This window comes from Phaethon aethereus, assembly GCF_964289735.1.
Source record: "Phaethon aethereus genome assembly, chromosome: 2".
NCBI lineage: Eukaryota > Metazoa > Chordata > Aves > Phaethontiformes > Phaethontidae > Phaethon > Phaethon aethereus.
The window spans coordinates 97110046-97182134 of NC_138582.1; the positions used below are offsets into that span (position 1 = coordinate 97110046).

At 40.0% G+C, this 72089-nt stretch overlaps 1 protein-coding gene across 1 annotated transcript; it reads right to left on the minus strand.

The window, feature by feature from the left end:
* Positions 1–3923: 3923 nt before the first annotated feature.
* Positions 3924–21197, minus strand: EEF1E1 (eukaryotic translation elongation factor 1 epsilon 1; the record flags this gene model as incomplete). Its single annotated transcript, XM_081996960.1, has 4 exons — positions 3924–4064; positions 11148–11243; positions 19139–19339; positions 21090–21197. 4 exons carry the CDS (start codon positions 21195–21197, stop codon positions 3924–3926), a joined length of 546 nt encoding a protein of 181 aa, XP_081853086.1.
* Positions 21198–72089: the final 50892 nt, after the last annotated feature.

Here is a 72089-nt window from a genome sequence, read left to right on the forward strand (position 1 = left end):
TGAAAATATCACCTCTTACAGGTAAGATGCTAGCTAGGAGACTTCACTGTCCAAATGTTAGGCATTCTACCCAAAGAATCTCTGCCAATTCAATAGGTGCAAACCTCTTGAAAGCAAGTACTTACTGTGGGTGGGCAGTGAAGACAGGTAATAGAACTTGCTTGATTGGACTGTTTCAGTTGCTAACCAGAAGCAGTATCTCCTAACTTGGTTTCTGAGTGGAAAACCAGGATGCCAACCTGGTAGATAAATCATTGATGACACAAAAGGAATTTGACAAAAAGCATGTTCTATGTTTAAGCTATCATAAAAAAATTCTTTAGAATTTTGCTGCTGAAAAGCCTACACTTCAGTTCTATCACAATGGTCAGGTTTTCTCAGTACCTGGAACTAGTTTTTTTTTTTCAGTGTAACACAGATCTTCTCAAATTCCTCATTCCTACTCACTCTTTTCTAATCCCATATTAAATGTGGATTTTTTTTATAAATCCCTGTTGCCCAGTTATAAGTCTCAGGGCAAGAACTGCCCGTTAGAGACACCTGAAGTCAAACTGAACTCCAACAGCTCACTTGGAAATGAAGTTACATATACAAGGACTAAAAATCATCAGCACATTTCTAACATACCTGATGCAATACTTCAACATCTGTTTCAACCTGGCTTGTCTGCAAGCAGTGGGCATCTTGGCATCATGGGGGAAAAAGACAAGTCAAAGTGGCAAGTGTAAGATTTCACTGAACACTTACAATTATCGTATTTATTTCACTGTTGAATTCTTCAGTTGCTGAAAGGTTGTCATGCAGCACTATCTCACCATATGGCAACAACCTCAAGTCCTAGAGGCACATACTTAAAAGACCATAACATGTCAGGCCCCTTGAATAAATTAGATAGAACAATTATGCAAAATAATAATACTGCAATGATGAGATACATTAACAAATGAGTGTCACTGTTTATGAAATGCCGTGAAAATAAATTCCACACATCACTGTGGTCATCATCATCATCAAACTGCGAAGCAACAAAAGTAAAACAACATCACAGTATTTACTGTGCCCTTCAGCAACTGAAATTTTAAGAAAGGAGAGGTTGCAAGGGAGGAAAGCCACTTCTACTAATGTTCTGTGAAAATATAATAAAATGTTACAGAAATAGAAAGACAAGTGGTAGTAGCTTTAAAAATAGCAGAACATTTACCCATGCACACTGTACAGACCATCAATATTAATTTGAGAGCTCATGTACACTACACCTCACCTGTACATAATATGAAGCATCACCTTAAAAAATGTACCCAATAGTGTCTCAGATAGGTCAAGCTACATTTTTAGTATTTTTCAGAAGCTTTTTTTACAGATTCGGTTGTCCTTGATGCTCAAAAGGCACTAGACTGAAAGGGGGAGAGGGAAGGAAATCAATTCCATCTGGTTTCCCAGTCATTTCTCTAAAGGAAAAGTCTCAATTCATCCTTCTTTGCTTTTAACCCTCTACCCCGTTACATTTCTCCATGCAGGGGAGAGAAAACTGAAATGCTCAAGTTATCACTGGACAATGACCAAATGCCTTGCAGACAGTATAGAGTTAAACTTCACTAATCCGCTTCTACACATTCCATCTTTCTGTTAGCTGACTTTTTTTAACATTTCAGCAGCAAGTAACACTGCTGTTCTACACCAGAGAAAATAAAACTGGCACAAGAAGCTAGGGGATACTGCAGTGGTAGCATGTAGCCACCTTGAGAAATCCTGACACTTGGAAACAGCAGCTGTTTGGGAATTAAAAAAAAAAAGAGGAAAAAAGATACTTTGCAGCATCATCCCAACAAAAATTGTCTAAAAAGAGGACAGTATTGTTTTCTGCACTATTTTTAGCTCTGGTTCCATTTCAGTGTTCTTAGCTGTAACATAAACTGCTTTTTCCATGGATGAAGGCTTGCACGTACACTTTACAAAACTGAAATCATTCTCATTTGCAATAGCATATATAAAACCAAACAATCTCTAAGATGAATGTGAAACTTCCCCAAACCTTGCCCAAAGGCATTTATGGTTCCCACTTATGGTCCCCTTCAGGAAGGGAAAATGGTTTGTTATAGAAAAACACCTACACTTCTACTAAAGTCTCATCATCGCTTGCTCCCAGCCATGGCGGGGGGGGTGGGTGGAAAAAGCAAACTCATATATATATAATACTAGGTAACAAATGTTCAAATAAATTGGGAATTAAGAATACAGGTACTGACAGTCAAATCTGGAACCCTCAAGTAGTTAAATACGAAAAGTTTGGAGCATGAAGTTTCTAATATACACTTACACTAAATTCTTGAACAGATCTCAAGATTTCAGGGAGATCTTTATAATTGAGTACAGAAAGTCTGCTTCTAAATAGCAAGGAAGAAGAGCAACTAAGACGACAAATGGTAAAAGCTGACAATAAAGTCCCCTGGGAAACAATAAGAACTTTTTCAAACTGAACAAGAGTATTTTCATTTTTAACAATATAAGACATCCCTAAAAGTAACACTGTGTGCCTGTAAACCCTCCAAAGAAATTATGTATATACAGAAAACACCTATTAGCCTGCAAACGTCCAAGTTAAGCTTATTTGTGCAATTTTCTTCTATCCTTTTATGTGTTAGGATATATTTTAATTTCCTAATCTCATTATCTACCTACTTTTTTCTTAAGGCCTTATAACATTCAAAACACTCAAACAGCTATTCAGTATATCTTTATACCTACCTTACTGGGTAGGATGGTCCTAAAGTAGCACACAAGGTGAGACAAAAGAAAGTACAACTGAGAAGTTGTTTGCTGAACACTGTTGTAGAAATCAACATATAAGTTTATCAACTAAAAAATAAAAATATTTTTGTATTTCTTTGTTTTAAAAGAAATTTTAACTGAATTGTGCAGAAGGTAACTACCCAATCATATATATCCTTAGGACATTATGCAGCACTTTTGAATTTGTTAAAAATAAAAATGGAGGGACCACATTCTACAGTGAAATGACTGACCTGGCCAGCTGTCTGATTCAACAATACTGTCTTTGGCTTTAAAACAAGCTTTAAAACATTGAGAGTGAACTTGACAGACTAGCTCATTATTATCTTAAATGGGGGGGTGGTGTGTGGCTTTTGGGCTTTTTTTTGTTTGGGTCTTTTTTTTTTTTGGATGTCAAAACTTGCATTTGCACTTGCGTGAAAAATATGCAGTGAAACATATGCAAAAATCTTGAAAAACACTACCTGTGCTACCCAGTTTGGAAGAAAATGCTTGTAGAATCTAAATAAGAGTCCATATATCACAAAATGCAGGAGCAAGTCAGCTAACCTTTTAAAATCTTCATTTCTTTACTGAAGAAAAACTAAAAAGTTTCACAGCCAAATTAAGACTACAGTTTTAAAATAATTTATTCAGTCACATAAATATTTTGTAACATTTGCATGTTCCCTTTTTCACATCCTTGGCACACAATATAGCTCTTAACTGTTACAAAACTAGCATAAACATCCATGGAAAATAAAATGAAAAGAAAGCGGGGCATACGTAAAAATTCAATAAATAGCAAAAGGAGTGAATAATTGAAGGAAAATAAGTAATTCTTTCCTACAAAGACCATGTAATTATACTTGAATGTTTAATTGAAAGAACTTTTTTTTTTTAAAATAGTGAATTAAAACTCAATTTCCATCTTTCTACCATTGTTGCATTTAATCAGATACATCATGCAATTCTTTAACTACTCCAAATTCTTGAACGAACAATAGCAATTTAATGCAATTGTATTATTTGAGGCATCAACAGTTTTGGTTCACGTACAGAAGGTTACAAACCAGTATTTGCAAGTTAGTGGTTTTGGACAGCATAACTTCTAAGCTCCCAAACACCTTTCCAACATGACATTAGGATTTTCCTTAATGAGCATTAGTGTATAATCTGTTCTTGATAAAGATGACATTAGACAGATGTTGTCGGACACCTGGATAATGTTGAATGTGGTTGAACCAACGAGACACATTAAGGTATTCCTCCTTTTCTTGCACTGTGAGGTCCACCTGTGGGGGGAAGAAATACAAAGCACCACTAACACAAGGCACTGCATCATTAGTGTCATTAACATGTCAACTCACATAAGAAGTTGTGACAGTCCAGCAATATTTAATCTTAATTTCACATACTAAAATTCACAGCCCAAAAGATGTTTTTACTTTTAATTTACTCAAACAGACCTGTAGGGTGTTAATAATATAATTGTATCATAGAGAGGGAAAAAGCATGGATTATTCATAGGGTTAGCATACAATATTGGCAGGGGCAAGGAAGAGTTCCACAACACACACAAGTCTTTCATATTGCTCCCACGTGGCAGGCAGTCTTGCCTCACAGGCAAAGCAACTACTTTGTATTTCAAAGTGTATTATAAGTACAGGAATAAAGCTTTTTTTTCAGGCAATTTCAGGCTGGATAGAAAAATTGAAAGTTGTTTTCTATTTTGAGCAATAGTCACACAATAGTTATAAGAAACAGCACAGCATAAGACTTCACTGTTCAGGTGTACTAGCTCACATTGAGAGCAATGGCATGATTCAAATTACTACAGTAAAACAAACTGACTTGTCCATACTTCATAAATGTATTTAAAATACTATCACTTACTCCTACAGTTTGATGTCCTGTTGCTCACCAGAGTTCTCAAGTCTACAGCACAGTCACTTGCTTATTTTAACCCAGACCTAAACAGCTGCAAGATCAGTTAGGAAGAAGCCTCCAACTATCATACAGCTATTGCAACAGCTCCTTGCCACAGCAATTGTGGCCAAGATTAATGAAGAGCTTCAAGCCTATCTTTACTTTCATCAGAGGACTGGCTCAGATAAAGTCACCTACAATTACAGATGTTACCTATAGCTTTCAAAGTCTCCTAAGTTGAAGTCAGCAACATCCTCAATGCTTTGCTATAAAGTCTTTTATTACTTCAGTCTTTCAAGCCAGCAGTAGAACTATTCCCATCCTGTAAGTATCACCTGTATTACCATTCCTTGATTAGCAATTCTAGGTCTCATTCCTTTGGAATGAAGTTAGTTTCACAGTTTAGACAATAATCTCTTTCCTCACAATTTGAGTTATTACAATTGAATTACTAATGGACTAAGCCTCAAAACAGACTACAAAAACTGTATCAGGAACAAAATGTGATCTTCACTTGAACTACCCTATCTTATCTCACCAATACTTAACCCATTCAGTGTGGGATTCACCTCACTTCACTCTCAGTTAGCCAAGTTTGCCATTGTGCTTAACTTAGTCATCTTGACAACACCTGCAGTCAACAAAAAAGGGTACACCTGAGAAGGTAGTTTTAACAGATAAATCACTAGCTAGACATGCCTAATATTTTTCATGTTCAGACTTCTAAAGCTAATCAAGGTTAATCCCCCTCCTCAAAAGCTAACCACATGGCGTATTCCTTATGCCTTGTTCTACAAACACCAGATTTCATGGGTAATGCAGGTTCATTGCAAATTTGATCCTGGGCACAGGACAGCTGGAAGCAAATATGTTCCAACAGACTTTAAATCACATACTCATTTACTCAGCTGTACGAGTGAAAAGCTGGTGTTCAAAACTAAGTCTCATGCTGAATTTCACCTCGTGACACACTAGCCCTTTCAATGTCAAGAGCTGGCTGTAACATTTGCTGCTTCTCCTTACTGTTCTCTCACACAGCCCAGCACTTGGCTTAGAATTGAAAAGCTTTAAACACGTAGAGGTAAAAAGAATAGAAGGATATATACTAGAAGATGAACCACTGGAAAAGTACCAAGGAAGAAGAATTTCAAGGATTTGCAGGAAGGAATTCTAAGCCAATGCCACATAGCATTAAAGCTCTATTAACGGTGAAGTTTAAGAGCACAGTAGCTGCAGCAACAACCAAAAAGCAGGTATCTTGCAGCTGCTCCTAAATCCAAGTATCTCTTCTTCCTACAGGACTCACCTGCCAGAATACAAGCATAGAACTGCTCATGTATTTCCACAACAACTTCTGCAATTTTCAACTGTTATGAACCCCCAGTTCAGGCAGTATGAGAAAATCTGTCTTTCTTGCTGCTGGCATGGAAATGTAAACACTATTCCTACAGCTATATAGTCTGATAGAAGTGCACAGACAAATCCATTAAAGCACAGCCACATATTATTTTTGCTGAGCTAGAAACACAAGAGAATTAATCAGCATTAGCCAGGTGGGAAAGAATAACACTGATAAGGGGAAAGACTCCAGAATTTTTATAGGCTTTACAAACAAGAAGTGGAAGCTATTAAAGTGTAACACTGAGTGCTTCACAAATTGCCTCAGCTTCTACAAGTACAGTATATTCAGGACAAAAAAACCCCATGCAGTATCCATTTAGGGGAAGATGCTTTTGATCACCTGCAGTTTGTTATAATTAATGCAGTTGGAAGCTGGTCCTTGGTATGAAGCTGTAGAACCATTTACAAAGCAACAGAGCATGAAAAGAGCAACATGTATCCCCTAAGGCCATCTAAAATTACTCAAAGTGGAGAAAAGTATTTAAGTATGAGCAGGTACTAAAAATACACTAAGTTCCCCGAGTGTTGTACACTTAAAGTTATTGTTTCAATACCCTTTTTCAAAGTCTTTAATGGGTAATTTCATAATTAGTTATGAAAATGTTGAACTAAACTTCAGATTTTGCAGCAGATACAGTATTTCCTCCCCATAATTTGATACTGATAATTCTCGATCTTCCTATTTCTCTCATGTAAATCAAAAATAAAGTCTGGAAAACTAGTCCTCCTCCATTCTGTTAGCATAGTGAAAAAACATCTGAAGGGCAAAACAGACAGCTACTCTAACAGCAACCCCCCTTTTTGTACTCTAGGCACAACAAGCAGGATATTTTTACTTATTTACATAATGTACTCTATCAGTGAAATATATTAAAAAGCACTTTGTGGCATGCTCTACTTTTTACTTAGAACGTAACTCTTAGGTTAATTGTTTAGAGATCACTTCCATGGCATTTTTTTTACAACATTTTGTTAGATGGGTATTTTCTGTTCTTCCTCATTAAATTAGATAATTCCCCCAAGTTAAGAAAGGCTGCTGTTCTGCTGTTAAAATAATTATTTGCTATTAAAGCAATTATTTTAATAGCAAAGAAGCAGACACTCAATTTGACAGGCTTTTTTTGTGTCATGGAAAAAAAAAAAGTCTTATTCTTCCACTACAAAGCTCACAAAGGGTAACCAAGGTGGTCAACATACAATGCAACTAGAATAGTTTCTAGAAGGGCTATAAATACACAAGCTTTAATTATATTTGCCTTCAGTAACATTAGGGATGCAGGCATAAATTCCCACACCCTGCACATGCATGGGAAGTCTAAAAAATACCTGCCTACATCTGAAGTTCTTCAGCATCAAGAAAAGGATAAGATACTACCCCACTTTTTAAAATTTAGCCTTTAGATTTGGAGGAAAGAAAAAAAACAGAAACAGTTGAATGGTGTATTTCATAAAATACATGTACTTTCACATAGTTTTGGCTAATTTTCTACTGTTAAAGGAACATGCTCAAAATTAAATCTTTTTTTCAAAGTAAAATTGTTTTTTGTGATTTAATTTAAGTACCATTTCTAGCACCATTCTTCAGAAGGAAAGCCTGTTATCCCAGTACTAAGACAAGCAGCATATCAGTGAATATTAATAAAAATTCATGGCAATCTGTTTATTACAGGAAGAGTTCATTACGGAAAATAAACTACTGTTGCAGTCTCATTATATAGTTCAGTATTAGTAGATCTGACCCGAGGAGAACAACTTTGTTTTGTACTTGATTTGACCCCAAAATTTTGACTGAATTTGCAGTTCAAATTCAAATCCCATTTGCAGATATAAATTTCACCCATAAGTTATTTTCTAGACCTTATTAAAGAAATTTCCAAGTCAGACATACAGATATGAGACTACTACTTTTGTTCTGACAAGATTTTTGAAGTATAAGAACAGATCAACCTTCATCTTGATTATTTCTCTTAAGTATTTTCAAACAGCACAAGTCCAGTTTTATTTAAGAATAAAAATAGGCAAACTTTTTTTTATTTTACACTAAAAAAAAAAATGAAAATGAGTTCATTACCACAGGGGGGAATGTCAAGCTTACTGAGTGCCTGAGCTATCCTGCAGCAATGCTTCCAAATTCATGTTTTCTCTGCAATCCATGCTTTAACCTAGTAGAACTTCATTGTTTATCATATTTACTTAGATACATGTGGATAATCAAATTATCTAAAGACAACAATATCTATATTAGATACATGGAGACACGTAATCACATATGACAATGTAAGTCACACTGACTTGAAAAAGCTCACTTAGATAGCTAGTATCAAGCATTACACTTTTGGGGTGTTTATGACCTACATCATGATGCAGAACAATATATACAATTTAGTTCCTGCCTCATTATTACAAATGAATATTTGTAATTAATAGACACAGTGTGCAAGAAGCCTGAAACACCACCTGTGAATCTGACTCTCACTTATTAAAATACTAATTGCTTTCCCACAATATAATTTTTAAACACATTGTACTATTGTGCTTATTAAGATAACTAGAAGGGAGAGGAGGAATGAAAGGCAGGCATATAATTGCAAAATTAAGAGTTGCTGCAGTTCAGCAAACTGATTAGTAAGTTCAAATGGACAAGTCTGGACAGTGAAGAATCAGGTTCCAGAACCACACACAGATAGCAGTAAGAGGAAAATGAAGGTGGGAGGAGGCAAGGAATACAAAGACGTGTGATCTGTATCAGAAACACTAAGAAAGGAAAATGAAACCACAGGTGAAGAAGTGAGCAAAAGGATCGGGTGATCTTAAAAACCTTTCCACTGAAATGTGCATGAGAAGATTTTAAAAAAGTTTTAGTAATACTTGGCTCACTCAGGATGATCATGGCATGTCACTAATATTTACAGTATTCTATTACTAATGTTTGTGCTAGCATGTAGCTATTAATTTATGAAAAGCAGAGATATTAATCCTAAAGGTCATTATCAGTATCGTTTTCAGATCAATCTTCTAGACTGCTTGATGGACATCAAGAACTCCTGGTCTCTCCTCCATGCCTCGCATTTCTACCTCCTCTTGAAGGATTATAGGAAATATTTATTGCTATTTTGCAAAAGGCTTAGCTGAAACAGTGGTGGATATGACAAACTGCTTCCCTGGACACATCACATTAAGAGATACAGCAACTTTCCCTGCCTCTCCCCACCCCTTTAAAACTCAGGGCAGAGAAGCAGCTCTGGACATAATCTCTTCTCATTACAGGAAAAATAAAAATAATTAAAAAAATAAATCACAGGATTCTACAGTTCACAATCTTACCTCTATAGTTAAGTACTAATATTAATCAATTCTGAAACCTTAAAGATACATGTAATTCCTAGCTAGTAGCTTCTAGATTTTCCTCTTTATTTAGGATAGCCACCCCATTATTTGCCCTTTATACCTTTCCGATTCAGAAAATTATCTTCCATGAAATCAAATATTTCAGAAACAGATGTTGTACTATAAACTTGTCCCAAGTAGTGTCTGGATTGTTGCAGGCACCCAGGAGCACCAAGTCATTTGTTTTTACCATCTGTTCTATTTCCCAAAGCAATAGCTCGTATCTTTTCTTCTTGATTAGGTGGTCTACTCTAGAGCAAACTCTAAGTTTAAAACATGCTTGATTTTCCCCTGCCAAAGTTTTTTTAAAAAACGTCTCATTTGAACTCATACTCTCATACAGCATATACAGTCGTATTTTAAAAAGTACTCACATTTTTTTTTTTATGTCTACATATCAGATGTGAAAGGTAATCCATTCTGACACTCTGGTCAACACATCTATCCCACTAAAGGTATTTTACAAGGCAAATATGATTTAACAGAATTAATTCTAAGTGACTTAGTCTAACATATTTCAAAAACCTTCTTAAATGAAGCTTCCTTTCCCTCTCCTCTGCTTGACACACTCTCATTTGAACTTTTACTCTTGGACAGTCAAGACAGTTCTCCCTCACTTTTGGTAGTATTTTATTATTTGATTCCCCCCCCCGCCCCATTGAAATGTAGCATTCTTGTCCTCTTCTCCCAGAGCCCTGCTTTTAATTGTATTAGGCAACCATTCACCAGATTGAATTAAACCAGACACATATGCATTTGTTTCTGAATATCCCCTCTCCCCCAATTTTAAAATCAGTCATGTTCTCCAAAAATTTAGCAGCACTTTTTGTATAACTCTTTTGGTTTGCTTAGTAGTACTAACTCCAGAGAAGGACAGCTCATTTACAATCAAATTCTAGCCATCAAAATACAAATAACTTCTATTGTTTCATCTTTAAAATACCACTTGGGGTTCAGAACTGAGGTGCAGTGATTTATAAGCACTTCATAGTAAATCCTGGCCTGACCATGAAGAATCTAAACACCTTCTCCACTCAGTACAAGCTTTTTTAACTTTTTTTGTTTTGTTTTCCTCCTAAGCACTAGCTTCTCATATTACTTTCATATTCTGTATGTTATCAAGTCTTATCATAGAAGTCTTGAAATACGAATGACATTTTGTTATGGCTGACACTTTTATGCGCATTCGTCCTTCAGGAACTTAATTTCTGTGCATCTTTCATAGAACCAGCAACATTTCTCCAATACTAACAAGGTTAGTACTTTCAGTTCTGACATGTCCTTTCAGTTTCATTTATCTATTTCCCCATGTAGTTCTGTAAGCAGTCTGAAACATGACTTGAACAGATAGAGTCCTCATACTTTGAAACAGAGGGAAAGGTATTGTCCTTGTTACTTTGCATAGAGGAAACTAAAGCATTCTGGATACTACAGATAATACACTTCTTTTGACAGATCTATGGCTAAATATTAAAAAAAGTAAAGAAATTAACAACTTAAACAAGTGTTATTTGAAGTTCTTGTAAGCAATCTCTCCATTTTTGTTCTGTAGTTGTCATTGATCAATTCAGTAGGTCAACTTCTACAAGAATAAATTGCCCTTTAGATAGATAAACATTTATGATAGTTGTACATGTAAAAATAAAGCAAATAACACTTACCATGACATGATGCAATCCATAGTACATCAAAATGTCTGCTAAGGTAAAAATGTTTCCTGCAAGGTAGACTTTATCTTCAAGGTGTATGTTAAGATCCTAAAAAGGAAAAAGTCATTATACTGCTGAAGTATTAACTTTGTAAAACAAAATATTAAGGCAATTGTTAAAAATAATACAAAACTTCCTCTGGAGACCGTGCATATAAAATAAATGCCAGCTTTAATTTATCCCAACTCAACAAAGGAGAAACATTAAAAGAAGAAAAAATTCTAAAATGTGTCAAGATAATAAACTAAAATATCACCATTCTTGGACAGCAAGAATTCAGTAAAATTTAAATGTTGGTCTCTAAATGAAGTGCTAGCCAGCTTGCTACTGGCACATAATTCCCCCACTTACATCCACTCAAATTTCTGTACATACAAGTGTGATTTATTTTACGTATTAGGCTGACTCCACAGAAATACTTTCAAATCTGTCTTTTCCTGGCTTCAAATCACTGGAATCCAAAATTATAAAATTAAAAAATGCAAGAGTTATGTTGGTTTTGTTTTATTTTATTAGCACATATGACTCAGAAGCACCACTGTTATATGTTTAACATTTGGTAAGTGGAAAATGCAGTCCTATCATCAAAGGAGAGCATATTGCTCTTCCAGCAGCAGCTTCTCCTGTCTTCCAGGACTCAATGCAGCTGGTCAGCAAGGTTCTGGAACTGCAAATGTGTAAGAACCAGGGAAACACAAAGGGATAGTGGGCTGGGAGACAAATAATGTGTTTCAAGCTCAATGCTAGTAATTTGATACCCATCAAATTAGCTGGTATCATTTGACGCCTGCTTTTATTAACTTTGAAATCATTGCTAGCAATTCTTAATGACCAATACTGTCAATTCAGTTGCTATCTGAGTCCATAGGAAGAGAGCACTGCTTCAGCATTTTAAGATCACCTCTCTCTCTCTCTCAACAATCCCAGATCAGGACCTATAAGGGTGGGTAATAGAAGGATTCCATTTAGGTTCAGTGAGTAAATATTTCAAATCTGTATTACTGAAAGACCCTTTTTCATGGCTTTTTGTATGCAGTCATTCTCTGCCGGAAAACAGGAGGCTGACAGACTTGTCATTTCTCAGGTGTACCACTCCTGAGAACACAGGCATCACACATCAGCTCTATCTCTTTACCTGTCCTTCCTTTTCTCCGCATCCTACCTACTTCTCACCTAATTCATGCACCTTACTGCCTCCTACTTCTCTCTGAAGAGGGAAATGTAACAGCATCTACTTTAACCCTGATCCCAGCATAAGCAAGCTTTAGTTTTTATAATATTCTTTTCAGAAATGTAGGAAAAGAATTTCCCAGCTTTTCCTTGGAGTTGGAAACTCTCCCTGTTAGTATTCCATTGCTGGTTGAAAAAAGGCTTGTAGTAAATGCACTTTTTTCCCCTCAGAGATCTCCTGCCAGCTTTCTTAAGCCCCCTCCCCCAGAAACAGAGGTAAGCAGCTTAAACATAACTAGCATTTTTCAAAATGCCCCTAAAATAATTTTTCAGTCTCAATTACAGCATGTTCCATTTTAAGGGAACCTTTTATTTAAAAAGGAAGTCTCGGGCAAAGAAAAGGGGTTAATAATTAGTGAACAATTTAAAAATTACATTTAGCCTTAAGCATATTGCAGTTTTTGTGGTTCCATAATTTTACTGATACGCAGATATCCTACAGTGCATACATAAAAAAACACCCTCAAAACACTAAACTAAAATGCTGAGACTTTAAAATATCTGACCTTGCATTTGAATTTGACAAGTTTGACTCCATTATGCCACCTTACTGTTTCTTTGATAACCTTTTAATGACAGGACTCCTGCAATTCTGTAATATTTAAACGTCCTTATGTCTGCTTTGATTTCTTTTCTTAGAGCAAATCAGGGAAAGATATTAACCCCTGCATAGTTAAAATTCTGTAAGGTCATCTGCCCCTGGCTATATAGCTTCTTTTCTTTAGACTGGTTTGCTGCTTTGTTGATGTTAGTTAGCTCTCAAGTTACTTTAAACATGTAACTACAGTTCTGTGGAATTTCATACACACAATACAAAGGCAAATGCAATGTTATGAAGAAAAAGCTTGCAGGAAGAAAAGAAATATCTAGAGATCTGTTTACTAGGGGAAAAAAAAAAAATCATAGACGACTATTCTGACACAGATTCTCTGACAGCATTTTTCATTTTCATTAACCAGAAGTTCAACATGTATTATAATAAGATGTAATGCCCCTGAAGTCCTGAAATTATATTCCCCCCCCCGCCCCGCTTCCTTCTTAGTTTAGGGTATGGAATCATGATTTCCTAAAGTAAAAAGATCATCACCTCTGAAGGTACAATCACCAGAGTTATCTCCCTGCTCAAAATTTTGGATTTCTGCATCAAGGAAGTTATGGCATACTAATTCTTAGTTTTATATATCTTCAAGAGGTAACCTAGTTTCTATGCAGAAATATTGTTTGCCCAGTTGTTCAGGATGGGTTAATATCATACAAAGTAGAAATCTGTTCTTTGAATATACTGTGCATATATACTCAAAATATTCATCAATAAAAGCATTCTAAAACACTAAAGGCAAGGTAAGCCATTACAGTGTGAAGAATTATTTATTCTGGTTCACCAAATTTTATGAAGTCAGTCAACTGAGCAAATGGAACTTGACAGAAATTGTTTAGTCTTGGATAAATTAGCATTAGTTTACAATTCTGTTCTTGAACATGTACTTTCCTCCCATAAAATACAGACAGATACTCCAATTTCATTCTGTAAGTAAGCTAATTCAGAAACACCACGGTACAATTTTTTTTTTCATGTGTACTACTAGGCACATTTAGTTAATCTTGCCTCACGGGTTATGCTTCCCATAGATGATTATATTATTGGCTAATAGCCAACTGTGTTAAGAAAGCTTGACTTTCAGGAATTTTAAGTGACCACGGTATTAAACCAAGATAGTGTTTCTGTCCTGCAGAGATTAATGAAAATACAAATGTAAGACTGTATTTGAATTTCTATTACATCCAGGAAATTCAGATCTTTTAGCTGTCATTTGTATCATTGCCTTTCATGTACAGAACATCACTGCTTAAATTGATTATGTATATACAATTCCAGTATGAAATGACTGAAAATAGTCTCGTAAATTGCTTGTACCTATATGAACTTATTGTTGTCCCTCAGGAAACCCTTTCTCAAACTTCAGACAGGTATTTAAGACATAACTGCAGTTTGACGCACTAATATTCACTGAACAACTGTAGCAATTCAAATTTCATTTTTGGGTATGAGGGGGGAAAAAGCAATGGAAAGACGACATGTTGCATTATTTATGGACTAACTGATGGACTTCCATTTGCTTGTTCTATGGAAAAAAAAATCCAATTTACAGCCTGTATCTAGAGTGACAGCTCAACACATCCCATCCATGGCATACTTCTGGCTACCCCACAGTGTCGCTTACTATTTTTTAAGTATGCAAGCTAATTGTCTGTAATCCAATTCACCCATTAAGGTGACTGAATCCCTTCCAGTCACCCACCCCAAGATGAGACTGCAGCTCAGAGTGACAGTTGCTTCTTACAATGACTCAATAGCTTACAATGGATCTAATCATACTCCAACTTTGTTTTGGATACTTTGTTCACACCACCAGACTGATGGTGTATGTATTTCCCTCACATACAGAAGCACATCCTTTCAGTCAGCAATATTCTCGAGCTCATTTATGCCCTAAATACCTTTATATCACACCATGCAAAGACAAGGAGCTGAGCACTCTCAAATGCCCCAGGCAAACCTCTGACAATGCAGAACCCTACAAAAGGATTCTGCAGCCATATCCAAGAAAAGTAGAATTTCACTGTTGAGACATAGCCATATTTTTAATTTTCATGTAAGACTTTTCTAACTGATAAACAGTCAACTAACCCTGGTCTGGAAGAATATTATAGTCAACATTCTGAGCTTCCTGTAAAAGACAGACACAAGAAAAGTCGTCAACAAATGTTGCTCAAATAACCAAAATTCAATCTTTTACACCTGTAAGGGCACAGAAATATCCTGGTGCTAACAGAACAGGAGAGAAGTCAACACAGAAAGTCAAAGTTTATAAAAATGCTCGCTGAACAAGCTTGCCAAAGTAGGTAGGCATCATATTTAGAAGTCTGTCAAAGAACAGTGTACAAGAACTATGGATTAACAGCATGGACAGAGCATGGATTACCCTGCTTACATATTTGTGAAAACAGTGATTTTTTTTCAAACAAGCACATTAAATAAGAATTGAAGCTGTCTTATTCATATTTCTAATTGGATTTCATCATTACAGCCAGACAGTGAAGGAAATTAGAACAAAACTAGCTGAAATCATGGAGTATTTTTTGAATGAGACACTGAAAGTAGTACACAAAAATTCTTGGTTATAATTATCCTTCAGAGACTAGAGATTTCTACATTTCTGTGGAAGCTTTTCTGTGAATTCAAGTACAAGCTCCCAGTTATTTACAACATGCCTCTGAAGATGGGAGGCGGGGGAACCCTCAAGTTTTGGGTATCTAAAATTGACGAAGCAGAGACTTTCAAATCTCCTGAATGGAATCAGTTAACATCAAAGTAGACATTTGGTGGCACAAAAGTTTCACAAAGGTTCTAGTCTTCTGGGAAGGAATTGAGAAAAACCACTAATTACCAAGCATAACTACTCAGTAATTTTTTAGATGTTTTTTCCTACGCAATTTAATTTCCACTACCAAACTTCAAAAAAGCAAATGAAAATCTCTCTCATCCTGTGGAAAAGAAAGTTAACATAATGCACTGGATATTACGTTATCACTGCTATTGACAATCATGATATGATCTATCTGCTGAAGAAGAGTCCAGAGGTATTGCTCCCGTTTATTTTCCTCAGTACAGGAGCTCAAATCAAAGTTAGCCAAAACTCAAAAAGCGCTTTCATTGACTGGTTCTGAGCCAGTGTGGCATTTGCTCTGAATTAATAGAAAAAACCAATACATTATGTTAACTTTCTTTTCCACAGGATGTGAGAGCCTTTGCTCTTTTGATGTTTGGTAGTGGTAAATTAAGTTCTGAGACTGACTACTTCATGATTGTTTTCACGACAAGTAACAGCTTTAGTGAATATATCAGTAGGAACAATTTAAGAACCTGCTTTCCTAAGGCCAACAGAAACCCCTTCCTGTTCAAATTAACAAACATTAAACCAATTATTTACTGATGTTTTTCAGAACCACATCACCTCAGTTAAGGGTTAAATAGAGGCAGCCTAAAGTTTATGGCAGAAGTCACTGAACTGTTTTTGGCACAGATTATTATAAATTGTGGCTCTAGGCTGCAACTGTCCCAAGACTGCCATTGTGTATTCCAGACACGTTGTAAAACTACAATCTCAGACTTGCCTCCCTATTTTAGTTTTTCTTTTTTTCACCCATACTCCCTTTTGGCATAGTATACTTTAATGCTAGGCTGCATCTTTTTCTGATTAATCATGGTGGCAAGAGAACAAATTAAAAAAAAAAAGAGTCTTAATTGCTATACTATGAAATTATTAGTGCTGGAACAATTCCAGAGCAGCCCTGTACCAGAATAAATTCTGGCCATTCAACATCTGCTGGGGGGTGGGGGGAGGAAGGAAGATTTTAAAGTGGCAATATCTATTAGAATATAGTTAAAGGCAAATATTCTCCCCGAAGTGACACTGACTGTCAGTCTTTGGAAACACTTGATTTACCTACATATTCGTATCTCGGTACATTGTCTTTTCTACACTGCCAGTGTTGCTAAGTCTAAAACTGAGGAGAAATACCAGCTTCAGCACGAAAACATCTCCGCATATAGTTTTAATACTCACATGCAGTTCTGCAAATGCCTGTTTTGTCAGCACACACATCCCTTAAGCCATCCAGAGCAGATGTATTTTGTTGTAACAAGACAGAAAACTCGCTTTTGGTTTTTTTGATAGACTAGATATTAGGAAAAATTTATTTACAGAGAGAGTGGTCAAGCATTGGAACAGTCTGCCCAGGGAGGTGGTGGAGTCACCATTACTGGAAGTGTTCAAAAAACATGTAGACGTGGCACTCCAGGATACGGTTTAGTGGGCACAGTGGTGTTGAGTTGATGGTTGGACTTGATCTTAAAGGTCTTTTCCAACCTTAATGATTCTGTGTGATTTTGTGTGTGAAGGGCAAGAGGGGTAAATAAAAGTTCATTCTTAATTCTCATATGTCCTTCTCACAGTTTGGGAGAGAACAAAAGGCATCACACATTTGTTTGAAAAACAACTGAAATTCTTTAGATAGTATCTGTCAAAAAGGTTTTAAAAAAAAAATTAATTAGACAAAAGGGATCTCTGAGGGCCACCTACTCATACCACCTGTTCAAAGTACAGCTAAACCTGAAGTTAAATCCTGATTAGTCAACGCCTCCTTCAATCAAGTTCTGAAAATCCCAAAGGGTAGACATTTTTCATGCTGTATCTGTAGAGTAACCATGACTATAAAGGTTTTGATAGCATTTGCATGTACAAAATAACACCAGAGATGTTACAAAAAGAGAAGCAATATAAACAAACTCATGCTTAACCAGTGGAAGATATTCCATAGATACAATGAGATCAAGATAATTTAAATTATCTGAGGTGTAAGTGAGAGAAATGGTTCTTTAAGGCTTTCACCAAGTTGATCCTTGTAAAGCAGGCATGATATTCCAGGTTCTCAAGATCAAGGAGGCCATCAGTTTGACAAGGACAACAGATTACTAACACGGTTTTGCTTTGCATCATCTTAAGATGAAAGATTTTCCTTGGTTTTGAGTAACACAATGCGTTAACTCCTGAATGCTGCTTCAGTTTATATTTGTTTTTTGCAATAGTTCTCGTTGACTCAGACTCACCACACTTAAACGCAAGAAGTATTAATTAAGACTCTGCTAGCCTTAAGTAAAGTCAACCTACCTTGCAGCTCACAAAGCTATTTCTAAACCCAGACTCACTAGTAGCACTGAGCATTGCGTACTTTCCATCTAAAACATACTTTTTAAAATTCAAAAAAATAAACACTTTAAAAACTGATTGAATTTCACTGCTCTTTCATACACACTAAGTAAACAGAGCCCTTAGCACTGAACAGTGTAAAGCAAATTTTCTCTTCAAGCTCCATTCCCACAAGACAGCAAAAATACTAATTACCAGTCACAAGGAGTAAAAAGGAAAATAGAGTAAGTTTTGCTATCTATTCCCTGCCATCTAGGGTTGCTCAAGTAACAGGGTGACCCTTGAGATACTCTTTTCTCCTTCCACCTGTTTAAGAGGAAGTAAGCTTCAGACTGCAAGAAAAGTTTAACACAGTAGACCAGAGCCATCACACAAAGTAGCTCGATGTGAAGGGCAGTTATGCAGATTCCTTTATGATTTCACTTTTCACACACAATTCTGTACAGTAACTCCTTTTGGTATCAATACCAAATACCACAACACGAAGTATGGCCTGTATTCCGTAATTACCAAATCAGTAAGAATAGCTCTTAAAAAGGTCAAAGAATCTTGAAATACAACGCAACTTGTTTATAACAGAGTTTATGAAAATAGTAAGAAACTGGTGTCTTGCCTAATAAGAGGCTGGACAACTGAATAATCTCTAAACTATCTGGAATGCTCTAGGTAGTGTACAGCATTAAACACTCCAAGAGCTCTGCATCATGTATTTTACAGTTTAAGCTGTTTCCCCTCCCATTTCACGTTGTTGGGGTACTTCTGTCAATAAAAGTGAAAAGCAACAAGGAGAATAAAAGCCAGTACTTAAAGATACTGTCAAGTCTTCAGTGTTTTCTCAGTTTTATTAATTGGTTGTTCATACGTACACACATTAGCACTGTAATCTTCTTCAAGGTCTAGTCAGTCCAAAATCCAGTAGTAAAGTAATTAAGTACTCCTTACCTTCAGAATTATTCTAGTATCTTCTTTACTAGAGCATCCATCTACTCGAGTCACTCTATATTCCAACCACTGCTGAACAACAGCTTTCTCTTCTGCACTACTTCCAAGCAGTTGGTCTTTCTTAGCCTTTTTAACTAGGTGGGCAGCTATGGTAATTAATCCTGTCAGACCAGAACCACTATTCGTTTGAAGAATAGGAACCTGCAAGAGAAAACAGAAGTGTAATACTCAACAACTCATTCAAAAATAATAGATTTTTTTATAGCCCCTCAAAAGCATCTTTAAAGCAATATATCAGAAATCAGAAGCACTCATCCTAAAAGTAGTAACATCAAAAAATCCCACATATGTTCTCTTTTTACTCTTTGGGGTGGTTTATTTTCAGTTTTTACAGAAGAAATTTACATGACCTACGCATGTGGACAAACCAAGACACTGTTAGCTCCAATTAATCAAATTCTACCAACATTAGCATGAAATAATATTGCTTGTTCTAACACTGGAAGAAATGTTATTAACTAACTTTTAACTCATTTTCAAATTCAGGACTCTGACTTAAGATTGTAAAGTCAGGAACATCGAGTTTCTCTCTGAACAGAGTACGGTAGCCAGACTTACTGAAATGCTTATTTATACTTACTGTTCTATTGCCAAATACTCTGACAGAAGTTAGTAGTTTACTGGTATGAGGGGAGGACAACACAACAGACCTCTAGTTTTAGCCATGTTTTTGTTAGTGACATTGCCAGGTGTTAAACTGTGGGAAAGAAAACTGAACCACTAAGAGTCAGAAATTAAATGAATGAATCAAAACTCACTGCAACAGACTAAAGCCCGTTCAGTCATTTATGACATCAGATAGAAGAGAAACTGATGAAAATGTAATTATTATTCTTTTTCTTAAGTATCTGACCACATAGAGGAGCCCATCTATGTTTAGATTAACATAAGATGCAAGTTAAAAGCACAATATTCATTTTGCAGTTGCACCAAGAGTCTTTGACTGCTATTCAATTTTTCCACTGAACAGACAGTTAGAAAAACTATAGACAGATCCAGTCACTTGATTTCTCAAACTTATGCTTTACAGTAGCGCATTAAAATACCAGTTGGGTTGTTAAATAATTAAGGAACCAAAGAATGCATAAATTGTTATTCAGGACTCTAATCATAAACAGTAAATAAAGTCAAGAAAAGAAATATACAGAAGCATAAACCAACTGCACAGCTTCTCTTCCCTGTTGTCCTTCTCTGACAGAATCACACAAAGGCCCTCACACATTTGTGACATCCTCAGCCAGCCCCATGTTACATTTTTCATGCCTCAAGTGCCTCTTAAATCATGGAATTTAATGCTTCCTCACAAACTTCAAAATGTCAAGACATCCACTTTAAAAAGAAAAAATATTTAAGAGCAACAGTTCTTCACTACAGATGCATTTCTCATATTAACAACGTATCTTTTTCACATAATTTAGCCACACCAGCACAAATGTAATCGCACTGGCACCAGAAAAACGCAGGAAGGAGAATAGTGTAAGAACAAGTATTTTTTAAGCCGACATCCCTCCAACAACACACGATAACTCTTCCACAGGTAAAGGGAAGAGGTTTCCAGAATCTGCGAGTACGTAGAGAAACCCTACTGCCACAAGAAAAAGCGGGCGGTGAAGGAAAGGTCTGAGGGAGAAAAGGTGAAACCCCCGCTCAAAGGAAAGATGCGACCGTGCGGAGATGCCCAGCCGAGGCCGACACAGAGCCGGCCCAGCCCGGAGAAGGGGGCGTGGGGGGCCCCAGCCACCATCGTACCGGTGCTGGGGGGAATGGCCGCGCGGGGACGAGACGGGAAGGCGTGAGGAGATGCCGCGAGGTAAGGAGCCGTTGGGGATGGGGATCAGTGGACACTCGCGCACGCCGCTGCCCGCTCCCGGCCCCTCCTCGCTCCCTTCACCTTCCGCTCCCCCTGGACGCCGTACTTGTTCCCTTTCGGCAGGCCCAACAACTTCTCCAGCAAAGCCAGCTCCTCCACGCCCGACCACGGCCGCGCGGCAGCTGCCATCTTTGGCAGAGAACCACCTGGGAAAGGAAAGGCAGCCACAGCTGCCACCTGACAACAACCACCAATCCCATTGGAAGACGAGACCACCACACCGCCACAGGAACCGCCAGTGCTATTGGTCTGAAGGACCCGACCAGCCAATCAGACGCTCGACACAGCCAACGCATGCGCCGAGCTGGGCTTTGCGCTGAAACCCCGCGGGGGCGGGGGAAAGCGCTGCCGATCACTAAGAACGCATGCGCAGCCGCGGATACACACATTTCCCCGCCTACATGATTGGTTTGCGCATGGGCACGCTGGGGGCCAAACAGGAGCGCGCTAAGCCACGCCTTCAGGGTGTGGCCTCAGCCGGAGGGCGGGGCGAGATCTGAGGGGGTGCGGGACCGGGACCGCCTCCAAGGGAGTAACAGCAGCCGAGCCCCAGCGCAACGGGGATGGGCGGTATAAGTCGGCGCGGCCGCCGCTCCACGGCCGGGTCCTTCGGTGGCCGAGCAGCCCCGCGGCCTCCCAGAGCAAGGCCTTCCCCGGCCCTGCCAGAGTCAGTTCATAGCTCGAGGTGGAGACTGCCTCCCTTTCCCAACGGAAAGAACGGCTGCTTTCTTCCCGGAAAGGGGCACGAGCTGCTGCTGGGTTCGTCGCTCTGCCTCTGACAGAGACAAATAAAAGGACGAAAGCCGGTGGCTTTCCTGAGCCCGGTGCAAGCCCCACGCAGCCCTCGGTTCGCAGCGCTACTGCCCGGCCCCGCGGTTCCTCGGCTGCTGGAGGCATGTCGGGGCCCGCCGCCACCCAGGGGTGTCCCGCTCCGCTGTGCTGCCGTGCCCGGTCCGTCGCTGCCGCTTCGTGATTCGAGCGATCGCTTAATGCAGTTGCAAGGCGCTGTCTTGTGGCGCCTCCGGGCCGTACCGTCCGGTTACCCAGAGCCGCGTCTTTCCCTTCGCTCAGGCTTCTCGGGATCCAAGGCTAATGGGATTACACTGCTGCTCCATCCGTTTCCCAGGCCTGCCTTCCTCCACACCCTAAATTTTGAACTTGTTGGCCAAGTGTAGCCAAATTTAGCGGAGAAGCTGAAGTTTCAGAGAGCGCTACGTGACTAGAGGTCGTGTGAAATGGAGATTGCACAGAACCGAGCCATTCTGTGCGCCCGTCAAGGGCAGCAAAGGAAGAAGAGGGATAGAAGTAGGGTTAAGAAGAGCATGTTAATGAACCATGGTGAATGGAAGTAGGGAAGTTAAGCAATAAAAAACACAAACCTGAGCTGGCCATGAAATAGCCTGATTTAACTGCACGTTAGTGTATTTGAGATTTGTTAAAGACCTGATTTAATCACCTTTCTATCTAATTGAAGATGTTCTGCTGCAGATGTCGTACCTCTACATCTGATTATAAATGTTAGAAATTTTTAAAAAATTAGATTGGCAGGTCTATTTGTGCAGAATATCAAAGTGTAATTCTTCATAGAAAACTATTAAATACCACAGTAGCAATTTTTACTAAAAACAAAAAGCTAGTCTTGTCCCACTACTGACAATTTCAGCATACAGAGTCAGGGCTATCACTGCGTTAGTCATCTTAAACAAGATGATGCTGACAAATATCTTGGTTCTTCAGTGAAACGCTTTATCTTGATACAAAGTGACATTTAGATTTGTACCTTCTGTTGCAGAAAAAATCTGAAAGTGGCCATGGAGCCTTCCTCTGAGAGGGGAGCAATTCTGAAATCATGAGTGGATTTTTAAGCTTTTGCAGGAATTTGTCCGATCTTTTATATTATCATCTGCAAAGCACTTAATTAAAAAAAAAACTTGCTCTGCCTTGAAAATGGCATTGCTCTTTGCAAAGTTTTTTTAATTCTTCAGTCCCTTTCCTGCAGCAATATTTTGAAATGCTAGTGTTCCAGCTGTGTTCCAGTGTGATATCAATGAATGATCTAAAATTGTACAGCAAACCTTCATTTTCAGTGGATAGATTGATAGAAATGTTTTGCCAATTTTTTAAAAAGCTAGTTGATTGCTTCATTATTGAAAGATTTCACTTTCAATAATGAAACATCAGTAAGTATATATCTACATTTACAGGTTATTTTATATATTTATAATTTTTAAACACTTTGGAACCTAGAAGGTCAGACTTACCAATGTGAAATGTTAGTATCGATGGACTGAAATAGATTGGATACAAGAAAAAGGTTACAGTTTCAGTCAGATGAAAAGCTAAAGCTTTTTCTTTTGGGGGCGGGGGGCTTTCCTTCCACCTCAAAGTTTTTAAAGCCCTTGGCTGGGGAGACTTTACAAATTAGGTGGAGGAGACTAACTGCTTACGGTTGTGCAGCAGCAGCTTTCGCTTGACAACAGTGCTTAGCAGTGTCTCCCTCCCTTTCTTTTTCTGTGCACAGTTCTACCCTCATTCCATTAGGTGGAGCTTTGTGATTAAGACTGCAGAAGAAACTTGCTTCGAAGTGCAAAATAATTCACGGAATGGCTGGGGGAGGAGGCGAACGAAGCCTACTTTGCTTTGAGGTGTCAGTGTCCTGTATGCAAGCTCGATACACAAAAACCTGAATCAAGACACTCACACACAAGGAAAATAATTTGAAAAATCGATTCTGTCAAAAGGAGCACTGCTCTAATCTGCTGTTATCATAGTCAAGCTCCAAATCTAAAATACCTTAGGTTATAAATTAAATGTCAAATATAATTAATTTGGCACTTGAAACATGAAGTGGATGACTGTCCTTTAGAGAAAGCCTGACAGCTTTATGTATGTCACATTGGTATCTGTTAAAACGAGCTTTACATGCCAGACGATCTTTGTGTGAATCATATTGCTGTTAGCTGTACCAGTATTTTGTCAATGTAATAAGTCTCAGAACAGTTTTCTCCTTAATTGTCTGAAGCTTTTGCAAGACAATATAAATCAAGTGTCATCTGCCTCATCTGTGCAAAATATTGGTTTTATCGTACGTCAAATAAGCAATTTATTTCTTATTCATTACTAGAGAAGTTATTGTTGAATATTTACATACAAATCTGTATTTTATACAAATGGAGAATGTTTTCTGCCCTTTGTCTTGGACCCACTGCAGCTACAATTTGAATCCAGTTTTCCTCCCACTTTCTTAAACGCAGCAGCAGCGGCTGCAGTCGTGCAGTACCCTTCCACAGGGAGGTCCAGGTTATAGCTGCGTGCACTGCTTCTTTCTTTCGCAGCCCACCCACTAGCCCCAGCGCATGGAGACACCCTCTTGCACGCCCTCCTCCCCTTGCCCCAAACCAGAAGCAGAGGTCTTTCTTCACATTTTGCATTTTGTGTCCCTGCTTTGCACAATGAACTACACTAGTCTTAATGCTTATTTATTCACAAATACCCTTGGGGAAGTGGAGAAGGCAGGTTTGCCCAATGGACACTTTTACACAGTTGGTGAAATAAAAATATCAATAAACCACATTATTTCCCACTAATAGGACTGGTGGGACCTTCCTAATCCAAACCTCATAAAAATTCCCCAAGCAAAGATTTAATAGCAGAGTGCTGCAGCAAGGTTTCAGTGTTGTAATTTCACGATTAATTGTTAAATACATGTAACAAACTGACTAAATGTTTGTGACTGATACCCTCTATACTGCCTGATCTACAGCCTGGGTGAGCGGAGCTATTCTTTCAGCTTAAGAGTAAAAAAAAGAGGCTGAGACCTTGCTGCTGTTACTCCGCTTGTTGAAATGAGGGGAATGTGTGCAGTCAAACTAAAAGATCTATACTTGTTCCTGGTCCCTGTGGTGGCCGAATGAAGCAAAGATGAAATTGGCTTTTTTTTTCAAGTTCTCTTGGAAAATCGAACACACGAAAAGAATGATTCTTGTAACAGCCATCTCTCCTCTGCTTCAGCTTCCCTGTTCTTCTGCTCAACCCTGTGCTGTACAACAGAAACACGAGCCCCAGGTCTGTGTTAAAATTTAGCCATTCTTGTATGTGTCAGGCAGAAAACAATTTACCTCAAAAGCAATATTTTAAACCTAAGAGGTACGATAATTTTATCTTTTTCTTTCATTTCCACTAGGTTACACCGACAAAAGGACTTCTAGCTAGAAGCCTTTCTGCAGGCAATGACTCGGAGATGTTACTGTCCCAGAAGCCAGCAGCTGATTTTAGCCTAAGTGCGTGTTGAAGGAAACAGGGAAGGCAAAGTTGCCGTGTTATTGCTGCTGTGATAGTGCAGCACCAAAAGTAGGGCAAGAGAGTCTTGTCATACTCCTAAGAAGACGGATCTCATGCGCATGTATGTCTTAATTTAGCAAAATGCACATATGTTTATATTCATTGAAGTTGGAGCAACAAAAGGATTCATCACCGGCCATGACAAAATTGACTTAATTCTTTTCATCGTCTGTTCCATCGAAGATGACTGCAAGCCACGGTGCTGACCAGGCATTGCAGTGATTTCAGGTCATTATCTTAGTTGCAAAGCAGTGCCAGGTCCACAGGCAGGATAGCTGCATTACTGCACTGCTGCATAAAAGCTAATTAGCCCAGGTAGGAGGCAATTAGCTCTGCACTGCTGTGCCTGTTTTTAATGTGTTCCCAGAGCTGACTTGCTTATCCGTAGCTCAGAGTTCCCTGAACTTTGTCTGTTACAGGCGTGTCTGCATTTGGATCTCAAAAGCATCGTGACTCAGTTTTGAAATTAAACAACTGTTGAACATGTGTGTGAGTTTGGGTTTGATAATTCCAAAATAATATTGATTATTTTCCATGGATTTGGAGACCAGTCAACAAAAAGAGTGTATGTATTCATATCTATATCTATATGTATCTATAAAAAATGTCTCATTGATGTTCTTTGAAGTGTTTTTTGTCAGAAAGCCCAGGTAACTCTTGTTTGATAAGGAAAGACTCAACTCTTAGGCACTGATTGTCACTGATTTGGTTTCCCTGAGGCAAGAAAATACGGACCTGCATGGAAAATTCACCGGGAGATCTGTAGAGACATATTCTACTCTCAGTTCCATCCTTGCTTCTTAAGCCAAATTTATTACCCTTTATTACTCACTCGCCTTGCAAATTAGAAGATGTCATTGAAGAAAAACAATCTAAATTGATGGGTGTATGGAAATGAAAAATTATGGAAAACGGCTGATTGTTCGGCACAGAAGGGAACAAACGGGTGGTGGATATACTAACCTGAACGCTAGGGTTTGGTGTGGCGGAGGACCGCTGGTTTAATCAGCGGTTGTGCATATCTGGCACAAGCAGTTCTGTTCCTGAAAGACAGCTAAACAGATGAAGCAGATAACTAATTTTAAAAGTAGCATACCTAGAACACCACGCCTGGTTTATCATGTGTAAATGTGGTACATTTGGTTGTTGAAAATGTAATCTGCTGCTTCTTTTACAGCTAAGTAAGTGCTGAGTTTTGCCTGCTGTGTTTTTGAGAACAAACATGATTGTTATAACTGAATCGCTGCTGGCAAGCTGTTTTCGGGAGTATGCCCTGTTTGCAGAATGCGGAGTCCTGGGATGAAATAGCATACGCTATCAGTAACCTGCCACGTTAGTCCAGACTATTTCTGTTCTTTGTTCTCCAGCTACCGCTGTGCTGAGCTGGAAATATGTCCTGAACATACACTAGATGGCAGGCGGGTCAGGTGGCTGGAAACGAGCCTTGCCCATCCGTCATGCAGCCTTCTCTCCTGCCTCCAAAAGATCAATTGGTCTTCCTCGGGCCTGTACAACAGCACATTTGGCTCGCTGTACTGGATATGAGTATGCAGTCAGCGGACTAGAAGCTGATCTAGCCCTCTGCCCACAAGATGCTAGGCCATGTTGTTTCCGACAAATTTGCTTTTGCCTTTTGGCCGACAAGGAGAAGATGCCCGATCAGTAACAGCTTGATCAGTAGCAGCTGCTGTTGAGAATAAGGCTTGTGTTAGAGAAGTGGATGTGTTAAAGAAGTGCTGTCAGCACCTGAGGCAGGCTCTGATGGCTTGTCTTCAACAGTAGACTCCTGTATTTGCCCTGCAGGAGATGATGGCAGCTTGTCGCAAAATTTTTGTAGCAGAACATCTTTCCAATGCTCTACGTTTGCCCCAGGATGAAAGATGCCCTCAACGCTGCCCTTAAAGTGGAGACCTCATTGCGGTGCCAGCATGTACAGCCATGAATACGTCAGTGCTTACTGTAGGATCCTTTGGGAGCTGTCATGACACAAGGTCAAATTCAGCCCTCATGTAAACTGGTGTGGCGCTTGCTTGACCCACATCTCTGTCAGTGTAACAAAAATGCTGTCAGCTTTCACCTCTCCTGATGTCCTTGAGGAAAGGATGGATTTGAAAGGAGATGTCACATCACTATCAGTTTATGCTAATGTCATAGGTGAGTCTCACAGGGCTGTAAGAGCAAACCAGATTTTAAAAATAGTCTTTCCAACAGTATTTTTTTCCATTCATGACATTTGTAGGAATGCCGTGAGTGGTCATCAATTGCTTTTTTTTTTTTCCTGAAACAAAAAGTTTCCCCAGTGTTGAGTTGCTATCAATCAGAAGCATTTGGGATTCCTGCTATGGTATGTGGATTCCTGAACTGGTATACCTCTTTTGATTTTAATTACCGATTAATCTCCAGATTTTAAGGACACAGCTACTCTACAGTCAGACTCATGCTGATGTAGTTATTAGCACAAATAAGACAAGTCTGTACTGAGGATTTTAGGAAGTTTGCGTTATCTGTTGCAGGGCTAGAGCACCTCCATAGAAATAAGATAGTTTTTGTTGCCAATTCATCTAGACCTACTCAGCATATCTCTAGACAACGCGGTGCAAACAACAAATGGTGGAAAACCTGCTTTTTTTCTAGACCTTTCTCTAGAGTAAACTACTACTGCTTGTGGTTCTCTATCAGTTGAGAATTGTGGAGAAGTAGACACTCGTGTAGCTTGAATTGCTTTATTCACCGAGTCATCTAGTAAAATAGTTGGGACTCTTGAGAAGGGCAATGGCAAAAATCCCAGTTTGAATAAACAGGCATAATTAGAACCTAGGAAGTTTAAACTTCTGTTTATAAGCACCTCTAAATACAGTGGTCTTTTGAGTTCTAGACAGATTCGTACCAAGGTGGGTTAGAACCGCACCTGGATGCTGGACTATTGCGCCCTGTGCAGTTTTGAATAACTAATCGCCAATCCCTCTCCCTTATTCCATCCATCTGCACTGACTACATGGTTATGCGAAGTTGTTCAGAGAAACACCTTGTTTTGGAGGCATGTCTCATGAAATAGCAACCCTGACAGCTCTCCAGAGCGGATATTGCCTATATTGCTGTGTATAGGATGCATTGTGGTTATTAATTGTTGAGAGAGGATTTTGCCTCTACCTTTATGCTTCTCTCCCAGATGAAAAGCCTCTTTGGCATTCAGTATTGCATCTTGTAGCATTTAGATAATGCAGTAGTTAAATCAGTATCAAAAAAAGAGGAATCAGGCTTCAGTTGCTGCTAATCTAACCATCTGACACTTCCTAGAGTGTCTGTACATTTTCTCTAATAGGACAGGAATGATCAAATACTACACATAAGCACATTTTTCTTTCGATCTTTTTGAGTCAATGAGGAACCACTCAATAAAACTAGGAAATGTTGCAGAACAGAAAAATGAGAAAAAAGTAATACAGACTTGACACAGTAAATAGGCAGGTGTATTTATAGAGGCATGAACACCGAGAGGCTCCTTCACTGCGCGGCAGCCAGCCTCAAAGGAAAGCTTACAAACCCTTTCGCCTGCAAATGTGGGTTGAGGCAGGTTGCATGAAGACAACAGGAGCAAACATCAGGACACAACCAGACAAATGAAGAGATGGACCAAATGACTCACCATAGTTTGAATTCTCTTCCGTATACATGCGATCACAAGGTTTATCTGCAGCAAAGCCCCTTGAAGCCAGTACTGCTGGTGAAAATAAATGTTAAATTCCTTCATTTGTTCCTTGCTTCTCTTTACTCAGTCTCTTTCAACCTTTAATTGCTGGAGACATACATCTACAAAGTAAGCAAACATATTCAGAATATAAAATTGTAATTAAAACAGTACATTGTATAACTTTTAAAATGCATTTTTTTCCATTAAAGCAACTTTCTTAAAGATAAAATTTATTTAGAAAGCTTATGAGTTTAAGAACTTCACGTTATATTGCACTATAACACATGAGTTTGATAATGGATCTGCCGGAAGAAAACAGGGCCACAAACAGATTATCCTGTCTTCCAGCATGTGTGCAAAATCACACAGTTCCTCCTTTGCCTAGGTGTTTTTTGGTTTGTCTTTTTTTAATTTAGGTTTTTGTAATGAACTCCCCTCTTCCCCTTTTCCCTGTTGCTCCCTGCAGTGATCTTCAGTCTTGCTGCCTGTCTCCATACAAAACTTGTCAAAACCATACCCAGTGATGCAGCCTTTTTTTATAGGCTTTAAAATAACCCCCAACAAAACAGCCTCATATTTAATAATAATAATGATAACAACAACAACAATAATAATAAACAGCCTCAACTCTTTATTTGCTGCTGTGTTTTGGAAAGCATTTCCTGGAGGTGAGGAGCGAGACTTATGTGATGGTGAGTATTTGAATTGGTTACAGCAAGGAAATATAATGCAAAAGAAGAAGGTTATGATTATAAGCTGCTGGGTGTTGTTCAACACATCAGTGACATTGTGAAAAATCTGGTTTAGAATTATTTGAGCCCACAGTCTGGGGGACTGTAATTTGGTTTTACTTTGCAGGAGCTCACAGAGGTTCAGACAATAGTTTATAAAATATACACAGAGATCAAAGTGGTTTGAAATTCAGACTGATTTTCTGTCTTTTTTTTTAGTGTGGGAGAAATGAATAAAACCTCAAAACACTTTCATTTAAGGCCAGTTCCTGCTAGCAAGGGAAATTTAATCCACTCAAGCCACCAAATCATTGAGTACATTTATTCATTAAAGTAATCAATCAGTGGAAATAGGTTTTTCTTTTTATATATTAAATGGCAAAAATGATGAGTTCATAAAAATGTCAAGAAATTTTCATCTCCGCTATCTCTTTTCCTAGGTCAGCTGTCTTCAAATGTATTATCCCATTTGTGGGAATCTTACTTTTTCTGTCTTTCTTGTAGAAGGCTGAGTATTGAGTATTACACAGAGATCAAAATTGAGTATAAACTATAGAAAATGTCAAACATAGCAGAAATCATGACACTTGCTCTTTTGACTAGTCACAAAAGCATCAACAGTTGTTAATTTTTGAAGGTAGTGCTCTGGCAGTGTTAAATTAATACATCAGTCACAGCAACTTTCTGTTTACATTTTTGCTAGTATCTACAAGTTTGTCAAGATCTATTGTCTCTTTCCCTTACGCAGTTGGCTTCTTTTATTTTGACAAATGGATCCTTGCTAAGAAGTTATGTATGTGCCTTGCACATCATCATTTGGGAGCAGGAGACAACATTGCGATTATCATTTTTCTCTACTATTTATAATGCAGGCTGCTTCTTCAAGATCTTTTAGTGGAAAAGATCTGGTGAAGAAAAACATCAACTGTCCATTTGCCACGGTAAATAAAATTACATGCATTGTTTATCTGACATACTCTAAACCTAGAACTTAAGCTCCTTTTAGTTTGGGAAAGATGAAGTGCCTCCCAAGTCCTTCTTTGAGCTGATGCCCATTTAGGAAAGTAGGAACGTAAAGGGACCAACTGCGTCATGAAACTCAGTGTCTCACATCTGCAGGCAGTCCTGTAATATAGACTAACCAAAATTTATAAAACACCCCTTAAGACAGAATGACAGACCTTACAATTGTTATAAAGATTCTAAACCTCAAAAACGGCATCACAGGTAAAGAAGAGATGAAATAAAGGGCATTGCCAATATTTTGGATGAAGCAGGAGTTTCTTAGGTGATGTTTCCAGAGCTTCCCAGGAAGTCATGGGAACATGGACCATTCATCAAGTTCCAGAGGAGGAAGGATATTCCAAGCTAATTTCCTGAAGTAAAATTCCATCCTTGATGTTATCAAACCATCAATTTGTTACTATTGAGTCTGGTGACAAGTTTAACCCTGAGAGCGTGAAACAGTCATGCTAACGAAATACCTGATCTTCCTCAATAGTGCCAGGAACATCCACCACCTCCCCCAGCACTGCAGCTGCATCTGTAGCCTATCTTCAGAGGAAATTGATTGACAGCAGCCCTGAAGTATGGACTAATTAAATATATTGTAAGTAGGTTGCGTTGAACACAAATCAGCTTGACCCAAAAATTTTGGTTCCCAGATGTCAGCAAGATTTTTCTGTTTAGTTTTTTAATATGGTCAGGGTCCAGAAGCAGCCTCTGTAAATAACAGAGGCGTCTTTGATGCCAATTCTTACTCTTCCCCGTTTTAAGGTTGACTAACAAATGTCTTTGGAGCAAGCAGACTCTAAAGGGCAGCCAAAGGCCTGTTTATATGGGGAAATCAGCATGTGGTAAGGTAAGATGAAAACTGATGGTACAGTAGCTGTCTGCACTCGTTCTTTGTAGGGAGAGTGGTGAGCCCTCAGGGCGTGCTCAGATGGCCTCTGCCAGCGCTCACTTGAGGTAGTTTAAGGGGTCACTGTCCCTGGATATCTACCTTGTCCTTTTGCTGGAGATTATGGCCCCTACTCCAACAGAGATGGAAAGGAGCATGTGGCCACACTGCTGTGTTCACTGAAATTACCAGTGAAGGCTGATTTGTGTTAATGAGCCGAGCTGCTGCTGATGGAGGCTGAAGAACTGAACCACATTCAGGTTTGCTGCCCCAGCTAGGGGAAGAAAATCGCTGTCAGAAGAGTGGGGCAGGTGCCATAATGACATAGAAGTCTTAATAACATCTCTTTGTGAATAGAGTGGAATAAGATATTGTGTATTTAATGATTAAAAGCATCTACACAGGGAATCAGGGCAGAGTAGCTAGTGGCTTGCATATTTGCAGTTTATATAGCTGTGTATGTATGCTCTTGCACTAACTTCTTGGGTACATCAGCAGAAAAAACTCTGCAAGTTTCAGTTATTCAAAAGCATAGTAAAACTGTTCTTTTTTGGGCAGAGAGACACCATGTTGTTTAATTGTTTCATCAGAACTCAGCAGTCCTTGTATTCTTGATGACATTAAACAGAGCAGAACTTTGCCTGAATAAGGATGTGCTGCTACAGTACAGCTATCATTGACTTATCTCCCTAAACAGGCTGACAAACCCCTTTCAGATCCTGTGAGTGTTTCTTTACATGCCTACTGTATGCGATGCAAACCCCTTTTTTCGTAAGATTTTGATGCGGATCTACGAGTTTTAATGCACACCTTTTTGAGGCCTTAGGATTGCGCTGCATCATCTTTCCACAAAGATGCCGAGTTTAGTTAAAGAGAGCAAAGAGGATGAGCCGATCTCAAAGACTATCTGGGCAACTCGGGGATCGTATTGTCAGTGTGTAATAATTTGTTGAACACTCAGAGAGCTAACAGAATATCTTCAATTGCTTGAATCAGGTACCTTAAAAGCATCCAGAAAACACAGTTAAGTTTCAAGCTACTGTAGGTTGGGCTCACAGCCTTAGCACCTTAGCTCACAGGCTCAAAATGACTAGCCTTTACTACTCATCAGGAATCTCTACAGATAAATGACAATTAACAATATTTTGAATATCACTTCATACTTCCAAATTAAGGTTATCTTCTGGTCATTGGCAAAACCAATTTTGGAATAAATGGGATATACACAGACAAGACTGCTATATATCTGTTATAAGTTCATCTCTCTCCTCTGTATCCAAAACTCCAACTATGTGTAAATGAATATACTCACCAGCAGGAACAATTCGTGACATTGAATCCAATAACATGCCATGCAATGAATACTAAGGTTGTCTGCTCTAGCAACCTCACCAGCGCTGAAACTTCCCTGACAAAGTTTCATCTGCCCTTGGCTAGGTCTAGTCAAGGTGGAAGGTTTCAGGAGCTCCAGGCAGATCTTTTGCAACCAGTTTCCTTATGTCCAAAAAATACCTTGCCCTAATACAAATTGTTTTATGGACATCATGAATTCCTACCTTGAAAGGCAGCTAGATCAATATTAATAACAGAGAGGAGAAACCTAAAGACCTGCAGCTTCCCTCAGGTTCTTTCGTGCACCATTGCTGATACTGAAGAGCAGCTGCTCGCCATTTAGCACCTACCAGGACTTTGCTGTAAATGGAAGCACCCAGCTCTCCTGGCCTTGGCAGAGTTGTTTTACATCCTCTGCTGATATTGATGCCAAAAGCTCCATTCCAGCACATCAGATTGGTGTTTGTTTGATGTGCAAATACATGAAAAAATCCTTGAGGAAGAAAATAACTCTGGATTTTCAGAATGTTTTGTCTATTTCTATTCCGCAGCTCGCCTTGCTTCTGCATTTTGTAACATCTGGATTCTGTACAGGCAACGGAGCGGATATTGGTTCTGTCCTATGCTCACCAGTGCTGCTCAAAAACATTCCTTTCCTATTCCAATACTTGGACTTGAGTTTTCTTCTTAAAATTACCATATCAACTGGAAATGCTTAGCGATTCACACAGGATCTCAGGGGACAGGAAATCCTGTGAAAACGCACCATTCCAGACCGGGACCTACTTCCACTCTCGACAAGGAGAGTTTTGCCAACAGTTCAAATAAGAGATCTTGGAGTATGATTCAAAGCCTTCTGCAATCAATGATTCTTCTTCTCTTCTAGTGTTTGTTCATATATGATAGCAAAACCACACTAAAACAGAAGTAATACTTAGAGCTGTTTGAGGAAACACAGGGCAGGTCCTCAGGTAATTAAATTAGCACAGTTCCACTGTAGGCAATGAGAGACACTGTATTCGCTAAAGTTATGCCAGTTTTTCTCAGCCAAGGCTCAGGCTGACCGTGTTTGAACACATCACTCTTTCATAGGCTGCTGCGCTCTCTGTACATCTGGGTGCAATAGAAATCAGAGGCCAAACGCAGTCCCCAGGTAATGCTTCAGAAGCGTTACAGAAGATTGCATTGTGTTTTGTATAAAAAAAAGTAAATTATTTTCAGAGCGAACTTAGTTTATTTTTCATCACTTAGTTTTATAGAGATGTGCAACTGCAGCTGGGGACTGCTTGTACACGCTAAGCTATACTGCCATGGTGAGGGTCCAGTCACTTGGAGGGCTTGTAAATTCAGCTGATAGGTCCCTGTGGCCAGACCGAAGACATACTGGCTTTCGTCTACCTACTTAACCTCACAGATTAAACAGAATTTTTTCATCTGGTCTGTTATCTCCCATACGTACAAATACGCACATGCATTTATGGGCTGCAAATCACTTACATCTTTAAAAACAAACAAAATGAAATCCAACACAAAATTGGGACGCATGATGTGAAGCATATAAGCAGTTTTCAGAGGCTGCTGACAATTGCCTCATGCCATAGGGAGAGGGGCTACTTTCCATAATGCATGGAGCCAATTATACCAGTGCCTTGATGGGGACGGGGAGGGGGGGAGAAATCTTTTTGCTGAGCCTGACAGGCAGCAAACTGGCACCCTGAAGCCTGATGTCTGATTAGTTCTTCGGGTTTTTTACATTGCATGGCTGTTGAGTAATAAACCAGTTTCTTCCTAAGACCAATAGCATTTCATTTACCAATATACTATTTGGTGCCTCTTAGTTTGATTCCAACATCAACTTAAAGATCTGTACCTCCCCTCCCGAAGATGTGGAATTGCGAACTGACAAGCCCAGTTAGTGGGAGCTGAGTCAGTAATACCTCCAGGGATAAAGGGGACAGAATATTTATAGGTTTATAGGCAGTCTAACGTTTTAGAGTACTTTTCATTTAAAAAAATAATCTAGCAATTAGGTACTAATATAAAAAGCACTAAATATTAAATCACTAAAAGGTCATGTTTACATAATATGTTTTGCCCACTAGCCACACAGAAAAAAAGTTAAGCATTTGATTTCACTCTGAACTTTATGCCTTTGATAAATTTAAGATTATTGTTGTATTAAAACCATTTTATGTCCTCAGTGGGAGTTAAGGCACTCGGCACTTGCAGGATTGAGTCTGAAGTAAGGATGGGAGCAGTAATGTGACCACTCTTGAATCGTACTGCCTAACATCTGAGAAGGATCAGGAAGACAATCCTTAGCCCTGAGCGTTATATACAAATGAAATAGGGGTTATCTGGGGGCAGCATAATTCATTAAATGTTCCTTCTAAATGTAAAACACCAAATTCCCTCGACACAGTCAGCCTTTCGATCTGCAGTCTAGTTGTGACAAAAAACGATTATTACAGTAAGAGTAAACTTAAATTCAGAAAAGCTCAGAAGTTCACTGTTAAAGCTCATTCTATTTTCTCACCACATCAACAAACAGCCAGGAAAAACATTATAGATAGCATAGTCCTTTAAAAAAGTGTCTGATTTTAGAAGACAAGACTAGATTCTCAGCTGGTGTCAGTCAGGAGATTTACATTAACTGTAATCCAATTACCCTGTAGCGCTCTCAGCTGAGAAGCTGATCCAGGAGCTGTAACAGTCAGTTAGAAATGCATCTACATATAGCCTCATCTTCCCCTTGTATATCTTTCTGTTTTACTTCAGACCGGTGCTGGGAAAAATTTCAAACAAATGCTGTGATCAGATTTTTATGAAGACTGGATAAAATTACATTGCAAATGAATGTGACAGTTTATTTCAAGGGAGGGCGTAAGGTGATCAGACCACGCAAAGTTCAAAAAACCCTCGCAGCTGTAATAGTGCTGTAAGACATGTACATCACCCCTGGTACGCAGACGGTGTGCTCTTCTCATCTTTGATATATTTGTCCTTACATCAAACTCTCTCATGAAACAAGGAAGGATTGTTTGTCCAGTTTAGACAAACAGGACACAACAGGATAAGCAATTTGCTTAAGGCTACGCAGGAAATATATATCAGAAGAGTGTGAGTCTTTTTCTCATGCTGGGCTAATGCCCCAATCCCTGGACCACTTCTGCCAGCCTAGTTCACCTTCTGTTATTTAATTAATACAGGCTCTATCGATAATCTTTGGGAAGTCAGTTATTTATACGCCAGCTTAACCAACACAGGAAAGTTGAAAAGTCTGCCTTGTGAGCTGACAAATGGAGGGTGCTGTATAAAGGTGATGGTTATTGATTTCAAATAGACTATCTGTTACCGTGCCATTAGCAGGAGACCGTCCCATGACGAGGATGATTCAGAGATGCTCCCCTTGGCTCCGCCAGCACTGCCCGATGCCCTGCTCCTGTTCTGTGTCTTGCGAGACAGAGGCGGTCAAGTGGCAACGCGGCTCCCCCTCCGTCGCGCAGCCCCGTCTGTCCTCGCAAAGCTGGGACCGAGTCTTGGGGTCTGAATGAAGGCTACTGCTGACCCCGGTGGATATTCAGTTATACTGAATGACACTCACTTGCGTTATAAATTGCCAACAAAATGTGAAGGAAAATTTAAGAAGTTAATGCTAAGGTCTTGGATAAAAGCTTTGTAGGTATCATCCCAAATGAGAATATAAAAATACTTGTGGAGAAAAGGGAGAGGAAAAACCTTAGAGAGACATTTATGTTTCTCTTTTTTTCATAATTGTGTTTGAAAAATTTCCTCATGGAAACACTGTCAATTCAAGTATTTGAAAAAAATACTCTTTCTGCCTGTTTAGTCTCTATCCAAATAGGTCAACCCTGATTCACTGTCCACTGAAGCAGAGAGCTGTACTTCCGTGTGTTTGCATTGAACTTAACCTAGAGATTTTGAAACTATAATGGAAGTACACATCTCGGGTCCCTCCAAAACTCAAGATTACATTTTAACTACAGATATTGTTTAAGTCCTTTAAGATACAGTGTTTACTAACGATGATGTTACAAGTGCTTACTAGAAAGATTTGGTTCCTTTTCAACCTGTGTGTGACCATGCAGCAATGTAAAGGGGCCAGTGGAAGAAATACGTGCATCTGGCCACTTACTGGCTTTTTATTACCTTAATATAGTGAGATAAGGAACAGAAAAAGTATGCCTTTTTCTGAGTGACTTCTTTTTTAGTCAAAGTCTATAAGGGCTTACCTTAAAAATATACAATGCTGTGGAGTTCAGCAAGCTGCCAAAGATATATTCCATTCCGTTTGACATCATACTCCATATATAAAGCTGGGGAAAGAAGGAGGAAGGGGCACGTTCAGAGCGATGGCATCTGTCTTCCCAAGTAACTGTTATGCATGATGGAGCCCTGCTTCCCTGGAGATGGCTGAACACCTGCCTGCCCGTGGGAACAGTGAATGAATTCCTTGTTTTGCTTTGCTTGTGTGCGCAGCTTTTGCTTTACCTGTTAAACTGTCTTTATCTCAAACCATGAGTTTCCTCACTTTTACTCTTCCAGTTCTCTCCCCCGTCCCACCGTGGGGGAGTGAGTAAGTGGCTGCGTGGGGCTTGGTTGCTGGCTGGGGCTAAACCACAACACGCAGGTATCAGGGCACGATACCCAAGAATGGACTTTCAGCTAGCCAGTATAATAAATGTTTCAGGCCACATTATCAATTGATAGAAATTCTTGTATCCTCTTGCTTCCAATTTACCTTAGCCCTGAGAATCTGCCCTATTATCAGTGACCTTGTACCTGATCATTTTTGGTGCAGTTTCGGTCTGGCATGGTGTTGTGATGCTGAGACATTTTCCCAGAAAAATACAAAATGTTATACACCATCTCTTGTCAGGTATTCTGTACCTCAAATTGGTGGAACAAAGCATGTTATTTCCACTTAGTGAGAAGAAACCAACATTGTTATTTCTACTGCTCTAGTGTCAGGGCTTTTTATTTCCACTGCAATGATTGTACAGGCTCTTGTAACCAATAAGCCAACATCCACCCTGCCAAAAAAACCAACAAAAACCCTTGGCTGGTCTAAAGCAGGTTACAGCACACAAAAGAAAACTGACTCCAGGCTGCAAGTAGAATGCAAATATCTATTCTCCTGATAGCAGTGGTGGGATTTGACTAAAACTGACATTTTTCTGACACATCAGCAACCTCTGGATTGTTTCTGGTTCCCCAGATCATGCAAGCAGAAAAAAACCCCCAAAACCACAAACCAAGGGTGTGTATAGATTCCATGCTAACTTCAAAGGCAGGGAGGAACACAAACATGTACTGCTTGTTTATGGTTGTGTAAAATAAATGCAGTTCAGGTTTAAAGCTTCTGGACACAAGTGGTCGGATATAAAGGACACAGATACATCGTATCAGATGAAAAAAAGAAAGTTTTATCTCTCTACATTAGTGTAAGTTTTAAGAGAATTTTCTCTGAATAAGGGACACAGCATCACTTCTTCTCAAAATTTCCTGCAACGAGAAGCAGCTCGAGGCTGAAATTGGGACTCCCTCGAAACGTCTCCGTCGTGGAGCTGACGTGAACCAGCGCACTGTGAACACCGGCGGTGCCCCATTCCCAGCCTGCTCTTCCCACGTGTTAACCCAAACTGCCCCCAGTCCCCAGCCCTCTGACCTTCTCCTACAGCACAGCTTGGTGCTGTGACCTCCACCGCCTCCCAACAACGGGCTTTCTGTTTCATGGCATGTGAACCTGGGCCAGGAAAAGGTGGGTTAGATTTTACGAGGATTGTGGACTATGGAGTTGCTGCCCCTGAACACACAGAAAGTTGGACTCCGGGTTCAGTGCAAATCTACATCACCTCATGGATGCAAATGGAACACAACACATGTGTTTTAGCTGAATGTACAATCTGTAGATTCCAGGGTTACACAGGATTTATTTGCTGTGGTGAGAAAGAAAAGATCTTGGTTTTATTGCCTATCAGTGGCAAAAATAGGTCTCTCATCCATGAAATTAAGACTCATTTATGTTTATATGATGTATTTTAAAATTAAGCAAACTTCAAGAGGGAAACTGAAAGATGCTGTTTTCTGGTGAAAATGACAATTCCATTATTTGTAAGCATAATAATCTTCACAGTTTGATAAATTAGCAAAAAATCTGGACAGAAAATATGAAAATGAGCTCTTTCACAGAGATTATCACCTTTCACCTTGGTAGATGTATGTAAACGCTCTTTAGAGCACTGTTTTGTCATGAATCTGTGCTTACTCTGGACTGTGACTTGAGAAGTCACAATATGATTATGATACATGAATGTGCTATAGAAAATTTTGTATAGCATAACAATTCTTATAAAATTAATTTCCTTCATAGAGGATTTTACTGACAATTATTTATTTCAGGTCACCACAGCCCTTAAATTTGAAGCTGACATCACTACAAGATGTATGCTGCTTATATTACTAAGTGTTAGGGACACTGTTCCAAAACGTCTCCTACAAGCGCCTGCAAAAAAAGTCTAAAATTAATTTTAACTCATAGTAAACCCTTCTCACCAGTACCAGCAAATGTCTGCCTAGTTGCTGTCACACATCCTTACTCAGTGGCAATGGGGATAAGGCCATCCTGGACCTCCTTTCTCAGAGGGGACGAGAACAAGGTGTTGGAGAAGATCTCAGTCCAGTACGGGCTACAGAATCTGGATTTGTAACGGCAAGCAGCAGCAGCACCACAGGGCAGGAAAATGCTCAGCACCCTCAAGCTGGAAGCACGGCAAGGCGGAGCTGTGGACGCGGTCCCCGCCGGGGCGCTGGCGCCGCACGGTCTCTCCGGCACCGGCTGAGGTCACTGTGGCTCTGTGCCTCCCGCTGCCTTTGGAGCGGCTCTTTGCTGCTGGAAGAAAGGAAACAGCAACAGATTTTTCTATTTTTTTTTTCCCCCCGCACATATAGTTTATAAAAATGGGGACTAACTGATGGCTGTAATTTTGATGGAGATTTACCTGTAGGCAAGACGGCAATCAAACCCACACTATTAACAGAAGAGTGATTGAGTTAATGAATATAATTGTCAACTCTACAAACTGATTCAGTCTGTCTAACAATCTATCAGTTTGTCTTTCCTCTTGCACTTTTTCCCCATTTATATCTTGCTCTATGGTGACTGTAGGTGAATACCTAAATTCCTCATAAATATAAAATTGTTTGAGGGAGGACTGATGGATGCTTGGGAAAGAAGAGGGGATCTGCTGTACAGGGTAACTGAATTTATCACTGTTCAATTAAACACAGTAAATTTGGGCTAGGCAGCTGAACTAGTAGGTAATGTTACCCTTTGTCTTTATCATACAGCTGGTCTGGACCAAATTCAGGTCTCTTACTCATTGGACTAAGTCTGCAAGTGACACATCCTTAACTTCAATGGCTTATAAACTGATGGATGAGGTAGTGTACAGGAAGCGTTACTTACAGATACTGGTGCTCTAAAGTAACAATAACATCTTCTGGGGAGTGGCGAAGAGAGAAGGAGATGGGAGGAAACATCATAAATGCCTTCTGTAGGTCAGAACTTCAGGCTTGGTAAGCCTGCCCGCCTAAACTGACACTGCAAAGCCCACCACCTGGTCTGCAGAAGGTTTCCTTCCCTACAGGGGACCCCAGGAGCCTGCCAGGAAAGACTTTCCATCCTCCCCATCAGTCAGGCTCAAAGTTCAGAGAGAAGGGAGTGAGGTGTTAGAAGATGGGGACTAAACTACTGAATAGTCAGAAAAGCATAATTCACAGCTCAGTCCAGGGTCAAATCCACTTCGGAAGAGCCCTATCCAGAAGAGGCAGCCCTTCTCAGAGCATCTACTATAAGTAACCCTTTCAGATGTATCAGAAAAAGTTTACATTCAACTTTTGAAAGAGGCATGCGTATTCTGCCTTCCTGCCAGCGCTTGACACCAGTGCGCAGAGCTGCCATCACTGAAGAGGTGAGGGACTGCATACAGCCAGACCGTTACCTGCCTTTCCCCTGGGGTCGCACACAAACAGGAAAACAAAAATTAGAGCACAGTACATGGCTGTAAATAACATTGTAGAGAAGTGTGATGTTGAAATAATAATACATACCTTTTAGAGTGGAAAGAACCCCCCTGTTTGCTGGGAAGTCACTTCTGAACATTACCAGTGAAAGTAAGGAGCAAGAAGCCACAGAGAGAGATCAGAATTACAGTCTTAAGCCAGGAGCTGCTATTTTTGAAGCCAAATAACAGATGTCCCTCACCTGCTCCCAGAGAAAGATCAGGTGGAATCAGATTTGCCACAGCTGTATTTGTCTCTCTGCAAGTGAGGCTCTTCGGCCACTAATGGTGGGGACACAGGCAAGCGTGGGTATCCACAGCTGCGTTTTAATGGAGGACACGAGGCTGTGTATGGGCCTCCTCCAGCTGAGCTCATGGAAGAGACACAGATATAGGTGTGGTATGATTAGCCTTATGGATGCCCCGTGAGTGATGTTTTGCCTTGCTGGGGGCAAAGGTGTACATCCCTGCATAATTTAAAGAAAGAGTTCTAAGTGAGGAGACATGTAAAGTCTCCTAATAAAGAGGTGACCAATTCTTCTGAAATCCAAGCTCATATAGCTGTATGCAGGTAATGCTATGCTTTGCCATCTTCCCTTCATCTACAAGTCTTTTTCAACACATGCGTGATAACACGATATCTATCTGTGTTCTGACATGAATCTGCATTCTTAAGGCCCTGCACATAGCAGACGCAGAAAGATTTATAACCCATTCGCTCATATTTCAGCTACTCCTTAACTAGCTCTTGCATATTATTAATTTTATTTCGTAGAAGAGTATTTTGCATGTCCTGTCATGCAACATTGCAAGCCTCTCCCCAGCATAAAGAATCCTCCCGAATTTTCTTACGCTGCATCACCGTGTATGTGTCACAGCTAATAGCTGATTAATACACACTGTCTGTGCAACTGCGACTTTATCCTCAAGTTAGTTGGATTAGACAAGGGGTTCCAGAGGCTACATTGCTACTGAATACACTTGCTTCAAATTTAACATGAAGTTTAATCAATAAAAATAACAGCAATGAATTTGTCTCATTCTGGTTTTTTTTATGCTGTAGAAATGCTTGAGTATAAATGGCTTTCAGTTGTTCCTCAAGAGATACCTTTGTCATTTATCGAGCACTTTGCACTTCACAAGAATTCCTATTACAATGTCACAACTTAAATTTGCCTTGCCCCAATGCTCTTGAAATGCCTAGCCATCTGATGGAAAAGGAGGTATCATTTGGTGCTTGCATGTAGATATTCTCTAAATCAACAGTGTCTATAATCTATTTGCGCATTCTAACATTCAAAACCCCTGAAAATAGGAAAAAATACAAATTTTTAAAAAGTGAAAAACCTCTACTCCAAACAATAGAGTGGAACTGCTTGTTAGTAGCTTCAGTGAATGAGTCAATATCTCTTGCTTAAAAATGAATCATTAGCTAAAATGAATTGAAGTCTCAATCATGACCTATAAAAATAATAGCATTGTTTGCTTTTTTTATTTTTTATGTATATAAAGACTGTCTGATAGGCATTTTTTAAAGGAAGTGAGAGGAAAGCAGGGATTTTATGTTCACTGTTCAAGTCTGGTCTTGCCTGCCAGCCTGTGAGAACTAAAAAACTATTTAAATTATAACATTGGAAGAGTCAAGAACAAAAATGTCAAGTGTTTAGGAGAGAAAGGGTTTTTAGGCTTAACTGTTTTGATTTTTTCAGTTTGTTTAATTTTAGTGACTAACGAGCATGGTAAAGAGGATGTTTTTATTTAAAATTCAACATCCATAATACTTACATTATGGTGTGAAAGCTGCACTAGATGAGTGATATCTTGGCAGATCTCCCACGGGCTTAAGTGGGGCAGGATTTTACCTTTTATTTTTAAAACAAACAAGTATAGGGAAAAAAACAAACAGAAGAAAAAGATTCACATTTTTCATTGTAATAAAGAAAAAAAAGAGCAGCAACTTAACTTAAAAAAAATATATATTTGGCAGATTAGTCTTCCACAGAAGGGGTTTTGACAGACCACTGGGTCAGGTCTGTTGTCTGAAAATATGTGCCCTAAATATAATTCAGAAATAAAAGAGTTTTGAGGTGGTGGTAATTGTTTTTTTTACTTACTAATTTGACGGAGACTCAGCCTTTCGTTCTACCTGAAGTATTTACCAAAATTCACCATCTGAAATAGAAGCTCAAATTCAGACACGTGTACTACCATGGCAGACTGTTTCTCATTGGAAATGGCAAGAACCTTTCCTCTTACTTTTAATACTTATTTACTCATTTTTATGCAACACCAGTAACACCATTATCTCAGCACTGACAGAATGAATATAAACTGTAAATTCTCTTCTTTGAGATATTTAAACCTTCGCTGGATAAAATGCTCGCAAATGTGATACTGATTAAGAAATAATCCTGCATAATAGTAAAAGACGTTAGATCTTTATGAGTAAAAGGAGTTTCTCAATTTTTAATATTTTTAAATCTGTGGTAGGCATAGGATAATGTTCTTAATTCGTTACTTTTTAGTAGAAGATCAAAGCACATTATAAATTAACCTTGATTTGAACAATACTTCTTCTTCACATTCTCTAGGCCTGGGTTTTTTTGAGATCATCAGTAACCTTTGGGTGGTGTGTAAAGCAATATGCACTCCCTCTATGGCCAAAAAGTAATATAAGTAAATTTCCATGGTCGTTAACTTCAGTGTAAACATTTTTAATCTGAAAACCTGGTGTAGAATTATTGACTTAACTTCCCAAATGTGCTCAGGTACTATGATGATGGGCAAAGCATGACATCCAAAGTCAGGAAGTCATGTTAGAGAGAAGATGGTCCAGCACATGCGTGGCTGCTGTAATTTGTAGTTCCTCACTCTCAGCAGCTTTGGGAACAGCTTTGTGCAGAAGAGTTCCCCCTTCTCAACCATGCCAAGGCATGTATTCAGGGACCTGTGTATTCACGTGCTTATTTCATGTCCCTGGAGTTGAGCTTATTGATTACTCACATACTTAAACACATGCTTAACTGTAACAGCTTTGTTAAACTGGGGACTAATTCACTTACAGTCAGTCTCAGGTTTGTGCAATAGGGAAGTACATTTAAGAAAAAGAGAATGAGAGGACAAACCAGAAAGGTTGTATGAGCTTAAAACAGGCTTTAGGCAGATTTGAGATATTCAAGTCCACTATTGAGTCTAGCCCATAACGTTTCTGCCCAGTTTCTTCTATGGCTTCCAGTTAAAACTGCTTTTCTTCCAAAACATGGGCAAAACCATTAATCACTAAGGGCAGTAGTAACCGCACTGTATATGACAGACATTGGTAGTGAGAGAAAAATAGGCTATGTAAATGCAATACTTTATTCAACATTACACACTGCTTTAGCACAACTGTTGTTTTGGAAGGTTAAAAGGTGTATTTTTGGAACAGCTAGTAAGTAGGGTATAGAATGACTCCTGATCCATATTATGCCATTGTCTCTCTTTTTTTTTTTTAAATAATTTGTCTGAACAAAGGTAAATTTCATCATGGTATTCCCACACAGCTATTTTGTAACTGTGTGATGGTTCATGGGTTGACACCATGTTAAATCACCCAGTACTGTTCACAGAAGGATTTCAGTCCAGTAATAAAGAGGAGAAAAGTACCCATTAGAAAACAGAAAAATGAGCAGATGGACAAAGCTGCAAATATTATTACAATTTCATTTAGTTAATTACAGAAGCCAAAAGATTCTCTCAGTACCAGCATTTGCAAATGCCAATGCTGATCTCTGTGCCCCAAGTACAGTCCTCAGAAAGGGCTCCTTTGGACTAATTGCATCTACAAGATGAACAGAGAACCCGTTTATTTCTCTAAAAGTGATTTTCTGAATAAAAATATAGCTCTTTACTTTTGGAAACGCTTAGCCTCCAACCAAACTTCAAAACACAGCTGTTCTCCATTCTCACAGCTTTCGTATTTTTTTAAATAATATTATTTCTTTTTGTTTGCAAACACTCATTCTATCCTAGCAGGATTTACTTATGTCCTGCAGTGGGACAGTAAACCCCCAAGAGGTATGGGTTTCCAGGAACCTGTTATGTCCCATTTTCCAGCTGTGGGAAAGTGATTCTCAGGGAAGGGAAAATGACTTGTCTAAAATCACACAGTGAGACTAATGATAGAGCCACGCATTGAACATTTAGGCTGTGGTCAGATGATCACTAAGACTGGATTTATACATTACTGGATCACCTGGCAATACAAATTTGGTGCAGACAGGCATGCATTCCTCTTGAATTATTCACAGCACATCAGATAGTGCTTATGTCAGCTGGTGCCAAGAGATAGCCCAGAGTACAACAAATCCTATGTGCCATTCATTCTCGTCTCTCAAGTGTAGTTTGGGATGATGGCCTGTTGCACTGTGGTAGGAAAGTTAGCTCCCGCCTATGAGGCTGTTATTACCACAGGAATAATCCTAGAAAATCACCGTGTCACAAGACAGGAGCTGTTTGCATGTCACCACGCGCCACGACATCATCACAGGTTCCAGGATGCAGTAGGTGGAAACATAGATCTGTTGCTGACTATGCCCCTGAAAGTGTCCCTTTCCTGCTAGAGGCTGGTGATAGAGACGTGCAAATGTGATGTCCAGGAAATGGTGTATCACGTTGGGCTGCACGAGCAGGGAAGGGGACAGAACTGGTTGTTTTGCCAAACCTTTTCTCATTGCTGATAAAACTGAGTACAGTAAGGCCAAGGAATTGCAGGTTCTTGGTTACCTGAAACATCTGAGTCTGTGAGTAGAGCTATGACAACCAGCAGAAGGTTATACTTCAAATATGGGGAGAATCAGCAACATGGGGAGAACTTGTGAAAGGAGATATTCCCAAATATCTGCTTGCAGCTGTTTCTCAGGAAGGTGCCCACCCAACTAGTGATGTTCACTGAACACTTAGGAGAAAGGGACTTTTGCTATGTGGGAGGTGGCAGCTCTTGACTCCTAACATTGGGGTCCCAATCAATTTGGGGCTCAAAAGCCAGTAAGACAGTGAAGAAGTCCAGAATGCTCTTTGGAAGGGCCCCAGCTCATGATGTGAGTGTGACATGCAGGAATTTACAGTGAGCGTTGCTCAGCTGAGCATGTATTTTCTCCCTCTGTCCTGTGACCTGTCACGGTTGTTTATCAACATCTTGGATCACTGCAACATTGTGCTCACGTCATCTTCAGCTGGTCTCAGAGACCTCATGAAGCCTGTGTTCTCTGTATTCCTCAACTGATGCCCTGGAGACAGGACAGATTGCTGTCATGGTCAGCCACTCATGTAACTGGGTGCTTCCAAAAATATCCCATGCCACACTTACTTTTCCTGAGAATCTTAGTGCACTGTGCTTACATCTAGTTGGGTTTGTCCGTCCACTGCAATCTTTAAGCACACAATGCCTTGCTGATCTGGGCTAGGCTCTGGCTTGGAGTCACTTCAGGTGAGAGGCAGGAAGCTACAGCTGTCAGCATTGATGTGTCCAACTGCTTGACCTTGAGACAAAACCAAGGTGATGGGACTCAACAAAAATGAGATCCTTATCTGTGGGTTGTCCTAGCTGAGCATGTGTGAGGTCATAGGTTGGGGGAGTGAGGTCTTGGTGATGACTGGTGTGATGGTCGAAAAAATGGCACTGGTAAGGAAAGTATCAATCATCAGTAAACTTCCAAACATATGGAACAAGATATGGGTTCAGTCTGCTTATCACACCAAGAGACTGTCTCTTCAAAGTGCTGGGAACAAGGTGTAAGGAAAAAGGGGCTGGTGAACGCTCTAGAGACCACAGAGGGATCTGCTAATGAAGTAAGGTGGTCAGTTAAATCATACATTTGGGTAAGTTAAGTTCCACAGTTTTTTTTTAAATAAATGCCAATGATTTACACTTTTGGTCATATTGTTTCTGATTTGGGCTTAAGTGCTCTAAAACTGAAAAAAACATAGTGTCTAAACTTCTCCTTGGCTTCTGTAGGTCATATGTACTCTCTGAGATTTAGCCAAACTGAGATCATTGCAACACAAAGATGGAATGATGCAACTGTACCAGATGTCGTTCCTCATGATATCCTGAGTGGTTGAGTAGACAGGCAAAACTTAAGTTATCTGTCTTGATCTATAAAAACATTATTTACTAAGCAAAGCATTAGTAACCATGTTTATCAGTGTGTACATACAGTTCATTTCTAGGATGCAATTGTGACTTAAATATTAGAATAGATTGCAGCCAGAGATGTAGAAGAGTATGGTCTCCAAGAATCAGTAATTCATCACACGGCATGCACTGTTGGTTAGGAAATAAGGGTGTATTCAGATTTACTACTGCAAATGCACCTAGAGAAGTTTGAGAAGTTACCTCTCCCAGCTCTTTGTGACCACTTCTTAATTTAATGACAGAGCTGCCAGCATGATCCTCTTTCACTTCATTCACCTCAACCTAAACCAGAGATAGAATCATAGAATCATAGAATAGTTGGAAGGGATCTTTAGTTGGAACCCCAGTAGGGTTGGAAGGGACTTTTAAAGATCATCTAGTCCACCCCAACAGCCATGAGCAGGGACATCTTCAACTAGAGCAGGTTGCTCAGAGCCCCATTCAACCTGACCTTCAATATTTCCAGCAATGGGGCATCTACCATCTCTCTGGGCAATCTGTGCCAGTGTCTCACCACCCTCATCGTAAAAGATTTCTTCCTTATATCTAGCCTGAATCTACCCTCTTTTAGTTTAAAACCATTACCCCTTGTCCTGTCACAACAGGGCTGGCGGGGGGGAGCTACTATTTTGTAATGAAAAGCCTGTCCCCATCTTTCTTATAAGCCCCCCTTAGGTATTGAAAGGCCAGAGTAAGGTCTTCCCAGAGCCTTCTTTTCTACGGGCTGAACAACCCCAACTCTCTCAGCCTGTCCTTATAGGAGATGAAGGTGACTTGAGAAGACCTGGCTGATTAGGCATTAAATGTATTAGGATTTACATAATCTGCTCTGGTGGCTCAGTTGTGGGTTGGTAACCACCAGCTGAAAGATGATAAATGACAACTGGGGACAGTAATGAATAGTTAGAGATTGTAATATCTTGAAGGCTCCAGTTACTGCCATTGCAACTCTGTGACCATGCCTGAAGATAAGAGTGTGGGAGTTACGTGATTGTGCAAGTGACTAAGCAATTAGCCCCAAAGGCAACATGGAACATTTCTCTGTGCCTCCATTTCCCATCTGCAGAAGCAGAACAGTGCTGCGTGTTCACTTTCACTTACCACGTTCTGTTTTGACAGTAAGTGTGAGGATTCAACATTAAACAGGAATTTCTCAAATGCATCATAAGGGAACTAGGCATCTACTGAAATATAACTAAAACGATACTTAGAAATTACTGGAGATGAGCCCACGTCCTTGCAGTAACAACGGTTACACTTCATCTCCTTCATATTCTCTTTTTCATATAAAGAGATCAGAAAGACGTTATTTCCCCATATTAAGATCACATGGCAAGCCTTTTCTTGGAGCAAAATGCCTGCTAAAACATTTTGGTTTATGTAAAGGCACAAAGTGGTATTACCTATGGGGCTTCGGGCTGCAGGGGCCTCCAGGCAAAATACTCTACATGCTGAAGAGGAAATGCAGTTACTGAAGTCAAGTTTATGTTTTTTAACCTATTTTTCTTGAGATAACTTTGTCAGATTGTCAAACAAACTCTCCAAAGGGATTTGAGTCACAACCACATTAAACTGGAATCCAATCTTGTTATGCTGGCCTCAGCGAGTGGATATTCCCTCTGAGCAAGCATGCACTGTATTAAGCTGCCTTCTGTTTCTTCAACCTAAGCTGTGAATGTATAATCATATTTCCTTTTGAAAATGACTTGTTTTTCTTCATTACAGAAACAGGATTGATTTTCCTACAGAGTGTTATACTTGTCGAAGCAGCTATAATCAAATTTCAGTGTAATGTCCCTACACAAGTAATTCCCACAATTAAAACTGTAACCATTCTGGATACCTGTTGGGTTGTATTCTAATCTTCAGATGCATCTGGAATAGGTCCACTGAGAACATGGGCCAAATCCACAGCTTGTGCAAAACGAAGTCATTTGAGCCATCTCTGGATACCAACTGTGGATATAACTACCTACTTTCAATGAAATACACAGAGTCACTCATTAATACTGGAATGACAAAAGGAAAAAATTGGACAAAGAAGTAAAAATAAATTCCCTTCCACATTGGAGAATGACAGCAGCTACATAATTTTTAAAATTTTCCAGTATTCCAAACATTCCCTCATCTAATCCTAAATAAAATTAAGTGGAGGTGGATACAAGGATAGCAATTTTTCAGTAGTTAGCTCAGGAGAGGCTTCAGTGGCCCAAGAGCTCCCATGCCAAACTACAGTAAGAACGCACTAGCTCAACAGGCTCTATTTTGCGTGAACGGCCTTGCAATTTAATGAAGATATTTAGGTCAGTCTTGAAGAAAGCATGGGCTAACACTGCATTCTTTTATATGTGTGACTTTCAAGTGCTGCCTTTGCTGCCTCCTCAGCAAGTCCATGATTTCTTTCTGAAATCCTGTGATTAAGCTGGCATGTCTACTTATACGGGATATGAAGCACAAGATCTAGGCAAAGTTCATTTTAAAACCAAAACCAAAACCAAAACCGAAAAACAAAACCTAAATCATTTAAAAATATCTTTTCTAGGGCTTTACTTTCCCGCAGGTTTCTTCCCCTATGTTGTGATCTGTACCTTTGGAGGCTTTTCTTCTTCCTTTGTCTTCCTCCATCAGAAAAGTCCCAACTGAATGGACTTCAGTTCAAAGAGATACTTCAGGATTGCTGAAGAAGTCCCCCTTAACTGACCAGTGCTTGAATATCTGCAAAACAGAAATTAAAATCAAACCCGGCAAAGAGGTGCAAACCATTCTGTGATATTACTAAAATGATCCTACAGGTAATTCTCCAGACTTCCAGTAATCATTTATAGCCCTAGTAAGGGTTTGCCAATTTGTTCAAATTCACCTTTCCTGGATAAAACTTCAGAGAGAAGGCAAATATGGCTGCCTTCCAAGCACATCATGCTTTTCTGTGCAGCGGTCACTGACAAGGAAACCACAACCCATCTTCAGTCGACTGATGCTCATTCACATGCTCTGAGTCTCCCTCTTTTCTCTCATACACACACACACACACACACTAATACATGCACACATCCACACACTCTTGCAAGATGCTAAGAAACTAAGTTAATAGCAAAAAATTAAGAGAAAACGCATTTTAAATATAAAGTGCATCACAGCTCCCACTGCGTGGCAGCAGTTAGGTGATATAAAACTAACTATAAACTTGCCCTAAAGGGCAGCTCTGGATTTCCTCCATTACAGGGGGATGAATGTTTAAAGCAGTGCAAACAACAGTGCTGCTGAATTTGCAGCTCCACCTATTTTCTGAAGGTCAAGCAGCCTGACCTCCTTACAGGCATGCACTGCTGCACGTGCGAGCGCGTACGCACACACACGCGCGGAGTGAAGTGAGTAAAAACGAAGTATTTGCCGGCATGCCTTTCACTTATATCCACTTAGCATTATCTATTGTAGTCATTCCATTGGAGAACATCGTGTTATTAAGGGAGGCCAGCTCTGCCAAGTGTTAGTCCCCCAGAGGGGACTCACCCATGTGTTAAACATTTTAGCTCTCATAATAGAAAGCTATGCTCTATATTTCAATGACAATTCACTTAGTGTTTACAGATGAGATGCTTGGGAGTGCACCCCAGCAAGAAGTGTTTGCTTTTGATGCTGAGAGAGTGGGCAATAAAATCATGTAGTGCATACTGTTTGAGAGACAGATGAGTCTTGTAGCAGCCAGCAAACCAGATCCTCAAGTTCATCTCGGGCCCTTACTGTGTGCATCAGCCTTGCCCAGTTATGGAGAGCCCTGAACACACTTGACTTCCAGAGGCAGCAAGTTGTTAGGGGAGTGGAGTGGCTGGAGACTTTCAGAAATGTAGCATCCCTTTGCAATTAGACAAACAAACTGCTCCTTTCTACACAGCAGTCGTTCTGGAGGCATCCTGTTACAGAAAAGATGGAAATATTTCAGGCTGCTTCATCTGCTTTAGAAGGGAGAGCAGACTTCACACAACCTTGTTGCTATAAGCAGAGAGCGTGTAAACATGAAGGAAGAAAAAAGCAGGGAATTACGGGAGGGAATTACAGATTCCTCATGGAGCCTTTCACCCAATACTCTTCTAAAACAGTCTGACATTCTGAAACAGCATGAACTTTGGAAGAATGTTCCAGTTTTGGTTTCCTTTAAGTAGATTTGACTTTGTCTCATTTAAAGCGAATGTGTTGCTTTGTTGATGTGAAAGTTTTGATGACACACCACTCTAATTGTTCGCTGCTCTCGAGAAGCACAAACCTGCACACGATGCTCTATGACATGTTTTTGTGCTTCTCGTTGTTATAGTTTTCCACCACTGATCATCACAGCAAGTCAACCTGCAAATAAGTACTCCTGAGCACTTTAATGAGGCCCTTATCTCTGGCCAACTTAGGAACACTCATTGGGCTCTCCCCTGTTGAACAGCAGCAACTCCAAATAACTGTCCCATTAAAATGAATGCGCTGCTGTCAGAGATGTCAGGTTGCAGGGGCGGCAAGCTTCTGAAGCTGCTATTGCATCATTCTTTTACTGGGCCAAGGTACAATGCCTACCGGAGTGATTAGAGCAATTACTCAGCACTGTTTGTCACAGTCAATCAGATGTGACCAGCATGAACACAGCCGTGACCTAGACCTGCCTCTCTAGCACGCATTATTATTGGTTGTCATCTTCGTCTTCTGTAGCTCTATGCATGTGCCTAAGTTGGAAACGCACTAAGAAAACTTCCTAGCAATTATTTCTCTTTTGTTTCTCTCCTTCATGGGCCTCTCCAATCATCTGGTGCATGCTTTCTTCTTTTGTCTTTCTGCCTGTGCTCCTGCTGTGCAACGAGTTAACTGGCAAAAGCCACTTGGGAGTCACTAATGTCACCCCTTCTCTGTTGTTAGTTTAGCATGGACCAGAGAATGCTGCTCTTTGGGAGCTAATGGAAGATATGAGAGAAACCCTGGTCCTCGTAAGTCCAGATCTCTGTACATCTCCTTTATAGCATTTTAAATGGCAAATGCAATCTAGCGTGAGTATTTCATAGTAGACTGCTTATTAAGATTAAAAAAATGCAGATAAAAATGTGTTGCTCAAGTTCATGTAAAGAAAGTTCTGTGATTTGTTTTTGTATGGCAGGGATTAGGGTATTTGAGAGGAATTATGCTTGAACCACCGACTCAAGTTGCCTGGCCCCTGTACATGGCTACTGGTTCTCACTCTTGCTCTTCATTTCATCTTAAGCTTTGCTTGAGATCTGCAGGAAAGCAAGGACAAGCACATCTCTGCTCTCTAGTCTTCAGCTTTCCCTGCATGGACAAAAGTATCCAGCTGTGGTGCACCTCTGAACTGTCACCTTCTCTCATCTTTTTTTTCTTTTTTTCCTATGCACATACATGAAAGATACTTCATCAGTATTATCAAAGAAAGAGCCGAAAGGCATGGAGACATATGTTTCAGGAGGCTGAGATGCCACAGTGATATAACTTCAGTCAGATGAATGGGTGAGGAAACTTGAGACTGCCTAGTACTATTCAACAGCACAACGATACAAATATCCTGCATGCAGATGTGTGATGGAGACTATAGGACATTATTTCATGCAGGTCATATCAGCAGAGGTTCTTACACTGATGCCGTCAGCTGTTAGTGGGGAAAATAAGAAGCTCGTGACAAGAATGTGTGTGTGAACAAGACTTCAAGTCTCAGTAAGGGCAAGATCTTAAATGTGCATTATTGTGATTATTGCTACCAAGAAAAATGCCTGCATTGTTAAATGCAGCTATGACTAGTAACGAAGGAATAAAGGGCTCTCTGATCACAAAAAATCCCAGCGCTTTGTCACATTAGTACAGTAATTTCAGTATTGCTTTTAAAACAGTTGTTCAAAGCAATCAGTTAGCAATACAGTATTAAACACAAAATGCTTTGTAATTATTTTTCCACGAAGTAGATACATACTACACAGTTTATAATATATACTATGCTCTATGATGGTCTAAGGACCCTGAAGTTTAAACAGTTTCTCAAATACTTTGCTAGAATCAGGAAACATAGCTACCTTACACAGGCCACTGGTGATGACTCTTTCACATGCCCCTTAACTATCTTTTCTCAGCCTGGCTGAATCAGAAGTTCAGCAGTCTGCTACTCTTTGGATACCATGGAAAAAGGTATTGGGATGCGGGGCACAACAGAGTATTTCAGCTCTCTGTCTTCAGGGGTAAAAAATTGTGATGCTTTGTAGTTTTCCAGATCCTTAAATCCTTTGAAAAGGTTTTAAGGATAAAAACCTAAAGTTAGCTAGAAAATAACACACATTTGCAATAATAGATTAAAATTACAAATACATGAAGTAAGAAAATTTATTGCTAAGATTATACTTAATAATAGTAAGTATCTGTAGCTGATTTAGCATCTCGGCTGCCTGACAGACTGGCTGATTAGCCTTTACAATGTACCCCAGGGCTGGCATACCCTGGCAAAATCTTAAAAGTATATCTTTTTTTCTCACTTCTCACTAGTAAAGGTGATTGCCAGAGCCATCCAGTGCAACTGCTCTGCACAATCTCTTTTTTCCATAGCTCAGAAAAGAGCAATTGTCTCTTCCCATTTACTCTCCTTTATTGACAGTAAGGAGGTAATGCAAGGGATCAATTCTTTTACCTTTTCTTTAAGGTTACCAATTGCTTATGTTAATTAGCAAATTCCTGGCTTCAGCTTTAATCTGTCTATTCTTGTAATCTAGGACACAATAACAAAGCTTTATAAGTCTTACAGCAATTGTCAGTAGATGCATCTTATTAAATGTAACTGTAATCAGGCTTTTAACACCAACCTATGGCTTCTAACTTAAAATGAAGGATGAAACCCCGGTTTTGATTTGGTAACATCCACATACTTGCTGTTAGTTAAGGGAGTTCACTAGGGCCCTTTCACACTTAGAAGGATGTTCTGAGGGCAGCCAGAACCACAGCAAAACTCTGTCATCTGACTCAATCTCCTGTTGACCATTTGCACCAACTGTTGTGACATTTCTTTAGTCTGAGGCAGGAAAGAAGAGAATCTTGGTACAGACTAACTTAAATGTTCTTATAATTAATTACTAGCAAATGGATGGTCATGAAGGCAGTATGGCATATAAAATAACTGAATAAATTAAAAGGTTCAAAGGGTTGAATATATGTATTCGTGAATCTAAGAACCGAGTTTAATTACATGACTGCAAAACGGGGGTTAATCAGTTAACTTGTTTTCTGCTGTGCAGCCAACAGGTTGCTATAGAGGCGTTGCTACTTCTGCTGCAACTTCTCCCCTTGTAAGAAGCGGTTTGAGAGCACATGCTGATATCCTTAGAGAAGCCACTGAATGTGGTGATTCTCCATGTGGGTGAATGCACTGCAGGACCAGAGCCTTGATGGGGTGTAAACTGGCAAATGCTCTTTCTCACTTTTGCACTACATGAAGTTTGGAGATTCTACAGGTGGGCATTCTTCTGTTGTTGTTGTTGAAAGACGTCGTAGTATAGACCCTACTTGTGAAACTCAAGGAAACGGTGGAGACTAGTGAAGTCAGTGGAAGTGTTAAGTATACATGGAGGACATAGCCAAGCCATCAACTTGGTAGATTTTTCCAAATCTTGAACTCCAGAAGATTCACCTATCCATATAAAACAGTAACTAAACAGTAATCATGTTCGTGTCCTAATATTTTCCTAAAATGTTCTGAGGTCCTATGTTAATTTCTGTCTTACACTGGCAGTTCTCCCACTGTGAGATGGCTGTTAAGTTCAGTCAAGGATGGGTTTTTATATAAATAAAAATCCCTAAGAAAACAAGGTTAATACCTCTGAAAAGAAACAATTTTCCTAGTGCAATAAGTTCACTGTTTGACTGAACTAATGGTATAGTGCTGCTTTCAAATTAATTGTTAGTAAAACTATGATGGATTGAAACTTTGCCAAGATTGTTTTAGGGGAAGAATGGCAGATCTTAGTGATTCTGAAAAGTTTTGCAAATGCTGAGGAGAAGGCAAAGAAAAATAAAAGTCAGGTTGTTGGATCTGATTCTGCTGCAGCTGATTGCATCTGGCAGTCTGTCTCCATCTGAGTTGGTAGCTGTGTGAGTACAGTACAAGACTGCATTTTTTTGCTTCCATTAAATCTGAATGGGTTTAATAAATTCAAATATCAGCTTTCTTTTTCCAACTTTACTGACTTTTCTCTGGTAGGAACTGACTTCTCTCCACATAGCTGAATCATCGTTATTGTTATTACCTGCTATTTTAATCACAGACAATATAGCCAGTGTTGTACAAGACTAAAATAGTCTCTTTTACCAATGAATTTATGATCAAAAATATAGAAGTTCTGACTACGTCACAACCACTCTTGATATAGTGACTGTACTTAGCCATCTGGAAGAAAGATTTACCAAAAATGATAACTAGCAAATAGCTAAACAACTTTTCCCAAGCCTCATAGAAAATTTACGCTTCTCTACTCATGCTTTTGAAACACCTTGGGGAACATTGGTGCTATGGACAAGCATGTGGGCTTACCCAGGTTAGTTTCAAATGGTCTAAGGGGTTAGCTGGGGCAGCCTGGAGCCCGACCTGAGTTAGTTACTCTACTGAGAGGCAGAAGATTAAAGCTTTTATGGGAATGGATTGCACTTGTACAAAGCAATGCTCAAGCTTAACAGCACAAAATAATTATTTTATTTTATTATTACATGTCAAACTTCTCCTCCTCTTTAGACATTAGCAGGAATATCAGAAGCACCTGAGATTCAGCAAACCCCCATGATAAGCCAGGACAGCTGAAAGGGTCCTCTCAAAACTCCACGAAAATCACTGGTTTCCTTAGAGTAGACACTTCAATGTGCGTAGATGTGCTGGGGTGGTGGTCACCTACACTGAGCCAGCAGCACAGAGGAGAAAAGCTATTAGCTGAATACATTTGTGGCCACAGTAAATCTAACAATAGGGCACGAATTTCAGATCAAAAACTTTTTGGCTATAAGATATAAAGCACTGAGCCAGGATAACCTCACTCCACCAATTTAAATGTGGTAAAAGTATTTTGGATGTATTAATTTTGTACTACTGGGGTTTCTGCCAAATTGCATACTGTCTGCAATTTTCTGCCTGCTTCATTCAAACTTTTGCTTTAAACTAGCACCTGATCTCTCAGCCTACTACATCATCTACAAAAAATTAAGCTGCATAAACTCTGTATTATGTACACAGGTGACTGCAACAGAAAAAGTCATATATGTGTGCTTACCTAGATGGGACCTCTACCACTCTGTGCTCCAGTAGGGAGTAGGTCTGATGAGATGGGTGCAGAACATCGGCCTTATGTTCAGCGTGGGAAGTAAATGTGAGGAAATGTTTCCCCTCGGCCTGAAACTGGCCTCAGGAATTCTTGCCCCAGTCTAACATACAATATTAATTACATATTAATAGTCTGTGCCCATGGTTATGGGAAGTGGGTTCCTTTGTATCTGCTGTTGCTGGGTTCTGATTCCCCAATTCCCCCGTGTAGCCGTAGCCAATCCAGGTCTATGAAGTCTGCTCCTGTTATTCCCCTTGCTGTTACATATTAAGTGCAGATTATCTGTGTAGGAAGCCTAAAACAAAACTAGGAGAATTATAAAACTTTGGTCTGGTAGTTAAACCAAGGAAATAATTTTGGTTTCTTCTGAAATAATTTTTTTCTTCAGTTTTTGTTAGAGGGAAAAGATTTTCTCTCTTTGCTTTGCTTATGCAGCTTTGGATAGAGCAAGACACAGTAAAAGAAAAGAACAGTATAACCCAACACAGTATAGAACTAGATCAAGGTGAGTTGCAATATGCAAATTCAGATTTCTACAGCAAGCATTTATTTCTTCTTATGTAACTTTTCTCTTTAAATGTTATTGATTGAGGATTTATACTTTTCTCATACAGGCAAAGCCTGTCAAAATTGTAGCTAGATAAGTGAATACTGTTGTTTTAGCCTTCATGTTTTAGGCTGGGTTATTATTGTTGTAAAGATTCCCTTCACATCATATTTCCAGCACATAGTTCTGCTATTCCTTACCACAAAAATTGAGACCTTGGCTCTGACTGCTTCAGGTCTTCCAGACAGGTGCTATTTCCCCAGTAGCTTAATTACAGTCTTCCCTGGAGTGTGTACACAGCAGGCACTCTGCATTTATAATTTAACCCTTCAAAGACATGCAATAGTAAATGACATGACCCATGCAGACACTTTGCATAAGAACTTAAAACAAATTATTCTGTTCCTATATAGCATGAAGAATTCAGATCTGGATACAGCAATAAAGTCTATGCACATTTCGTGCCTCAACTTTTGCGTTACGCCCAAAAGATCTTTTGATTCAAGCCAATCCTGAACCCCTTTTTCAACATAGCTTTCTGTTGGGACCATTGAGTCTCTGTCTTTATCTCTCCATTATAAGTAAGCTTGCTCTGCACCTAGTTGCTGCCTGATTTAAAAAGTGTTTCCCTACAACAAGGATATATTCCTTTTATCCTCTCACTTGTCATGTGCTTCCAGCCTTGTTATGTGAGTTTCACACCCAATAGTGTTGTTTCCTACAAGAGGTTATGTATTCTATAATTCCTCCTCTCACAGAAAAATTGGATGCTTTCCTCACTTGAACCAGTTATTGTTACGCAGGGTTTTCCTTTCAGTAGGAGACCGCCGATGTTAAAGGAGTCATATTTTCTCAAGCCTGGTTGATATATGATACAGCACAGATAGCATATGGTAGATCCTACTTACTCTGATACATCTGGTGACAGTGTGTTTCACAGTAAAATTAGAATTCATAAGCTGCAGATAGATAGATTCCCCAACATGTCACAAATTTGTTTTACAGAGCAAAGATTTACTTGAGAGGCAGTGCTTGTGGGTTCTAATGCATTTAACATTGCCTCAGTAATGAAGCTAAACATCAATTTGAATTAATAGTTTGAAGATGGTTAAAAAGAGGGAAAAGGGCTTATGTAGCTTGCCTGAAGTCACCGAGCCAGAGTGCAGAAACACCGGGGTAGAATTGTCTTCTGAGCCCTATTCTTCCATTTTAGCTACCACAGCTTACTTACCTGCTACTGCACTGGCAGTTTAGCAAATTTAGGTCAGACTGTTGCTTCAGAAAAACATAGCTACCCATTAGTGGAATTAATGTATAGTTCCAGCTTGCATTTTGACAAGATTTCTGTGAGGAACATGCAGCTGGATGAACACAGTAAATCTACAGCAGCAGTGGATGAGACTGGGTGATTTTTTTTTAACAATACTTTACATACTGTTTTTTTTATTTCAAGAAAGTCATATTAAAAAAACCTGCACGGGTCTTATGCAAGAGCAGGATATATGCAGAAAGTATTTGCTTTTATCACTGTATAAATAAAAGACTGAAAACCTCTAATGATGAGTAATAGGCTTTTCAAAAAATGACAAGGAGAAAATTGTGCCAAAGTAAATACAGAAAAAAGTGTCCCTTAAAAATGACTCTGTCATTACAATTTACCTGTTCACTTGATATGCGGGACCTGAAGGGCACTTGCTACAGGAAGTTAAATAGGTTTTAAAGTATCTTCTTTGTTGTTTTACCAGAGGCTGTTCACAAAAGTAAGGTGGTTTTGCTCGGAATTGTATTTCAGGTCCTTCTAAAATAAGGAAGGGAACACAAGACCACTGAATGTTTAAATCTTTGATGATGTTTTAAAACTTTCACTTTAGCTGGTGATTACTTGCTTTTCAGCCCAGCTGGTTCTGCGGCAAAGTACAACAGCCATTTTTCCAGGCGGAATGGATTGCATTCTAATATATTTATATTTACGTCTGGGGTGATCCAGCACTCCTTGCTAATGCAAAACCTACAGTTGTGGTTAGAATCAAGGTTTCTTCATGAAATTATTGATACCATTTTTACCAGAGTTCAAACTCCCCTTGCTTTATGATCTTACAAGTCACATCTACAGCATTTTTATCATCCATGTAGGATGATGACTTGTGGGCAGGCAGTATGTTCAAATTCTGATAGAGTCTGTCCTCTCCTACCTGCCTGGGTTCCCCAAAGCTTGGGTATGAACTGGTATGTGTGCAGTGCTGGCAGTCAGGGGACAAGGACCTTGGTGAGAAACACAGTGCCACCAACTTGACAGTACAATGTCTTTATAGATACTTTTGGCTTTAACTGCATGGTAACTTGGATGGTTGGGGACAGAGAATTGTTCAGTTCCACTTAAAGCATAGTTAATTAAAACGCTGGCATTTTTTTGGCTGGTATTGTTGCCTATGAGCTATGCACATGGACTCCCTGGCAAGCAAGTCCTTCCTCTTCTGACCATCTTGTTGCTGTTATCATTATTACCATCATCATTAGGCTTCTGCTTTTGTAATGATGCCACATAGATTAACAGATCATTTACAACTAAATTATGCAAGCCATATCTGTGTGACAGTGCGTTCTGTAACTGAAAAAATGCAATGGAGTAAAATTCTCTGAGGTTGACAGTATTTTGTCATGTCAGTGCAGAGTAAGCTAAACTATCTCTGATATTGTTACCATGCTGTTATTGCTAGTATAACTGCAACCGTTATTAAGGGCCAGTGCAAGTGTCGTCATACACATGGCCACCGAATTGAAAATCAGCACTGTCTCTAAAAAAACTTTGCTTGACATAAATTTATATCAGACTTCAACAGGAGCTTCACTGGTGCATTGTTAAATGTCAAGGGACTTTAAAAATACCAGTGCATGGAGCCTCACAGCGTCCTAATCAGCTAGCTTCTCCAGGATGGGTGGCAGAAAATACCTACATCTGCAAATGGCAATATTCCTGTTTTACAGAAGGACAAATCTGCATTCAAACAGTGATTGAGTCAAATATGGTGACATAGGAAATCTGCAGCAGAGGTACTAACAGAACTCAGATCTCCTGCATTCAGTCCTGTATGTTATATGTCCAAAGATTTCTTCACTCTGTACAGCCAGCATTCTGGAAATTCTCATGATTGTTATTGTTCTGTTTTGATCATGTAAAATACCATGACACTTCCTGTGAGTAGCTCCATAATAGGTTTCTTTAAGTATTTTCTACCAAGTAGAGGAGAACAGACTTCCTAGAGGAGACTATCTTTACTTTGGACAAAGAGAGTGAAAGTACTTGGCCTTGATTAATTTGGTGCGTTCTGCTCATTTCCCAGTCCTGTTATTAGTGGGGCTCTTCTTTGTCAATTTGTTGCAAATATGTAGTCACAGAGTAAGAACAGTGGCATTAATTGTAGATGGGATATACAGTTAGCACTGCCCTCAGTAAGAGAGTATGTGGTGACAACTTATTGTAGAAGATGACTGAGCACTGGGAGTAACATATGCACTGCTTTCATGCTGTGGTTGGTGATGAGAATATTCAGAACATACATGACATACTTGAAACAAACGTAATTAGATGACCTTTATCTCATTCATATATGCTTGCATGATGCACATCCATAAAACAAGCCACAGCATTTTAGGGGACACATCCTCATGGGAAAGCTATAGATAGTTGTTTATTTTAAAATAAATAAATAAGGTCTCCTGCATGTTAGTGTGGCTTATTTAGCTCAGAACTTCAACTGGTTGTTTGCCATGTCACCCTGATGTAGGACTGTTCTCTTATCAATTCTAAAGCTTTTGACATCCTGCATTCAAGTTCACTTTGGATTAGTAGGGATTCTGGACCCTAAACTTTTGATTACTTGTGACACCTTTGTTCATTTGGTCCACAAGCATGTACCAATGGATCATTTTATTTAAATTAAAAATTTCACTGCTTCTCCATCATCTTGAGATTTATTTTTCATCCTCCATCCCCATGCTAGAAGTACACACATAAGCCCACGTGTAGCCAGTAGGACTTACAGACACACATCCACAGTAACATGATTCGATATCACTAACTGTAACAGGAGCAGAACAGTAACACTCGGGTCCCTAAGTGGATGTGGCATTGTTTAAGCCTCAGGCATACAAATTAAAGCACCTACTAGCTGGCATAATTTGCTTGGTCAAATATCAAGACAATTCTTCCACTAGCTCCATCCTAAGAAAAAAACCCCAAACTTTAAAACCAGCCTCTGCTTTCTTCTATTCCATGTATCCTGGAACAGATTTGAAGACTGCAGAATACATGCTGGTATTGGAAATAAACTGGCACTGGAAAATAAAGAAAGTGTAATACTAGCAAATTGCAGAGGCCATGACAAAATTCAGGCATGAGGACTTCTCCTTCACTGCTCAGAAAAGACCATCCTTGGGGAAAAAAAAAGAAAAAAAAATTGCCCAAGTAAAAAAGTTACTGGTCAAAAGTCACTGATGCAAAAAAAAAATGCCGCAGGCCCTTTACAAAGCAGATTCCTTATTGTAGTACAATTAGATAACTAACACAGCAGTTGAAATTCAGTGAGATTTGGTACCTAACTTCCTTAACTTGGCTTTTCTTCAAGCATCCGCTATTCCTACAACTTAGGAATTGCAGTCTTTCTAATCACAAACCCAATTTATCACAGCATCATCATTCAGGTTTCCCCTTATTCCATTAATTTTTTGCAAAACATGAGCCCGTTGCCATCCAGAACCATCCACCGGTGTAATACAAGCATTTACTTATGTTGGTACTTGGCTACCTTGCTTGTTCTCTCAGCTACACACGGAAGTGGTGACTCTGGCAAGTATCCCCTGGAAGAGTTGGATCAGTTAAAACACAAGCATCCTGTCTTCATTAACTATTACCTCTAATCCCTGTCAATATTATTGGTATTTGACCTCCCAGACAAGAGCAATGCAATGCTGTGCAACTGTGTTTCTTGTTCCAACTGATATGTACACTCAGGTACAGTCAATGAGATGCGGTTCTACATGGTAGGTCCCTTCAAGCATCTCTTTATAACCTTGGATATACCACCTATTTTCCGTCATCAGGTAAAGGTTGGGACTCCAGCAAGACATCAGTTTTATGATTGATTGTTTCTCAGAGAAGAAATGTAGTAAAATAAAGTTGGACTGAATCCTAAGTTGCTTACTAAGTTTCTCTCTGTGTTTTTCCAGTTGTGAACAAGACAACAGGAATTTGCTTTGTAAACACCAAAGGCCAGACTTTTAAATGTGTTTGAAGAGCCAAAGTAGAATTCAGATGGGCTACAGATGCACAGGGTATAAAATAATCTACAAAAACTAAGGAAAAACTGCTGAAAGAAATCAGCAATTGTGCTGTTACTGACATTGCCTTTTTTCATTGTTTTCCTCCTTTCTGCATACTAGGGTCTTCCGATAGCTTTGTTTTCACAGAATCACAGAATCACTAGGTTGGAAAGGACCTTCAAGATCATCAAGTCCAACCATTAATCCAGAACCACCATGTCCCCTAAACCATGTCCTGAAGCGCCACATCCACACGTTTTTTGAACACTTCCAGGGATGGCGACTCCACCACCTCCCTGGGCAGCCTGTTCCAATGCCTGACCACCCTCTCAGTGAAGAAATTTTTCCTAATATCCAATCTAAACCGCCCCTGGCGCAACTTGAGGCCATTTCCTCTTGTCCTATCACTAGTTACTTGGGAGAAGAGACCAACACCCTCGTCGCCACAACCCCCTTTCAGGTAGTTGTAGAGAGCGATAAGGTCTCCTCTCAGCCTCCTCTTCTCCAGACTAAACAACCCCAGTTCCCTCAGCCGCTCCTCATAAGACTTGTGCTCCAGAACCCTCACCAGCTTCGTTGCCCTTCTCTGGACACGCTCCAGCACCTCAACATCCTTCTTGTAGTGAGGGGCCCAAAACTGAACGCAGTATTCAAGGTGCGGCCTCACCAGTGCCGAGTACAGGGGCACAATCACCTCCCTACTCCTGCTGGCCACACTATTCCTGATACAGGCCAGGACGCTGTTGGCCTTCTTGGCCACCTGGGCACACTGCCGGCTCATATTCAGCTGGCTGTCAACCAGCACCCCCAGGTCCCTTTCCGCCGGGCTGCTCTCCAGCCACTCCTCCCCAAGCCTGTAGCATTGCATGGGGTTGTTGTGGCCAAAGTGCGGGACCCTGCACTTGGCCTTATTAAACCTCATACAGTTGGCCTCTGCCCATCGATCCAGCCTGTCCAGATCCCTCTGCAGAGCCCTCCTACCCTCCAGCAGATCAACACTCCCACTCAGCTTGGTGTCATCTGCAAACTTACTGAGGGAGCACTCAATTCCCTCATCCAGATCATTGATAAAGATATTGAACAAGACTGGTCCCAGAACCGAGCCCTGGGGAACACCACTCGTGACCGGCCGCCAGCCGGATTTAACGCCATTCACCACAACTCTCTGGGCTCGGCCATCCAGCCAGTTCCTCACCCAGCGAAGAGTAAACCCGTCTAAGCCACGAGCCGCCAGTTTCTCCAGGAGAATGCTGTGGGAGACGCTGTCAAAGGCTTTACTAAAGTCCAGGTAGACAACATCCACTGCCTTTCCCTCATCCACTAGGCGGGTCACCTGGTCATAGAAGGAGATCAGGTTGGTCAAGCAGGACCTGCCTTTCATGAACCCATGCTGGCTGGGCCTGATCCTTTGGCTGTTCTGCAGATGCCCTGTGAGCACTCTCAAAACCAACCGCTCCATAATCTTCCCTGGAACAGAGGTCAGGCTGACAGGCCTGTAGTTCCCAGGATCCTCCTTCTGGCCTTTCTTGTAGACGGGCGTCACATTGGCAAGCCTCCAGTCTTCTGGGACCTCCCCTGTTAACCAGGACTGCTGATAAACAATGGAGAGTGGCTTGGAAAGCTCCTCTGCCAGCCCTCTCAGTACTCTCGGGTGGATCCCATCAGGCCCCATAGACTTGTGGGTGTCCAGGTGGCTTAGCATGTCCTTGACTGCTTCCTCCTGGATTATGAGGAGTACATTGTGCTCTCCATCCCCGTCTTCCAGCTCAGGGGGCTGAATATCCTGTGGATACCTGGAGTGGCTATTAAAGACTGAGGCGAAGAAGGCATTAAGTACCTCAGCCTTGTCCTCATCCTTGGAGACAATGTTCCCCGCCATATCCAGTAAGGGATGGAGATTCTCCTTGCCTCTCTTTTTGTTGTTAATATATTTGTAAAAACATTTTTTATTATCCTTTACGACTGTGGCCAGACTGAGCTCTAGCTGGGCTTTTGCCTTTCTAATTTTGTCCCTGCTTGACCTAACGAGATCCTTGTACTCTTCATGAGTTGCCTTCCCCTTCTTCCAGAGGTGATAAACTCTCCTCTTTTCCCTGAGTCCCAGCAAAATCTCCCTGTTCAGCCAGGCCGGTCGCCTTCCCCGCCAGCTCTTCTTACGGCACATGGGGACCGCCTGCTCCTGTGCCTTTAAGATTTCCTTCTTGAAGACTGTCCAGCCTTCCTGGACCCCTTTGTCCTTCAGGACTGTCTCCCAAGGGACTCTCTCAACCAGTGACCTGAACAGGCCAAAGTCTGCCCTCCGGAAGTCCATGATAGCAGTTTTGCTGACCTCTCTCCTTACTTCACTCACAACTGAGAATTCTATCATGTCATGGTCGCTAAGCCCAAGACGGCCTCCGACCACCACATCTCTCACCAGTCCTTCTCTGTTTGTAAACAGCAGGTCCAGTAAGGCACCTCCCCTGGTGGGCTCACTCACGAGCTGTGTCAGGTAGTTATCCTCCACACACTCCAGGAACCTCCTAGACTGTTTCCTCTCTGCCGTGTTATACTTCCAGCAGATGTCCGGTAGGTTGAAGTCCCCCACAAGAACAAGGGCCAGCGAATGCGAGACCTCCGCCAGTCGCTTATAGAATGTCTCATCCGTCTCTTCATCCTGGTTGGGTGGCCTGTAACAGACTCCCAGCAGGATGTCTGCCTCATTGGCCTTCCCCCTCATCCTTACCCACAAGCACTCTACTTGGTCTTCACAATCTTCGATTTCTATGCAATCAAAACACTCCCTAACATACAGAGCCACCCCACCGCCTCTCCTTCCCATTCTATCCCTTCGGAAGAGCTTATAGCCATCCATTGCAGCACTCCAGTCATGAGAAGCATCCCACCATGTTTCTGTGATGGCAACTACGTCATAGCTGTCGCGCTGCACAATGGCTTCCAGCTCCTCCTGTTTGGTGCCCATGCTGCGTGCATTGGTGTAGATGCACCTGAGCCGGGCTATAGATTTCAACTCTGGCACGTTGAACCTACCCCTAGGTTCAACTCTAGTGAGCCCTAGACTTATCTAGGCATCTTAGACATGAACTCAGACATGTTTCTTCCAATGTGACCACAGCTGAGCAGTTGAGGTACTTTGGAAAGCTTCCTTGTAGTTTTATTGCAATGTTTTCGTCATCAGAAGATGAGGATACTGTTTCAAGAGGCTGTTTTGTTGCATTTAAAATGATAAATTTTATTCTAGTCCATATAGTAAACAACACTACGATGCAAGAGCTGATAACACAGTCTGCTAAACAGAATTGGTAACTTTTAGAAAAATCCCTGCATCATGGCAAGCGAAGAAACTATATATCCTGCATGATCTTCAGTTTCAGAATTGTTGTTATCCCTTACCCTCCACATGTCACACTGTTGTGCTGGTATAAATACTGTGTCTTTTGCTAGAAAGAGCTGACAGCCGAGCGGACAAGACAGAAACACTGGCAGAAGAGGTGAAGGAATTTGCTCAGGCTCACCCAGCAGATCAGGAGCAGAGGTAGGAGTTGTACTCCTGCTCTCTGGCCACACACGAGGCAAGCCCAGCATCCCATCCCATCCCCTCCACCAACATGCAGGGCTGGAAGAAGGAGAAGAAGGTTTCACGAGGGACCTGAGTGACATGAGATCAGGCGTTTAGAAGTGGAAACCCTTTCCAAGTTGCTGGCTCTCAACATCCAAGGACCCTGTATCTCTCATGCAGCTCCCCAGCATCCTGAGAGAAGGTCTGTTTTCCAGTTCTGCGAGTTTTCCTCAGCACTGAAGTGATGTCGCCTCTCAGCTGCTCTAATCTTTGGGGTGTCCCACACAGAAGTTAGTGAAGTGCCCTGCTGAGGGACACTTATAAATGTCCACTGGGAAACCATGAAGAACTGAACAAATTAATTTCAAATATGCTAAACCGGATTGACATGAATTCAGACCAGTTTTCACCTCCAGACTCCTCATAAACTGAGGAGTGAAACATAAACTCCTCATACACCACAATAAAATAGTGTGTAGCATCCTAAACTCAATTCATTGTGATCTGGCTACAGGCATATTACTTTTGTCTGCTTACAATAAGAATTTTACAGGTTAATTGCAGAACATTTTTCTCTTTTGGCAGTATTTCTCAGTTTCTCTCTCCCTCATTATTTTACTTGATACAGTGGAACAATTTGGCATATTGTTTATATGAGCAACATTATACAAAGGGGAACAGTGTTCTCTTGTTTCTGCAATTTTTTGTCAGTAATTTTTGAAAGCAAGAAGAGTTATTTAAGTGCCTAAATGTGAATATGTCAGACAGCCTGGCTTCGGGTTCCTGATCTTAAACTAATATTTCAAAATTAATTTCAGAGACACCTGTCACACACAGTTGTGAGCCAAGCAGAGCAGCTTTTCACTGAAAGAACAGCCGTTAGTTTGTGAAGAAGATATCTGTAAGCTTTGAGTCATGGAGGGAGCACCACCCTGCAATTCAATATTATGTTTCAAGTTTCGAAAAAACACTGGAAACGGTTGTGTTGTAAAGTTGCTTTTTGTGAAAGTAGGGAAATTATGTTCAAAGTACTAATAAATTTCTAATACACATACAGCAAAAAAAAAAAAAAAGAAAAAGGCAATTCATGGGATACTATTAAGAAAATAATACATTTCATGGAAGCAGAACGTAATAAAATACATTTTCCCTACTTCAGCAACAACCCATTTCCCCCCCCATTTCAACGTATGATTGTTCCTCTGTTGCGTTATTGTTACTATTTCTCTCCTATATAAACATAGGAATCATAATCCAATGCTCCCTATACTGTGCAAAAACAGAGCATAATGATGGCCCAAGATACAAGTAATTTTGCAGCCATGACATCAAGGCCAGGAAAGACTGAAATGCATCTTTAAAATTTCACTGCACCACTTTGAAGTGTTAAGTGAACTGGTGCTGTTGAACCTGTCCATTAGTTTCATAAGTTGTTTACCTTCTAAAAGGTAAATTGTGATCTATAGAAGCAGAGACTGACATCTTTTTCCTCTTCTTTATAAGCACAGTATACCCTCTACAGTCCCTTCCAAACTGGATGTTCAGAAGTTTTGCTAATATAAAAACATGCTTCTAATATTAAAACACAAAATATACTGATAGTAGTTGTTTTACTTTTGTTTCAACTAAACAACAGTATTTAGTCCTGAAACAGTAAAAAACCCCAAGCAACACAACCCAAAACAGTTCACTTCTAGCTTTTCATAAAATTAAAAAATATCTGAAAGACATATTGGGATCTGAGTCATCTCTCTTGTGACCAACTTGGGGTTAATTTTTTATATTTTTCCCTATTTTTTGACTTTGATGGTTTATAAACATATGTTTTAGAAAACATTATGGATAGAAGATGCATTGGATAAATTAATCAATATTTAATTTATTCATATTCTTTTGGGCTTATCTTCATTAAAGTAATATCTTTTTTTATGTGTGGTCTGGGAACTCTTTGCTTGAGAGCCCGTTTGATAAGTCAAGCTTTTCCAAACAAACCCCAGCTGAATTCACCTTTCTTCCCGAAACCAGAGTTTGCTCCTTGGCATGAAATCCACGACTGAAATGCTGATAAAGATTCCCAGTGAAATCTTCCAAACATTCTTCATAATATCATGTGTGATATAGTGACAAGCTATATGTTTCCCTGGCACTGAGATTGAAAATGGAAATGTTAAGTATAAATCTTTGTGGAAGTTTCAGTAATTTTTAATAATTTGTTCTTTTGTGGCATTCATATGTGAATGATATATTTGTCCTACAGCAATGCGAATTCATTTCCCCACATCTATAATATCTGCAGTAAGCTAAATTAAAAATACATTTGTACTTGTACAGTTAAATGATCATATTTAATGAAATGTCGGAGATGAATCTTAGCAAATAGTCAGGAAATTATTTCAGAAAGAGCAGCATTTCATTACTGGCAGTCAGGGAAAAGCAAAGAGATTAAACAAATGGTTTACTACTCCAAGATATCTGAGGAGGCGGGGGCAGTTCTGTGGTGGGGTGGCTGCGAATATCAGACCTCAGCGGGGATTTTTACCTGCGAGCACTGAAGCATTTGTACTGCGTGAGGTTGGCATGGCTAATCCTTGATGATGAGAAAGAGCTGTTGATACCTGGGCCTGAAGAGGCTGCGGGTGTTGCATGGGCACTGCTTTCGGATGCTGGGAAGCACGAAGGCTGCGTGCTGCTCAGCGCTTCCTGCTGGCTGCTGCCGTGGGTGCCGGTCCCAGGGAGCCCATGGGATGTCTGCCTGGTCCTCGAGCAGCTCTGGAGCTGCACCTCCAGGCTGCCTGTACAGGGCAGGGTAGATATGAAAGCAATGGCATTAAAGTGGGTCTGACAAGGTCAAGGGGAATGGGGATTGGGACAGGAATTGCTCAGGGGCAAAAGAAGACCTGGCAAATTGTTTTTGCTGTAAACATCATGGCAATATGAAATAGTTGAAAGGTGAAGCGTGGGACCTGATTTTTAAAGCCATCTAGCTACTTTATTTCCACGAGAATTAGGACTCTGTTGAACCCTCCCCTGAGGAGCTATCGGCATCTTTTACCAATCATGTAACTTTAAAGAAATCCATCCTCCGGCCCCTCAGGAAAACCTCTTTGGCTGGGAGCACAGTTGCCCTTGGCTCCCTGCTTAATCGTTGGGGAGACACTCGTAGAAGAGACTCAGATCTCAGGTGTGCTGACCCAGCCTCTGGAGGGCTTCATTTCTGCCCGTTTCTGTGTAAGGAGCAGACAGCAGCGAGGCACCCGCCTTAGCTGTGCTTCAGCTGGTTGTGCCGCGGACCCAGCCCTCCGTCCCTCTTCCTGTGTTTGTAAACTGGGAACACTTCCCGTGCTTCTCTCCCACCCTCCATCTCTTAATTATTTAAATTACAAGGTCTTCAGGCTATGGACCATCACAGTACAAATCCGGTCTGCATGGAGGATCTGGCCTAACAAATATCTATGCTACTGTGAAACGACGGCTACTAATGCAGGAAACAAAATAAATCAACATCTATCAATAGGATCAACATTTTAACTAACTAATTTTCTCAAGTTCTGTAGGAAATCCTGTGGGAGGACTGAACTCATCTGAATATCAGAATTAAATTCCAAACTAAAGATACAAATATAATGAGAGATTATAGAAACAACAGAAAACATGCTGATTTTCTGGATTCCACAGACAGTAAAGGTGAAAGAAGATGTAGGTATGAAAACTCTTTCTTGGCAAAAATTCTACATTGCAAGAAAAATTTTCAGGGATGTGAAATAAACGAAATACCTGAACTCTAGCATTTAATTATTAACAGAGAGTAATATGTGCACATACACACATATACACATATATGTACATAGAGCAGACAGTCAAAGGTGACAAGGCTCTGAAGAAACGAGGAGTTTCGAGTCTCACCCATCCAAGCATGCATATAGGCTGCCATTTTTTCCTTTCTGATTTCTACCCTGTCTCTGGTCTTCAACCACAATGTTTTTATGAAAGAGAACCTGAGCGGCTTGCACCCCATTCTCCCTTTGTTTTTCTTTTGCTTGCTTTTATAGCAATAGCAATTTAAGAAAGCAGACAATGTAAGTTACAGTTTAGTTTGTACAACATCTGCACCCATGTTATGTTTAAAATAAACATGTGAATGCAGCAACTTGAATAGAGGAATTTACTTGAGATTCTGATTTGCAAAGTGGAAAGAAAAGCCTGCTGGATTAGTTAAACAATTAATCAGGTGTGCAAAGCCATCTGAATTGTCTGAACAACACATTGTAGAAGAACTCAGATCATGCATACAAAATTGCATCATGGAAAAATGGTTGAGGCACATCAGGTTTGAATGAGGAGAATGTCAATCACCTCTGTTTGTCAAGGTCCTTTGTGATGCGAGTCACCAACCTTAAGGAGAGACAAAAGATCTGTGTAGGGATCAGCATAATTCTCATGTCTGCTCTGATTACCTTCAGGGATATACATATAGACTTGACACATATTTCTAAAAAAGGCTCTTATTTTTGGAATCACCTCTTTTCTCATTTGGATTTCTTTTTGGTGTTTTTGTTGTTGCTGCTGCTCTTCAGGGAACTGTTCTAGGCAGGCAAATGCTGTCTTTAGTGGCGAGTCTTGTGAAGTGCCCCAGTGCCGCTGGGAAGGCTGAGAAAGTGGGAGAGAAGGACTGGAAATAGGTTCAAAACACAGATGCAAAATTTGGTCTACCATAACTTGTCACCATTCTTTGTTACAGAGCCTGAGGTCTGAGAGGTTTTTGTGGCAGGAGACAAGAGAGGGCTTTCTACGCAGGAAAGCTGTTAATACTCTTTTGCTCTTTATGATTTGGGGCTGGGAACTTACAGAGTAGATTCTTCAACAAGATTTTTTTCTCCTAATTGCTGCAAAATAGATATTCACATACTAATCACTGCAACACAGAATGATACTACTAAAACAGATACTATCAAACTGTCACCTTTTAATTCCATTGAATTCTGTTTGGATAAAGATGTGCTTCAAATCTATTTTACACTTGCAATTTAAACAGGGCAGAACATGCCACGGATAATTTTACACAACAACACAATTTGGGATTTTTTGGTACCACATTATAAAAGGAGATTATGCAAAATAAAACCAAAGTACAAACTAAATGCCTAAATTCATAGCAATCCTGAATCCTTTTATAGAGTCTAAATATCCCATGTGAAAACAAAAGTAGACATTGAAGAAAAAAACATTTTGTTAAGTAACAGATTTGCCGGTTACTTCTGATTTTAATAATGATCAGTGAAACAGCTGAGGTGTGCAATGAAGTTTTAAGCTTCAAGTTCTGATTCAGCAAATTGCTTAATCATCTCCATACATTTAATCATATATTTGTAAATGTGTTACTGAACTGACTCCTTAATGGTGCTTATATTTGCCTCTTTCCCATCTTACTGCCCAATTCCTACTAATCCTCTACTGGTGTATTCATTTTCCCTTATCTTTTGTTTCTTTAGACTTCTTAATCACAAAAGCAAGACCTCTTAATTGCAAAAATACAGAGACACCTGAAGCACCGGGAGCAGCACAGCATGCTACATCTTAAGCAGCAGTTGCTGTGAAAAACTGTAACAGGAACAAACTTTTCTCAAAGTGTGTTACATTAGGAGCACTGCAAAAAGTGATGAAGAATAACTACTCAGGAGAAGCAAGTTCAAATTTGAAGACAGCAGCAACAGCAGCAGAGTTGTGCTTCCCTAGGAGAAAAATGAGCTTGTGCATTGGATAAACCACAACAACATCTTAAGATTTCATCCCAGCTGCAGTAGAACAGTGGGAATCAAAATACTTATTAATGTTGTAATATGTTTGCTTTCAATCAGACAACAGAAGAATTCATTCTATTTGCTCAGTATTTTGCCCTCCTGAACCCCATCCCCACAACAGCTTTGCAAGCACATCAGAGCAATTCCACGGTGGGTTTTACATCCATGGTAAGTCATATCTGCTGTGCCTATATGCAGGACTTGTGTTTTACAGAGAC